This window comes from Rosa rugosa, chromosome 4, assembly GCF_958449725.1.
Source record: "Rosa rugosa chromosome 4, drRosRugo1.1, whole genome shotgun sequence".
Classification (NCBI taxonomy): domain Eukaryota; kingdom Viridiplantae; phylum Streptophyta; class Magnoliopsida; order Rosales; family Rosaceae; genus Rosa; species Rosa rugosa.
This window is the reverse complement of record NC_084823.1, coordinates 15,463,049-15,532,199: the sequence shown is the minus strand read 5'-3', so window position 1 is coordinate 15,532,199 and position 69,151 is coordinate 15,463,049. Positions and strand designations below refer to the sequence as shown.

The following is a 69,151-nucleotide window of genomic DNA, read 5'->3' as shown; positions in this document are numbered from 1 at the left end:
AGTTTTTTTTTTTTCCTTTTTTTTTTGCTAGTTTAATATTCTCATAAAATTACTGCGCCTTTCTGTTGACTGAAGCTCTTCCATGGAGTATACATTGTCTCCTTCTATTGAAATCTTTCTAGGCGAACCTTGGTTGTTCAATGAGTTGAGACTTGAGAGTAATCCAGCAACTTTTGAACTACTCATTGAATGGTGTTTTCTGTATTTTGTAGCACAAGTTTGATGATGTACTTTCTATTGTACTCTCTCTCTCTCTCTCTCTTTTTGAAAGAAGAGGTGTGTGTTTAGTCTGTATTGTTTCAAATTTTCAATTGAATCAATTTAAGATGTAAGTTTTGCAGGAATCAATGCTTATGAAGAATGTAATATTGATAGCGTGAAGCATTGGATCCCACACAAAGAACTCCAAAATGCGAGAGGGTTCTGACTTGAATGGACTAGTACCAGGTGGGAGACCTCCTGTGAAGCTCCATCAAGTGAACCTCAGTCACGCGGTATTTTATTTGAGGTTTGAATTTATATATATATATATATATATATTTGAAATGTTGTTATTGTACATCAATTAATTGAGCTTATTATATGCAGAGACCATATGTTTGTTCAGTGGATGATTGTCATTCCAGCTACAGAAGAAAAGACCACTTGACTCGCCATCTATTTCATCACCAAGGAAAACTCTTTAAGTGTCCAATTGAGAACTGCAATAGTGAGTTTGCCTTCCAAGGTAACATGACTAGGCATGTCAGTGAACTTCATGGTGAGGATTGCCCTTCGGCCAATGATGGATGTCAGAAGCAGCATGTGTGCCAAGAAAAAGGTTGCGGAAAGGTGTTCAGATTTGCTTCCCAGCTGCGGAAGCATGAGGATTCCCATGGTAGTTTTCATTTCTAAAGTTACTTTGGTTCTTGTATGGTGTCTGTATATGATACATGTTTTCCTTAAAATAAAGAAATGTGTGGCTAAAGCCTCTGGCAATGTGTTTATTGCAAACTGTGATTATATCCTTCTATTCTGCAGTAAAGTTAGATAGAGTGGAGGCATTTTGTTCTGAACCAGGTTGTATGAAACAATTTCCTAATGAGCAATGCCTTAAAGCTCATATTCAGTCCTGCCACCAACATATTACCTGCGAGATATGTGGGACCAAACAGCTGAAAAAGAATATCAAAAGTCATCTGCGCACACATGAAGAGGGAGGTTCAATGGAGAGAATTAAATGTGATTATGAGGGCTGTCTTCAGACGTTTACTAAAGTAAGCAGCTTACCAACTTTGAGTGGTTTTATAAGTTTAAATAGAGGTTCATAGTTTGGCATTCTCTGTGGTGACATTTGGTTTTACATTTTCAGAAATCGAATCTCCGTCAACATGTGAAGGCTGTTCACCTTGAAAACAAACCATTTGTCTGTTGCTTTCCTGGTTGTGGCAAAAGATTTGCCTACAAGCATGTGAAAGACAACCATGAAAAGAGTGGATGCCATGTCCATGCACACGTGAGTTTTATACCTGGATGATTCACGACTGTTATACGTTGGTTTCATAATCATCTTTTCAGGCAAACTCACAATATGAATTTATGTGTGGGATACAATTGCTTTCAATTTCAGGGGGACTTTGAAGAGGCTGATGAAAAATTCCGGTCCAGGCCAAGGGGAGGGCGTAAGAGGCAGTGCCCCACTGTAGAAATGTTGGTTCGGAAAAGGGTGAGTCCTTCAAAACAATCGGGGCAGGACACAGAGAGCTTCTGAGGTTGATCTTTCAAGAGGAGGATGAGACAAGGAGCATTATAGCATGCTGAGTCTGACCGGGAAGTGGTCTTTAATTAAATTGTAGTGTCTGTATTGCCCAGTAGTAGGAGAAAACATGGTTTGCTACAATGTACAGTTTTCTTTTTGAAAGGACAATGTACAGTTTTCTTGTGGAGTTAGTAATTCGACATTCTGAAGAAGTGAGGCCAACTATCTTGTGGCATTTATCAACCATCGTTTCAGTGTTTTTTTCTCATATTTGAATAAGATCCTTCTGCTTTATTTGCAAGGAATGCAATTTTATCTTTGTATTGCATCTGTTAAATTATCTCCTACTGCTAGGCACCGGTACGACGAGCATCCTCTCAAGCTCGCTTATGCTAGCATTGAACACGAGTTAGGTGAACATTATCGTGAAATATGTGTAGGAACACGAGATCCGACACATTGGTTCTACCAGTCCGAAGATTGTGAGTTTGATCGTCATCCTCATTGCATTTTAGGGAGATATCCACGAGTTAATTTAGGGAGTGCCTACAAGCACGACGCTCATGTCCCACCCCTTGTCACCTGTACATACATGTACATTTGCAAGCATAATTAGCTCTAATGGGCTACGCTCATTGTACCGCCAAAGGTACTAATTCCAACCAAATGAATGACATGCAGACATACCGCCAGGCGGGCTACAGTCTCAGCGTCGGACCACCTCCAGATCGCCGCCGACGCGCCGCCACGCGCCGCGCCAAGATGGCATCAGAAGCTTCTGAAACTGGGAACTGAAGCATATCAGTCCCACATCGGAAACAAAGAGAAGATCAACCTCTTCCTCACCTATAAAAGGTTCTCTCCTCTCTCCTCATTAATTACGCTTTCAATACTTACCTATTGTTACTTTGTCAACATAAATACACTGACTAACTTAGGCATCGGAGAGTTGAAGACCGCCCAGCGCGGTCTCCCTCTGACGCCCTTTGTATTTCACTTGACAGGTAGCGGAGGTTTTGAGAGTACCGCAGGTACCGATCCGCTCACCGGATCAGCGTTAACAAATGTTCAGCTACCGCCGGACTTTTAAACATTAACATCACCCTTGTTAGTAAGTCAAGGAGCTCCATTCTGTTTGATAAGAGAGACAACGTCCTTCCTTGTGAGGAGTGCGGTAAAGATTACATAGGATTGTTCTTTGAATGTAAAGAGTACAATACCCACCGTGAATAGGGATGACAAAAATCCCCAGCGGGGCGGAGCTCCATTGGATACCCGCCCCTAATGGGGGGAGAATTCGGGGACAAATGGGGAATGGGGATGAAGATCCTCAATCCCCGCTATTTAAGATTGGGGATGGGACGGGGATGGTATTGTAATCCCCATCTTCAAACCCGCCCCAATAATATATACATATATTTAACTTATATATATTTTAATTTATTTTTTTATAATATAAATCATAAATATATACATTTACTACTTTACTTTAATAGTGTTTTGACTTTTGCACTCACTAAATTATGATTTATGAATTTAATCATGTTTTAAATTTATTTGCTGTAGATTTTGATTTTAAAAAAGGCAATATGAGAAAAAATTATTTTATTTATTAAATTCTTATTGGGGATTTGGGGCGGGTTTGGAGGCTTTATTGGGGATTTGGGGCGGGGATGGGGGTAGAGAATGACCCCGGGGATGGGGATGGTATTGTGATCCCCATCCCCAACCCGCCCCATTGCCATCCCTAACCGTGAAGGATGTTGCCGGATTATAGATTTGGAAATTCCTCTTAAGTCTCCTCAAAAGTCATGGTTAATAGATTGACTTTATTGTTGGAGAAGGTCATCACATTTACCACGTACCTCTTGTTTTCTTTTCCCTATTTAGATATTTATTACAATTTGGGAGTAATGTTTGGATTGAAAGTACCTTACTAACATTATAATGTTAGAATTTAGAAACGTGATTAGTGCTCACATCAATTTTCATTAGTCGTCAACACATATATTAGGAAAGTCTAGCTCGAAGGTTCCCTCTGCCTAGACAGTGGCTTCTTAGATGGAATTGTATTGTGTAAACCCATTGGATTCCATGTCTATGCAGTCGTGAGTTTTATTCTTGGATGATCCAGGACAGGTATCTGTTGGAAAGTTCCATACTCGATCTTTGCTGAATCGTATATATTTTGAGGCAATCTCACAATATGAATTCATGTGCCGGATATCGATCAATTGCTCTTAATTTCAAGGGGAGGCTAATGAAGAATTTTGATCAAGGCCAAGGGGTGGGCGTAAGAGGCAGTATCCTACTGTAGAAATGCTGGTCCTGAAACGGGTGATTCCTCAAAAAAAAAATCAAGGCAAGAAGTTAAGAGTCCTGTCCCCTTCACTGAATGTAACTTGAAATATTCTAGTAGTAAATATGAAAGTGAATTTGCTCCTTGAGGAGTTGAGGGTTGATATGCATGTATAGTATGTTTAATTTGTAGTTTCATGTTTTGTTTTCATCAAGTTAGAGGGCTTGTGATTTATATATGAGTCTTCCATTAAGTTGTTTAGTTATTGTTCTGTGTAGCAAGGATTATATGGCGCCTAAGGGCGGTTCTATCGCAACGGTCACCACCCTGTGTTGTGGAGATGACGTTAATTATTTGTTTTTATTACTTTTTTACTTTTACTGAAGAAGAGATAGTCACCTTTGCAGCCCGATGACCTCCGAAAGTTGAGAAATTATACATCTTCGTTATTTAACTTTTGTCATTTCTTTTGTACTTGTTTGTTAAATTTTTCTATACAAATGGAAAGATGATCTGATTGCTCTTATGCCTTATCCCCCAACAAGGTAAGCCTTACTTGATGGCATTGCAGGTAGTTGGTGATGAATATATGAAAATGAAACTATTGATGCAAGAACAATTAGTTGGAGAACAATAATCTGGATTTTGAGTACGATATGTAATTTTTCTTGTTTATACCTTGAAAATGTTTAAGATCGAGACTGAACAGAAGACCAGAAAGATCAAGCATAAGGAAAAAGTTGATTTCATTATATATGAAGTTGAATTACAGTGTAGTGTAGTTGGTGTATTTGACCAACGAATCAAAAAATCTACAATACATCTGGGAATAAAAAAAAAGACTCTTAGTGTTTTATTGAAGGATGGAGTTGTGGTCAGCAGGGAAGCAGGTCCTTTGATGCCTAGTTTGGACACATACGACCAGGGAAACAGGTCCTTCGATGACTGTGTGTTCACTAGCGGTGATCAATGTTGTCACCAGAGGAGGGTAGTAAGCAAAATGATGAGGATGGTGACTATCTGTTTACTAGTGGTGATGAATGTTGTCACCAGAGTCAAATGGACTCTACGACTCTTTTGTTGCAGGAATCTGCTACTGATGATGCTATGATGCAAACCAGTCTGTCCTCTCAAAATGGAGAGGACATGATTGTTTTTCATTAAGTGGATTTTTTTACTCTCCTCCCCTGTTTGTGCTAATGGATTGCATCCTTTTATGGGTGCTCGTCGCGCTGGGAGTGAGATCTTAGATCCTCTATTCAGGATCTGATAAATATGAATGGAGTGTATGTTTTGATTATCTGTGAACCTGTTTCATTATTGGTCCAAAAAGTGTTTGCTCAAGCTTGGATCTGGACTCTAATGGATCTTCTGCAGGTATATGGATGTTGTGGAATACAAGCTATTACTGTAATGGTAACTTGTAATGGAAGTCAACCTTGGATGTTATCTGGCATCCATGTGATGCCATGCCATTCCTTGCAACACTGTCAGAACCAGCTTATGGACTTATCTGGATACTTTTATTAATGCAGCTAATATCTCATGGCTTTTAATTAGTAGCTTATTTTCATTAATTGTCGTTTTACTCTGATAAAATTGGAGGCTCTCATGTTTATCGTTTCGGTCGGATGAAGAAATGCATTTGCAAATGGTGGATATGAGTTATCAAGTGGCAGACTGTACTTGGAAGAACAACAGGGGTGAAAGATTAGATCGTAGTTTTTGCAATCGGTGATTGGCAGCTGCTTTTTCCTGTTACATGTGTTGCTCACCTTGCTAGAATGATGTCTGATCACTACCCTAACCCTGATTCTGGGAATACTAGAACTAATACCCCATTCATATTCCAAGCTAGCCATGAGGATGATTAATGTAATGCTTCCAAAAAGTGGAGCTACAAGGAACCTGTCATCAATAGTAAAACAAACTGGTTCTTCCTATTGTATGTTGCACGTGGTTGATTTCGATAACTACTGGTAGCAAAAATGTGAAAAGAATGTGTCAATTATCCTCGATATTTCTGCATCAAGCATTCAGACCACAGAAGAGTCTGAGGGCTCATCCAAGTCAGGTACCTTAGCCCTGTTACCAGCCAATCCCTCTGTTCATGCAGAAACTCTGCAAGTAGGTGTTCTGGATCACTTCTTTACTATAAGTTTTAGTGGTTTTCACGAAGCAATATTATCACCACATGCTATTAATAAATTTTATATGTAGGAAGATAACTGGACCTTTTCTAGATTAGTTTAAATTTTGTTTGAGGTATTATGTATTGCACAGTTCATAGATGAAACTCTTATTGGGTACCCTAGATAAATCAAAAATGAAAAGAGTATGTGCAGGGTGTTAACAGTAGCAGCCCTATCATATCTTTTCTTTATAAATAGGATGAATATAAAGAATCTTTGTGTTTTTCAATCTATTTTCTTTGACATGATCATAAAGAAATACTTCAGTTAACATGATATCTTTCTTTACATTCAAAAATGCAAAAACCAAAAAGCACCGTATTAGTGGTTCTACCCCTGAGTTAAGAAGAACATCTTGCTATGGCAGATCATGGGAAGAGACTGGCAGAATCAGTTGCTACTGAGCAGGTTTGACAAAGAATTATTGGGCACGAACTTGGTTCTATTGAACAAGATGGATCCTCAGAAGAATAATAATATCCGAAAGCTAACAATCTGGGAGATCATACCATTAAGAAAGTGGTAGCAAAGTCAGATAGAAAGGAAATCGGACAGGCCTCGAAATATGATGGAATATCATAAGCTGGGTTGGTTCAGTTTTATTATCTGTGATTTCACATATCTCTAATTTACTTTTTTCAGTCAAACGCTTAATATCTTGCTTTTCCAGGGTGAGCTATTTGTTACACATGAAGGATCAAGATTGTTGTAAATCATCTGAGACTGCAAAGGATACATGAAATGATTGAGTTCACTGGTACTTGGTGGAGACTTTTTTTACATGCTAAGAAGCATATCATATGAGGAGTCCTGAAGTCTAACAGGAATGCAGGTCTGCATTTATATACCTTTTCATAGTTACCCCTACTAATTATTCATATACAGTGCAATCATTGAGACTGTCCATCTTTAACCTGACAGTCATGAGGAGTGGAGTGGCTCCAGTGTTCTCATTGTGTGAACCTAGTTTCAGCCACAAGGAAGGTCAGCCAGGACAATTTTATCAGGATCTGATAACCTTTCTCAAGCGTCCATTGGATAGGTTATGGATTTGTCCCAACCTATCTGACCATGTAGTCAACCTATATATGCTCGAATTAATAAACTCCAGATTCCCAATTTTCTGGAGCCAGTGCTGGTCATCAGTCATTTAAACAGAAACCACCTTTTTACCATCTTAACAGAGCTACATTTGAAGTTAGGCATGTATTGCAGTCTTTCTTCAATGAATTTAACCTCATTGTCAATAAAAACTCTAGTTTCGAAATCATGTTATCCAAATGGAGACTTGTCCCGGCCCAATAGTTGTAGCGTAATTACTTTAGAAGTTATGATGAATCCTTTTTTTTTTTTTTGGGGGCTTTGCTTCTTACCTGAAACTCTGAATCTTGACCTTTAATTTACTATTGCTCTTTATTTCAAGAAAATACTTCGTGCTTTTAAATTCTGTTCGGTGGTTAAAATAGTGCTATTTTAGTTCCTTTTTCTTGACATTTAAGTACTGTTTCAATAAGCTTTTCCTTGGGTCACTATTCTAATTCTAAAATCATGCACTAATAAGGTTTCATTTTCACTCAATTTAGATGGTCAATGATAGTCTTATAATTCCTTTAAGTAGATCCCTACATACAAATGGATCTTTAACCTAAGAAAGAAGCAACAGATTCAGCAGCAGCAGAAGAATAAAAATATTAGAATTGTGAGCACTAGATTTAGGCATTTAGCATTGAATGAGTGTCATTCTTCTTATCTTCTCTGTTGTTTTTTTTTGTTTTTTTTTCTAACTTCTCTAATCGAATGACCTGTGTAGGCAGTCATAAAACAGTCTGCATTTGAAGTTTCTACTCGTTCCTAGATTCATCAAAAGTTTACTTTTTAGTTTGTTTGTTATCTTTCATAAAGTAGGCAGGTAATTGATTCATGTATGACTTTATGTTAATGACAGAGCTTAAAAGAATAGGCTTTACTGCATATGCAGTTCGATTTTCATTGATGCTAGCTTTTACTTATCTTTAGTCATATGGAATAACTAAATGCATTACAAATGATTGCCAAAGTATCAGCAGGGATACTAGTTCTCATATATATTGTGAATTAGCAGCCTTTCTTGCTATTTTGATTAGATATATATGTTGTGTTCCCAATGTGGAAAAATGAATCCGTAGGTGTTCTGTTAAACAAAAAGAAAGTGCGATTCCTAATGGATGGAATATGTGACAAAGTGAATTCGATCTTTTGTTCCGGAAAGTTGATAGTTATTTAATACTACAAGCTTTCTTTTGTCACATCATATAATTTTCTATTGTAATCTTGTTTGTTGAGTTTTCCTATACAAATGGAAAGATGAGCTGATTGCTCTTATGCCTTATCCAACAACAAGGTAAGCCTTACTTGATGGCATTGCAGGTAGTTGGTGTTGAACATGAAAATGAGACTTTTGATGCAAGAACAATTAGTTGGAGAACAATAATCTGGATTTTGAGTACGATATGTAATTTTTCATGTTTATACCTTGAAAATGTTTAAGATCGAGTCTGAACAGAAGACCAGAAAGATCAAGCACAAGGAAAAAGTTGATTTCATTATATATGAAGTTGAATTACAGTGTAGTGTAGTTGGTGTATTTGACCAACGAATCAAAAAATCTACAATACATCTAGGAACGAAAAAAGAAACTCTTAGAACCCCAGACCTAGATTGTACAAATTATCGAACAGAATGTTTACATGACAGTATCTATTTTAACAACTAACAGCACATAGAATCAACTAGACTTGATAATCAATTTATGAAAATCACGAATGGCTTTGACATTGTCTTGGAAAAGCGGTCTTGTGAAGGCTCTTCTTTCGACCTCCAAAACCATGAGCTTGAATTGTTGTCGGTCAACAATCCACTCAACCTGGCTCCTCTACGTTTGCGGTGGTTGTTTGAGCCGATTCCTCTGTTCTTGTACCTCCCGCAGCTTCTTCATTGCGTTAGATATAATCTCTTTCATTGTTGGTGCAGCCGCAGGAGGAGGAGGAGGAGGAAGAGGAAGACCCTCTTTATTCTCTGTGGATTGGGATTTGGATTCGCTTCCTTGCTGCTTGAACAACCCTTTTTGGTCATTGATGGTTTGTTTGGAAACGGAGTGAGTGGTGTTGGCTGATGTTGACTTCGGTTGACATCTTGAGGAGGACTTGAACCACTTACTCTTGGGTTTTGGGTCATCAGTTGGCGCAGTGGGTCTTGTCCTCTTTTTGTTAACTTGAATTGGGCCGCAAGATGATGATGATGATGATGATGGGTCTTCCGGTTTGAAGCCATCCTTGCCCTTAAAAGAAGAACTAGAAGAAGAAACGGTAGTAGTACGTAGTAGTACTAGTACTTGTTTGAGGACGAGGATTGAAAGCCGAAGTGGGCAACTTTTTGCAGGAACTCACCGGGTAAATTTTGACGATGAAACCCCTTTTGCCTCTCACCGTTCCAGGAACAACCCACTCACTTCCACTCCCTGTTTTAAACTTCATTGTGTTTCTCTTGTGCCCCAAGACCAAGAGAATTTACCACGAATTAGGGTTTGCCAAGTGGGTATTAGGGTTTTGGTTTCCCAACTGGGTATAAGGGTTTCTCAAGTGGGTATTAGGGTTTCCCAAGTGGGTAGTGGCCGGAATTGAACGATTCCGGCAGAAAATTGCAGTTTACAGAGCAAATCAGAAATTAGGGTTTTGGGGGAATTGAAGAGCAATTCGGAAATTAGGGCAAAATGAGGAACTTGGAGGAAGGAAAGAGAGAGGATGATGATTGAGATGGAGAAAGTAGAGAAAGTAGCTTCTGGATCAACTGGGCGCTCTGAAATTGATGAGTTTGCACCACAGAAATTCAATTAGGGTTTTGCACACAAATCAAATAGAGAAATTGAAGAGAGAAACAGAGAGAATTGAAGTGCAGAGAAATGGAAATGTAGATCACTTGTTGAATTGAGTTACTCTACTAGCTCCAGGCTGCCACCAAATAAGGATCTAAGAAGCACCGAAACGGATACGAGTTTCCGGATACGATACGATCGAAAACGTGGAAACGGCAAATCTTAAATGTAATAGGAAACGGAAAGGTGAAGGAAACGCCAATTAAATATAAATATATATATATATATATATATATATATATATATATATATAATTAGAAAAAAAGAGGAGAAGCCTATGTGTTGACAGAAGAATAGAATAAGCTAGGTGTCCTTTGCATGTGCCATTGAATAAATGTGTTGGGCACGTGTAACTATATCATGGATGAAAAAGATGTAGTTGTGCATGGACGATCAGAAGAGAAACGATCAGAAGAGAAACAATCTCCCTTCCTCCTTCGTCCGACCGAACTGGTCTCGTCCGAGCAAAAGAGAAACGATCAGAAGAGGAATTGGGTCTCGTCCTTCCTCCTTCGTCCGAGCAGAAGAGAAACGATCTCCCTTCCTCCTTCGTCCAACCGAACTGGGTCTCGTCCGAGCAGAGAAACGATCTCGATCTGAAGAGAAATGAGGGTCTGAGGTCGCGTCTATCTCGATCTGAAGAGAAACGAGGGTCTGAGGTCGCGTCGTTTGCAATTGTCTGAGGTCGTCTAAGTCTTTTGTTTGTTTTTTTTTTTTTTCAATTTTTGCAGAGTAAAAAGTCAGTATTACCTCCACGTTTCCTATTTATTTACTTGCTGGCGTTTCTGCATTGGATACGGACGTTTTCAAACCGTTTCCAAATCCGGATACGCATTTCCGAGGCATTTCAGACCCGTTTCCCTTTTCGATACGGGAAACGCGGGCATTTTCGCGTTTCCGTGCATCATAGATAAGGATTATATACCGCGTGAGGGCGGTTCTTCATCCCAACGGCTACAAGATTTTTTTTCTTTTTTTTTATTATTTTTTATTTTTAGAAAAATAAAAATTAAATGGGAAAGATTTTTTTTTCGAATTTTGAAATTCGCGGGTCAAAAAGTCAACGCTGCAGCGAGTGGGAATGAAGAGTCATTTGGGGGGTGTGGGTTGGGGAGATGACGTCATGCTTCTCTTCTCTCTAATTTATTATTATTATTTTTTTTCTTTCTATTTTCGCTGAGAGAGAGAGAGAGATAAAGAGGACTAACTAAGGGCAGAGTAGATGACCAAGGACCCTAGGGCCTTAATCCGAAAGCAGAGAAGAAGAAACTATCAAGTACTATTCCCAAGTTCTCCACTCTGATTAATTGGTATACTGTGATCTTCTTTTATCTCTGGGTTTTGATTGCTTTGAGTTTAGGGTTCTCTTGTATGTATTATGAGGATTTAGTGGTAAAGATTTCAACTTTTTATCCATTCTGGTATTATATATATGCAGAGATATGAATCTATTAGTTTCTTGGATTTACTTTTGTGGATTTAATGGAATTCTGCAGGCTTGAGCTTTAGGAGACCTTTTCCATATATAGCTACTATATATCATCTGTAGATACAACAGAGAATCTGATTTGTATTCACATGAATAAAGCTTTACTGCTCCATAAGGTTTGGTTTGGAGAATTGGGTATGGGACAAAAGGCATGATTGCTGTGCTCAATGTGGTGTGTTCTGAATAAATTTTCTATTAATCATGTTGCCATAAATCACAATGCCTCTGTGCCGGACTTCTTTCGAGGAAGGAATTGGAATATGAATAAACTCAACTGATTGTTATTAGTATTCTGTGTACATCTATTGCTTTAGGTTGGGGAAGCTCCTCTTCTGGTATTTTTTTCTTTTTCCTGTCAAAACTTGAAGCTGCTTATTCTATGCTTTGTGATGAGCAAGGATATCCTGATTATGCTTCAAAAGAAATTTGGTCCTTACCTATCCCTTTCAATGATCAAAGTTTTCTTGTGCCACCTTGTTCAAGTTAAGTTAGATACAAATGAACAGAGATTTCGTATGTATCTCACTAATAACTCTTCTTGTCATTATTGTGCTGGGAATCAAGAAAGCATGTGCTTCTTCTTTTAGGGATTGCATTCAGGAAAAACAGTTCTTTAATCTTCGTACTACTATCTCTACCACCTTTACTTTGGGATGGAATGATTTGCTCGATGCTAATTTGAGGCATAGAGGATGATGCTAAAGGAAAATTTGCATTAGAATGTTATCTTCAGTTTTCATTACTGGTTCATATGGGAATGGAGATGCAAAGGGATATTTGATTCAAATTTGTGTCTTCATTATAATATCTCTGCAGGAAACTATATATAATTATGCTGATGAGTGGTACAATGCTAAGTGCCGGCCTATTGCTCATTGAAATTTCCGGGTTGAAATGATTTCTTGGTGGAAACCTGGCCTTGTTAAGTTTAAGCTCAATGTTGATGGGTCAAGACCTAATGATGGTTTAATTGGAGCAGGAGGAGTGATTAGAGATGATACTTGTAGGTGGGATAATGGGTTCATTGTTAATACTGGTGTTGAGGAAGTGTTGCAAGCTAAACCTTGGATGTCTTCTATGGCTTACAGTTGGCAACTGCCCTGCATATTGAAAATCTCATTGTGGGAATCAGACTCTGCTGTCTTGGTTAACCTATTACAATGTGATGATTTTGAGTTTCACCACTTTTGGTACTTTGCTCAAGAACCGCAAATACTTCTTGATCACTTTGATTTTATTCAAGTCAAGCACATTCAGAGGGAGGCAAATATGGTTGCTGATATTCTTGAGAAAGAAAGTACCGTGGATGTTGTGGAATACAAGCTATTACTATGATGGTAACTTGTAATGGAAGTCAACCTTGGATGTTAGCTGGCATTGATGCCATTCCTTGCAACACTGTCAGAACCAGCTTATGGAATTATCTGGATACTTTTACTAATGCAGCTAATATCTCATGGCTTTTAGTGGCTGATTTTAATGAATTGTTGTCTTACTCTGATAAAATTGGAGGCTCTGGTGTTTATCGTTTCGATGGGATGAAGAAATGCGTGGTGGATATGGGTTATCTAGGGGCAGAACAACAGAGTGAAAGAGAGATTAGATCGTAGTTTATGCAATCGGTGATTGGCAGCTGCTATTTCCTGATGCATGTCTTGCTCACCTTGCGAGAATGAGGCCTGATCACTGCCTTAACCTGATTCTAGGAATACGAGAACTAATACCCCATTCATATTTCAAGGCATGTGGATGGAGCATGGGAAGTTTTAAGGATTTTATACTCTCAAGATCCATTTAACAGATGATTAGTACAATGCTTCCAAAAAGTGGAGCTACAAGGAACTTGTCATCAATACTAAAACAAACTGGTTCTTCCTATTGTACAATGCGCGCACGTGGAAGATTTTGATTACTACTGGTAGCAAAATGTGAAAAGAATGTGTCAATTTCTCGATATTTCTGCATCAAGCATCCAGACCATAGAAGAGTCTGAGGGCTCATCCAATTCATGTGCCTTAGCCCTGTTACCAGCCAATCCCTCTGTTCATGCAGGTACTCTGCCAGTAGGTGTTCTGGATCACTTCTTTACATGAAGTTTTAGTGGTTTTTACGAAGCAATATTATCACTAGATGCTATTAATAAGTTTGTATGTGCAGGAAGATAACTGGACCTTTTCTAGATTAGTTTAAATTTTGTTTGAGGTATTATGTATTTCGCAGTTGCATAGATGAAACTCTTATTGGGTACCCCAGATGAAATCAAACATGAAAAAAGAGTATGTGCTGGGGGTTAACAGTAGCAGCCCTATCATCTTTTTTCTCTATAAATAGAATGAATATAAAGAATCTTTGTGTTTTCAATCTATTTTCTTTGACATAATCATAAAGAAATACTTAAGTTAACATGATATCTTTCTTTAGATTCAAAAATGCAAAACCAAAAAGCCCAGTTTTAGTAGTTCTACCCGAGTTAAGAAGAATATCTTGCTCTGACAGATCATGGGAATCAGTTGCTACTGAACAGGTTTGACAAAGAATTACTGGGCACGTACTTGGTTCTATTGAACAAGATGGATCCTCAGAAGAATAGTAATATCCGAAAGCTAACAATCTGGGAGATCATACCATTAAGAAAGAGGTAGCAAAGTCAGAGAGAAAAGAAATCGGACAGGCCTTGAAATATGATAGGAATAGGTTGGTTCAGTTTTATTATCTGTGATTTCACATATAATTAATTTACTTTTTTCAGTCAAATGCTTTATATCTTGCTTTTCCAGGTTGAGCTATCTGTTACATATCGATCACGATTGTTGTAAATGATCTGAGATTGCGAAGGATACATGAAACGATTTAGTTCACTGGTACTTGGTGGTGACTCTTTTCACATGCTAAGAAGCATATATATTATTTGAGGTGTCCTGAAGTCTAACAGGAATGCAGGTCTGCATTTATATTTTATATACCTTTTCATAGTTATCCCTACTGATTATTTATATTTTATATTCATTGAGACTGTCCTTCATGTTTAACCTGACAGTTTAGTTATCTTCTTGTAACTCAACGTTTATGAAACCTGATTATCATTCAAATACAATCAATGATAAACAAAAATCATCATCTGCAGTTATGTCTAATTCGTTCAGATTTTCATCATTACACATATTTTTACATCTTCACATATCTTTTGCAGTTCAAAGACAAGACTAATAGTCAAAGGGAATGGAGGGGCTCTGGTTTTCTGATTGTGTGAACCTAGTTTCAGCAACTAATAAGCTCAGCCAGGACAATTTTATCGGGATCTGATAACCTTTCTCAAGAATCGATCGGATAGGAGTTGTCCCAACCTATCTCACCATGTAGTCAACCTATATATGCTCGAATTGGTGAACTCCATATTCCAAATTTTCTGGAGCCACTGCAGGTTACTATCTGGACATCAATCATTTAAACAGAAATCACCTTTTTACCGTCTTAACAGAACTATATTTGAAGTTAGGCATGTTTTGCGGTCTTTCTTCTACGAATTTAACCTTATTGTCAATAAAAATCCTTGTTTCAAAATCACTCTATCCAAATGGAGACTTGTCCCATTAGTTGTAGCCTAATTACTTTAGAAGTAATGATGAATCTTAATTCTCTCTCTTTTTTTTTTTTTTTTTTTTGCTGGCTTTGCTTCTTACCTGAAACTTTGAATCTTGACCTTTATTTTACTATCGCTCTTTCTTTCAAGAGAATACTTCTTGTTTTTTTAATTCTGTTCAGTGGTTAAAATAATGTTATTTTAGTTTTTCTTTTTTGACATTTAAGTACTGTTTCAATAAGCTTTTCCTAGGCTCACTATAATTCTAATAAGGTTTCATTTTCACTTGATTTAGATGGTCAATGATACTCTTCTAAATCCCTGTAAGTCGATCCCACAGACAAATGGATCTTTAGTCTAAGAAAGAAGCAACAGATTCAGCAGCAGCGGAAGAACAAAAATATTAGAACTGTGAGCACTATAGATTTAGCATTGTATGAGTATCATTCTTTTTTTTTTTTTTTGGAAAGCGGGTAAAGCACCCGTTAGGTTGGAGTGGTGGTGCTCCTTCCAAAACTTGCATTATTCATAGAAGGAAAGTACAACGACCATCCTCGAGTATCATTTTGCTTATCTTCTGTGTTTTTTTTTTTTTTTTTGGTAAGTTCTCTAATTGAATGACTTTGCAGGTAGTGCATAAAACAGTGTGCATTCGAAGGTTCTACTCACTCCTAGATTCATCAAAAGTTTACTTTTTATTTATTTGATATTCTTTTATAAAAGTAGGCAGGTAATTGATTCATGTATGACTTTACGTTAATGACAAAGCTTAAAAGAATAGGCTTTACGCATATGTAGTTCGATTTTTGTTGATGCTATTTTTTACTTGCATGTCTTTAATCATATGGAATAACTAAATGCATTGCAAATGAACCAATAGGTATTAGCATCAGTATTGGCTCATTTCCAGGCAATGAGGCTATGATTGCCAAACTATCAGTAGGGATACTAATCTCAGATTGTGAATTAGCAGCCTTTCTTGCCAGTTGATTAGATATATATGTTGTGTTTAATTAACAATGTGAAAAACTGAATCTGTAGGCGTTCTGTTAAACAAAAAGAAAGTGCAATTTCTAATGGAATAGGTGACGAAGTGACTTTGCAGCCCAATGACCTCCGAAAGTTTTTTTTTTTTTTTTTTTTATGTTTTTTGGATGACCAATGACCTCCGAAAGTTGAGAAACATATATATGTTCCGGAAAGTTGAGTTATTTAATACTACTCTTTTGTCACATCATATAATGTTCTATTTGTTTAAGGATGTTGTATTCTAATGTGCCTCTTCAAACTAGGGTTTAGTCCTAAAGTTGTAATAGGAGAAGATTCTAGGTTTCTTAGTATTGTTCGGATTCTATTACCTTTTATGTACTCTGTAATTCCCTATATAAAGAGCTCCTATTATCAATAATAGAACACACAATTTCTCTCACAATTCTCTCGAATCATATTTTCCTACAACACGTTATCAACACGAGCCCTAACCCTGAAACAAATAACCAAAACCCTAACGGTGCGTTTGGATGAGAAAATTATAAAATCCGTAGGAATTTATAAATGATGGAATCTTTAACTCCATCAATCTAAAATTCCATTAATTGCAATTTCAATTGTTTGGTTGCATCTATTTAGGATTTGAAATGTGTAATAAATTAAGAAAGTTTAAAACAAATAAAAAGATAAAATAGAAAAAAGTCTTGTTTTGGAAAAAAAAAATTGAATACTGCAAAGAAATTCGTAAATGACACATATTTTGGTGGAAATTGAAGTAACAAATTCGTTATGGGTGCGGCTATTTCCACCCTACCATTTTCTTTGTTCACCCTTCTTGCTCATTACACCCTACATTTTATTTTCAATTACTAAATTTACTTATGTAACCCATTTCTATTTCCAAGAACATCCTTATATGACATATCCAATTAAAAGAGATTTTTTTTTTTTTAATGAAAATCTCTCATTTAATTTATACCAATAAAAAACTATAATATATTAAAGTTTCCTAACAAAATCATAATCTAATTTATTTCCATTTTTTTTTATTTTGTCTTTCTGCTTCAATGTTCATCTATTTCAATCTATGTCAAAAGATTAGTTAGTTAACAACTATGAACAATGAAGGGACCTAGCTTCTCTCTGCTAGGGTTACTTTCTAGGGTTCTAGAAAGCAAGATCATTCTACCATGGATATGGAAATTCTGAGTTGGAATTGCAGGGGTATCTGCAACGACACTACAACTAGGGCATTGAAGGATCTGATTGCTCAAAATCGACCTCAAGTGGTTTTCCTTTGTGAAACAAAAATCAGCCGGGATTTGGATTTCAAGTCTTTGAGTGCGGCGCTAGGGTTTGTGAACTCGGAAGCTGTTCTGAGCGATGGCCAATCTGGCAGGCTCGGGATGTTTTGGAACGATGATATCCGAGTCCAAATCGGTTCTAAGTCTGCGCACCATATCGATTTGGTTGTTTTGGGAAATCTGGGTGATCCAAACTAGCGATTAACAGGTTTTTATGGCTTCTCAAGAACGGCGGAAAGGGATAAGTCGTGGCAGTTGTTATGAGATCTTTCTGACCTTGATTCGTTGCCCTGGGTGGTGATTGGGGATTTCAATGAAATCTTGAATAATGGGGAGAAAATCGATGGTCCACTACGTCATGAGCGTCAGATGCAGGGGTTTCGTGAGGCACTAGGGTATGCAGACCTTTTGGACTTAGGGTTTAGTGGTACCAAGTCTACCTGGTGGAACGCTGATACAAAGCTTAGATTAGATAGGGCCGTGTGTACACCCTCATGGTTTGATATATTTGGGTATGCAAAGCTGGTGCATCTACCTCCTAGCGACTCTGATCATAGTCCTATTTTATTGCATGCCAGTACCATTCCCTTACCTCAACGTACTCGGATACATAGGTTCAAATTCGAAGCCTTTTGGCTTCAGCACCATGAGTGCGACCCGCTAGTGAAGCAGGCTTGGCATACTGACGTTACAGGTGTTCCTTTATTTCGAGTTGCGACAAAGATCAAGCACACTAGGAATGCTCTTGATAAGTGGCAGAAGGCTGCTTTTTGCGAACGCCAACAGAGTATGTTGGGTATACGGGCGAGGTTGGAAGAGTTACTGGACGCCAGGGTTGGCAATGACATTCAAGAAGAGAAGAAGGGGCTTATGAAGCGTCGCCAAAATCTTCTTTCACAAGAAGAAGTTTTCTGGAAGCAAAGATCAAAGATTACGTGGCTTCGGGAAGGAGACAGGAATACCGGCTTCTTCCATAGGAAGGTATCGAATAGGAGAAGGAAGAATCTTATCAAGGGCCTGTTTGATGACGATGGTGAGTGGAAGGAAGATGATGCAGGTTTGGAAAAGGTTGTTTCAGATTATTTCCAAAAGATGTTTACTGCTTCTGAACTAGATTTGGAGGCTCTGGCTACTACTCTTTCGGCAATCAATCCTTGTGTGACTCCGGCAATGAATGCACAACTGTGTAGGCTGTATTCTGGCGAGGAGATAAAGTATGCTCTTTTTTAGATGTACCCTACGAAATCGCCTGGTCCTGATGGTATGCCCCCGTTATTTTTTCAACACTATTGGGAGACAGTTGGTGGGGATGTTATTGAGGCAGTGCAAAGTTTTCTTCACACGGGTCAGATTCTTAAGCAAATAAACTTCACTCATATTTGTTTGATTCCAAAAGTTCCAAATCCTGAGCATATGTCGGATCTTAGACCTATAGCTTTATGCAACGTTATCTATAAGTTGTGTTCCAAAGCTATTGCAAATAGGTTGAGACTCCTACTACCGGAGTTGATATCACCTTTTCAGAGTGCCTTTGTATCAGGGCGTTTGATTACTGACAACATATTGGTGGCCAATGAGATGGCACATTTTGTGCACAATAAAAGAGAAGGTGCAGAAGGCTTTATGGCTTTAAAATTAGACCTCAGCAAAGCCTACGATAGGATGGAATGGGAGTTTTTGAGAAGAGTAATGCGTAGATTTGGCTTTGCTCAAAGATGGATTGGGTTGGTAATGCAATGTGTTACAACAGTCCGATATTCTTTTTTGGTGCTGGGAAAACCAAGGGGTTGTGTGATTCCATCTCGGGGGCTCAGACAAGGGGATCCTTTATCCCCTTATCTGTTTTTGCTTGGGGCTGAAGGTTTTTCCGCCCTTCTCCAACAGAAACAAAGGGCTGGTCTTCTCTCGGGTATTGAGGTTTGTCAGGGTGCTCCTTCAGTCAATCACCTTCTTTTTGCTGATGATAGCATGTTATATGCTAATGCAGAACTAGAAGATTGTTATCAAATTCAGGATGTGATTGAAACTTATGGAAGAGCTTCGGGGCAACTGGTGAACTTCAATAAGAGTTCTGTGGTTTTCAGCAAGAATGTTACTGAATATATGCAGGAGGAGGTAGCTGATCTGTTGGATGTTGAGGTGGTAGATTCTCATGAAAAATATTTAGGTCTTCCAACTTTTGTAGGTCAGAGGAAGTCGGCTACTTTCCAGTATATTAAGGAAAATTTGGCGAAGAAATTGAAGAATTGGTAGCGTAAATTATTGAGTGGAGCTGTTAAAGACATTCTCATCCGAGTGGTGGCTCAATCTTTGCCAACTTATGCTATGAGTGTTTTTCAGCTTACAAAAGGTTTTTGTGAAGACATGGAACAAATGTGTGCACGCTTCTGGTGGGGAAGCACAAATGATAAGAGGAAAATCCATTGGAAATCTTGGGATTTTTTGTGTAATTCTAAGGAAGAAGGTGGATTGGGATTTCGTAGCTTGGCAGAATTCAATACTGCTATGCTGGCGAAACAAGCTTGGAGACTTATTAATCATCCTACTTCTTTAATTGCACGGATTTATGCTGCTAGGTATTTCCCTTCGGGATCTTTTTGGACAGCAGGTGTGCATGCTTCTCCTTCTTACTCTTGGAGAAGCATCTTGTCTACCAGGGAGTTAATTTCTGAGGGATTCTATTGGCAGATTGGAAACGGATATAATGTGAAGGCTTGGTGTGATCCTTGGATTCCGGGACTCCCATCTTTTAAACCGGAAGTGCAACTTCCTAATGTGGACATTTCACTTAAGGTTAGTGACCTTCTTCTTACTGAACTTAGTTGGGATGCAGGAAAAATTCGCCACCTATTTTCAGCTAATACAGTGGAGGCCATTTTATGTATCCCTCTGAGTTCTAGAAGAGTGGAGGATTGATGTGTTTGGAGGCTGGAAGGAGATGGTAAGTTTTCTGTCAAGTCTGCCTCCAGATTGGCTTTTCTGCATTCGTCTTCACATAGACCTAGTACTGTGGTGGTAGCGGCCAAGTTTTGGAAACAGCTTTGGAAAAGTGTCATACCAACTTCGGCAAAAATGCATATTTGGAGGATTTGCAATGATACTCTCCCATCTATAGAGCGTTTAGCTTCCAAACAGGTTGTGTTGGAATCTCAAGTTTGTGTGCTCTGTGTTGATGAAGTCGAAACAACACTACATCTGTGCCGGAATTGCTCTTTCTCCAGGCAAGTACTCAACTCACATAGAGATTTGCGTCAGCTCTGTTTTGATGTACAATCTGATGGTGTTACGGTGGTGGAGTGGCTTAATCACTGTGCTGGTAGGTTTTCGAAACAATCTTTTGAGGAGCTTTTAGTTGTTCTCTGGAATATTTGGAAGGAAAGAAATAAGCGGGTCTGGGAGCAAAAGAGTACGCAGGCTGATGATGTTGTGCTTCGGTCTAGTACAGGTCTTGCTGAGTTCCGTCAGTACAATGTCAAAACAAGGCATCTGGGGCTTGGAGGTAGTGCAGCTCGCTGGATGTTACCACCTCTAGGGGTGCTGAAAGTCAATATTGACGGATCATTTCATGCTGACAAGAAGCGTGGAGGATTGGGTTTCATTATCAGAGATTGTCAGGCAGAGGTGATTGCAGGTAGGGCTCGGCCTCTCTGTTATTTGGTTTCATCTGAACATGCAGAAGCATTAGCATGTTTGGATGCTGTGACATTTGTCTTGGGGCATAGTTTGAACCCCATAATTATTGAGACTGATTCCCTGATTGTTCAGCAGCAGGTTTCATTATCAAATGCAGCTCATTCCTCAGTTTTGGGCAGGCTGTACGATGATATTGCAGCCCTCTTCTCTAGTTCCCCAAATATGAGGATACTTCATACCAAACGTGAGGCCAATGGAGTGGCCCATTGTTTGGCAACTTATGCCAAAACTCTCCAGCAAGCAAGCATCTTTTCTTCCCCACCTAGTTTTCTTATGGCTGCATTAGCAACTGATAGCATTATCGTGTAATTCTTCTATATTTTAATAAAGGGATGACATCATTATACTAAAAAAAAACTATGAACAATGAAGAAGATATTGAGATTTTTCTTTCGTGTTTTAAATTTTTACTTTCGGTGTTCACAAAAAGTATTACAAAGATTTTAATGTAGTTAACACTAATGATTTTGTGAATTAAATAATGAATTCATGATGAAGAGGTAACAAAAAAACAAAAAAATAGTAATAAATGCAAATTTGGGTGGAGAAGATGAAGATTAATGTCATCCAATGAGAAATTAAGTAATCTTTCTATTTAATTCATTGGTTATTTATTTATTTTTCCTTACAAATTTGGATTTTAGAAAATTAATGTACTTAGTTCTAATATATATTTTAAAAATTTGAATATGTTATATATATATATATATATATATATATATATATATATATATATATATATATAGAAGCCTTCCAATGAGGGATCCCTTTTTTTGGTATTTTATAGGGATAGGCATTTTACCAACTTTTGGATCATATTTTCACATCTCAACCGTTCAGTTTTTAGTTCCTAATGTGTAGATCACTTCTACAAATTTTCAGCCAAATCGGTGATCGTTAAGGCATCCAAAACTGCAATTTACACGAACGGACCGAATCTGTCGAACCGGAACCGTTCGTGTTTATAATGGTAAATTGCAGTTTTGGATGCCTTAACGATCATCAAATTGGCTGAAATTTTGCAGAAGTGATCTACACATTAGGACCTAAAAACTGAACGGTTGAGATGTGAAAATATGATCCCAAAGTTGGTAAAATGCCTATCCCTATAAAATACCAAAAAAAGGGATCCCTTAGAGGAAGGGCCCTGTATATATATATATATATATATTCTTATGTTTTTCAGATTCTTACTTATAGTAATTGAAATTAAAGACTATCCCATATTTGGCGTTTCATGAGAATCTGGCTCTCTCCAAAACCTAGCCGCCAGGGCTATGGTGCTTTATTCCGGCGACCGCCTCTGGTCCCCGCCCTAAGTGGCGATTGGTTCTCCACGCTTTGCAGTCTCGTACCTGCACTCCAACGCCGCTGTTTTCCAGCAACCGCTCCACCATGCCCAACTCCTCGTCCATGGGAACTCCATGTGAATAAGGAGAATGGCCGGACAGGTCTGCTCGAGATCGGAAATTGGAGGACTTGGGATCCGGGTGTGCAAATCAGACCGAGGAGAGGGCGACTCAAATCTCCGGTCTTTCGCAGAGAAGTCTGGACGTCTCCCAGGTACGGGCGTGGAGATCTGGCTGGATTTGTTTGGGCCGGCTTGATGACTGAGGCGTTGCGGTGTCATGAGTCGACTGAGGGAAAAGAGTCGACTGAGGGAAAAGAGGCGACTGGCGATGTCCAACGTCTTGCAGGGGCAGTGATACGATTGAAACCATCGTCAATGGAATGGCAAGTTGGTCTTGATATGAATTTGCTGCCTGCGATTGTGAGGCAGATCACGGGATGGAGCGTCGAGGCGGCCCACGTTTATGCGGCGGAGGGGATAACGACGGAGAGCCGGGTGGACGGGATTGGCATCGCCGGTATTTTTGCAGATGGAGTATCCTTTTGTGGTTGGACCCTGGCAGCAGGCACTGCTCTCCGATCAGACCATACGGTGGAGAGATCGATGACGGCAAAGGGTATCATGGTCGCCGGTGAGAGGAACCCTACTTCTGGTGGGGTGTCCAAATCATTTGGGTGGCCTCTTTCTTGTGGGTTGCCTAACTCAAACAGGCATGTTCATGTTGTTGGGTTCTGGACCCAAGTGTGGCCCAAATTGAAAAGTTTGGGTCCTTTAGGGTTTCGTATTTGGCACCCCGGAGAAGTCTTCCACTTCACTAATGGGCTCAGTTCTTTCGGGTTTCGTCTTTGGAATCTAGGAGGATCGGCTCAAAGAATCACATTTACAGTCTTTCCAAACCTCCCAACCCTAACTGTTATGGGAAAGGAGAAATTTATTTTTGTTTTTTTCTTTCGAACTATGCCTAATTACTATGTTTTACTTTCATAGTTCTTAGGCTCGCTTTTGAATAAGTGAGCACTGGTTGTCTAATGGGTGGTGCTAGCATACCACGTCCTAAACTTGTCCTTGGTATGGCAAGGGAAGGTATGTATCCGTGTCATTCTGGCTTGAGTTGAATGAAATTGATGATTTGGATAAAAAAAAAAATAGTAATTGAAATTATGTATTTATAGTGTAGTAAAAAAAAAAAGGCTAGATGACATCAGCACAACTAGCCGTTGCTGATGTCATCTGGCAATTTATAGCCATCAAATTATGAAATGCCATTAATATGGACCATTGATTTCATACTTTGAATATACAATCACACATATGCATGCAAAATTTATCATATGACGTGGGCCTCCCCACTTTCTGATCCAATTTTTTTAAGGGCTATAGGGCTAAATGAAAGGGTATATTTAGCCCTTAACTTTTTACTTTAGCCCTCAAAAATGGTTCTTTAACCCTTAACTATTTGAGTTGGACATGAATTGAGTCAAATTTTAGCAATTTGGCCCTTTAACCCTTTGGGTTGGAGAAGGCCCAAGTCTCCTCAAATCGACGTGCTAAGTGATGACTATGGTTACGCTGATGAGTGGTACAAAGCTAAGTGCCAGCCTATTGCTCATTGAAATTTCCAGGTTGAAATGATTTCTTAGTGTAAGCCTGGCCACAGAGTTGAACAAGAAGGATTCAGATTTGAGACCAGCTTAGGGATACACCACAAGGAGAAGGCAGAGTAAGAGGCGTGTAAAATTGCTAGCGAAGTAGAGAAAGCCGCTGGTGACAGATCCGATCGGATTGAGATCTAGGAAGAGTGGACAAAACCACTAGAAAGCCGGACGAGTCTAGTGAAATTGTGAAGAAAAAAAAAAAGAAAAAAAGCCTTGTTTTTGGACTCATCTATTCCTTGGTCAATTATAACCATCTGGGCCTCCATGCAGTTTTTGACACATTCACCAAACAATCTTTAATAAAACTTTTTTTTTATTGGGAAGTTAGGTTAGTAACTCACACACCCATGCAGTGGTATCCCAGCACCTGCACCATCATTGCAGTGAAAGCCAGACTAATCCACTGCATCGTAGACGCACGAACTCAAAGGGTCCCTCAAATCTACTGGCCACAATATGAAACTGAGATTCGAACGTTAGACCTGGAAGTTCCAGACTAGGCAGTTCGACCAGCACACATCTTTAATAAAATTTGGAGGAGTGATTAAAAAATATATTTGAAAAAAAAAAAAGCAAGAGGGGGTTTAGAATTTGTAGATGCCATTTCATCTCAAAGGGACTCATTTTCTATACGTGTCAAAATCAGGGCTAGAAGACTAAATTGGTGTAGCAATGAAGTGTTGCAGGAGACAATCTCTCCTCTCTTTAAAAATCTCTCTCTCTTCCTAGAACTCCCCCCTAAACCTAAAAGTCTCTCTCTCTCTCTCACTCCCTTCCCTCCTTTAAAGAAAGAAAGAGAGAAGGTTTACGTTTTGTCTGCTAAAACCCTAGTCCCCAAATCCGTGACACACGGCCAGACACCAAAAGACAAACCCACTCCCCACCAGTAATCAATGCCTGCAAACAAAAAAAACAAAAACAAAAACAAAAACAAAAAACCCCTAAATTAAAAAAACCCTAAACCAAATTCCCTCATCACTTTCCAAAACCCTCCAAACCCTCAAAAACCCCTTCTTCTTCTTCTTCTTCTTCTTCACCCAGAACCCAAAATAACCATCTGGGTCTTCTCTGAAATGCTTAGAAGTGATGCAGAAGCTGCTTCGCATAAGCCCATCAGGCCCCATTCTATGCACTCACGTTAACAAGCCTCCTCCTCGTCCTTCTTCTTCTACTCTCTCCTCTCTTGCTCGAGCTTTCAAGAACCCAACTTCCCAAATGCACACAGCTTCCGCCTTCCGCGGCCTCGCCGCCACCGTTTACAACAAGCCCACTTCCGGCAACGTCCCCTCCTCCTCCTCCTCCTCCCGCTTCAGCTGCACCCTCTGCCGCTGCTCCTCCAACAAGGCCCCGCTCCGGGCTTGGCCTCTGCTTAAAGACGCCGCCTTTTCTGGGTACCGGCCGGCGTGGCTTCACTCCGGCTCAGATGGGTCCTTTTCCGTTTCGGCCGCCGCGGAGGCTTCCAAGGGTTTGGAACCAGAGGACAGTGTAGATAAGGGTTTGGAGGAAGGAGAGGCCGGAAAGAGTTCCGAGGAGAAGGTGAGTAAGTTTAGTAGCAGTAGTAGTAGTAGTACTAGGAGGCAGAGGACTTCCGGTGGCGGCGGCTCAGTGGTGGCCGGAAATCCGGACTTGTTGGCTATTCCGGGTGTGGGGCCAAGGAACTTGAGGAAGCTGGTGGAGAAGGGTATTGGTGGAGTTGCTGAGCTCAAGCAGTTGTATAGAGATAAGGTAATGTGTCTTGTACCCATTTTTAAGCTACAATGTGTTGTTTAAGCATTGGTATATGTGTGGATTTGTGGCGAAGATTGTTTTGTTTGAGTGTAGAGGGAATGGTTTTTGTTGGTTGAGAATGACTATATCTGCGGCGTAATTTGTGATTGCTATAATGATTTGACTCTAATCCAACTTTGGGGTGGAATTTGGCCAAAGACAAGGCTCTAATCGAAGATTATAGGCGTGGACTACTAATTGTATTTTCTGTAGTTTGATGGATTTCATTCTTTCTGTTCCCAACTCAGTGAGCCCGAGTGAATTCTAGTAGATAAGTCAAACTTTGCTGATTAGTTGTGATTAATGAGTAGATGTAGAACAAGTTAATGCAGTACTGCTTCAGAAAGTGAAAATTAAACGATGTTTTGTTACTCAATATGAAAAAGTTCTGTCTTTCAGTATATAACTGTTAAAATTATAATGACATTGATTCTTGGGCTTCTGCTTGCAGTTCTTTGGAAAATCTAATGAGAGGATGGTTGAGTACTTACAAAGTTCTGTAGGAATCATCCACAAAAACCATGCTGAGAGTATAACGAGTTATATTAAAGATAGTGTTGATGAGGAGTTGAAGGATGATAGTTCGAGCTCAGGAGGGAAGTCAGCCCAGAAGAAACGACTTACTTTCTGTGTTGAGGGAAATATCAGCGTGGGAAAGTCAACCTTTCTCAAGGAAATAGCAAACACTACGCTTGAGCTACAAGATCTTGTTGAGGTGGTTCAAGAACCTATTGACAAGTGGCAGGATATTGGACCTGACCATTTTAACATATTGAATGCTTTCTATGCTGAGCCACATCGGTATGCCTATACCTTCCAGAATTATGTTTTCGTTACAAGAGTGATGCAAGAGAGAGAGTCCTCTGGTAGTATCAAGCCCCTGAGGTTGATGGAAAGGAGTGTTTTCAGTGACAGGATGGTAAGTATCTTGTTATTTGTCAGTTCCCTTCACTTTGTCTGCTAAAATGAGATAATACTGCATGCCTAGAATAGAATGTGTTCTGTGGTTGTATAATATATGGATAGTTATATATATATATACTGTTGGCTCTAGATCTGGGGGGTTAACTGAAATACTTGTTGACTCAAAATTACAACTATTTGTTTCCACCCTTGGATCTAAGCCAACGGTAATTTACCAAAGTTTCTCTGGTCAGTAACTGATCAAGAGAAAAGTACTTACATATGCGCATATACTATGTGATGATATACTATCCTCTTCCAAGACCGGACAAAAAACACAACTTTTCTCCCAAGAGAACTCTAGAATGTCATAACACAACAGCCAATTTGATGGAATTGAAACTATGCAGTTCTTTTGTTTTCCTTTTTTGTTGAACTGAATGATACCGCAACTTAAAAGTTACAAGGCTGATGTATTTGTTACATTATGAAGGTTTTCGTACGAGCTGTCCATGAAGCTAAGTGGATGAATGAGATGGAGATCAGCATATATGACTCCTGGTTTGACCCTGTTGTATCAAGCTTGCCTGGGCTTATTCCTGATGCTTTCATATATCTTAGAGCAAGTCCTGATACTTGTCACAAAAGAATGATGCAACGCCACAGAGCAGAAGAAGGTGGAGTGAGCCTAGAGTATCTCCGGGACTTGCATGAAAAGCATGAAAGTTGGCTTTTCCCCTCCGAAAGCGGCAATCATGGGGTATTGTCTGTCAGTCAGGTTCCTTTACATATGGATACCTCCTTACCTCCTGATATTAGAGACCGTGTGTTCTATTTGGAGGGTGATCATATGCATTCAAGTATTCAAAAGGTATCATTTTTACATTGATCTTTATGACCTTTTTTAATCTCATCTTCATGAGAAAAGAGCTGATTTTACTTTGGAATGAGCAGGTTCCTGCTTTGGTTCTTGACTGTGAGCCGAACATTGATTTCAAGAAAGATATTGAAGCAAAGATGCAGTAAGATAACTATCCTTATTAATTTTTCGTGTGACTGGTTATGATTTCGATGACTTTGTATGGAAATGTTCTTTGTCGTTTTGTGTCTCATATATTTGCATTTGTTTTGAGGCCTCTTTGGGATGCTGCTATAGATATGCCTCAATATTGCATTACTTCTGTAGTGCTGTATACTATTGACAGTTAAATTTGATAATCTCTCTTATTCATTTTATGTCCATGAATAATCTAAGTTGCAAGCCTCTATTTATTAGTTTTACTCTAGTCCTGTAATGCGACTGTATGCTTGGTTCAGCTGTTATATAATGAGTTAGTTACTGTACATATGCTGATTGTAAATCTTGTAATCATGGTACATGTTTAATCTTGGAAATGATAATTACCTGAAACCTTGAAATGAAATCTGATAAAACTGTTTTGTCTTTTGCGATCTTCAACCTGTGAGTTCTGGTTTTTGGCTCTGATAAGTGGACTTCAGTGAGCAAATGAGAGTTCTAACTAGAGTTTCACATTCTTGCCGAAGAAATTAGGAGATTGCTAATTTTTAAGAACTGTCTGCTGAAGTCTGCTAGAACAATAGTTCTCTGCAGCCTTGATGGGTTGTTTTGGTACTTACATCATTACAAGATATTAATATTGATTTGCATGATTGTTTATTTACTAGATTAATAGTTACTGTGATGATTAATCTAGTCATGTTCATTAATTGTGACTTTATATATTCGTGGTTTTGCAAATTTGATGAAGGTATGCACGTCAAGTATCAGAGTTTTTTGAATTTGTGAAGAAAAAGCAAGACATTCCATCTGCAAAAGGTAGTGAAGAAGCTAAGAAGACTAGCCAGCCACAAATATTGCTGCCTCAAAATGAATTATGGTCTCCTGATAAGCCTTTCCCTCAGTCAGCCCTCAAATCTTTGGACTTCCGACGAGCTATATCCATGATGTCTGGCTAGTGCATCTGATTCCTCTGGTTTCTCTGTCCTCTAAGCCTTACGCAGATACATGTCATGATTCTCGAGTCATCTCATTTTGTTTCATTTGTATCTGGGTGATGATGTGTTCAGATCTTTTATGTATGTAAAAAAAAAGTTAAAAGTTTCTAACCCCTAGAGATGGTAGAGCAAGTTGTATGATTGTTGAAGATTCTGAACTCGGTGTTTAGTTTCTGTGAAGCTTTGTTTCAATTGAATGTATTCACTGTCATCAGCAGTGAGATGCTTCGTCTATCATTCTACCACTTCTTCGCATCTTTATTTAATATTTTGCGTTCGGAAAAGGAGTATATGATCTTTCAGTCATTGACAGAACCTAGAAGAAAGGTTTATCATCTGATTATATGTAAATGCATAATGTTCTGAAACAGAAACCAATTGTTGAGCAAAGAACTGTTACGAGTAAAAGAGGATCTTACTTATGGTGCTGTTACAGTAACTATTCGTAGTGTAACACTTCTAACAACCGATTGAGAAGGGGCAGGTAAAAACTATATGAAATGCAAAGCTTCATAACTTAAACTCGGGAAATCAAAAATGCAGAAGACTGGAATACATTGAGGTTCGTGTAAAACAATGTAGAATCAATAAAATTGAAACAAAGGTGATAGGCCTAAAACAATATAATTTTTTTTTTTTAAATAAAAAATAAAAATTTCAAAAAAAAAGGAGGAACGGAACGACGCCGCTTTGGTAATGTAAGAAATCTTTTGCTGCTGTAGACCACAAAACCCTGAACCCCTATGCCTCTATTCTCAGTTCATCCTTGTTAACCCAGCAAAAACCCTTGAACCATTTTGACCCAACAACCCTTCGACCACGCAACCCATCTCCGGCGACCCCATGAAAGAGCCGCCGGCTGCCTCCGAAGTCAGGTATATAATTTCCATATACTCAATCTGGGGTTTTTCTTGGATTTTGATTTAGTACAATTTGGGAGCTAAAGACCCATCAATTCATTTTCTTTTGATTTCTGGACCAGAAGAGCATGAGCACATTGAAGTTATTGGACAAAGCTTTTGATCTGTCTCCACTGTGACAGAAGAAACAAACCTGTAAGTTGTAAAGCTGTTAACTTTTTCATCTGCTTTGAAAAGAAATGGTTTTTGGAACTTATGAATTGAACTATTGAACTGCCAAGTACTATAGTTTTGTATGATTGATCATGGTACACTCATGTTTCAAGTTTTCAACTTTGCATAGTCTATTTTTCTAATCTCTGGTGAAATTAGTGGGGGCAGTGTTTATGGTTTATTTTCACTCTTGAAAAGCGTAAGAGTGGTATGTGTGATGTTATACAGTTGTATTAGTGTTGAAGTAACCCGGACGAGGAGTTTGTGTTACTTAATCAACAAAAACGCAATCTGATTTGTCTTTCATTTACTTTTACTGATAATTTGCGCAGATACAGATGCCTTGCTTTCATGTTAGTGCATCATAAGTACTGAATTTGTACAGTTACGGTTATTAGTGTGCTAGATAAGCAAAAGAAGGTGTAATAAGAATATGCGCTTTTGATACCCTTACCCCTAATTTTGCAGGTGAAGTACCGGCTTCTTTCTCAAATTGATGAGATAGTAATCTTTCTGGAGTATAAAATTGAGTCTCTGACTAGCCGCTTATTCCGAGACTCATGTTGCAGATTTGGGCAAAACCATGCGATCAGGTCTTGCTTACCATGTTACATTCAGAAGACACATTCATAGTGTATGCCATCATCTTATCCTCATTTCATCCCAAAGGAACTTTTTGCATCCCAAATCCAGAGATTCATACCTAAGACATGGAAAGAAGGTATCAAACAGCTCGAGAAACCATTATCTATTTTAGAGCCGAGTTTACCAGTTGGTGATTCTATGATAGATTCTCTTCTTGCATCCATCAAGACTTATGCACGTGAAGGACGTCTATCAGAAGCATTCAAAGGCCTGTCTCTTATTAAGCTACATGCCTCTTCTAGTACGTCTTGTGATGCAGTCTTACATTCCATCTCTTCTCTTCTTTTCTCGTGCACCAACCATAAATCATTCTCACAGGGTAAACAGCTTCACGCACACATTATCAGATTGGGTCTTGAACAACACCCCATTTTGGTCCCCAAGCTTGTCACATTTTATTCGAGCTTTAATTCTCATGTTGATGCTCATATTGTCGTTGAGAATTCCAATATATTGCATCCTCTACCTTGGAATTTGCTCATCTCTTCATATGTTAAAAATGAACTTCTGGACGAGGCTCTCGCTACCTATGAACAAATGGTCAATAAGGGTATTAGACCGGATTTTTTTACTTATCCATCTGTTCTCAAGGCTTGTGGTGAGAAGTTGGATATAGGTTTTGGGAAGGAGGTGCATAAGTCCATTGATGCTAGTTGTCAGGAGTGGAATTTGTTTGTGCATAATTCATTGGTCTCCATGTACGGAAAGTTTGGGCTTGTGGATGTTGCTCGTCAGTTGTTTGACATAATGCCCCAAAGGGATATAATTTCTTGGAATTCAATGATCTCGTGTTATGCCTCCAAAGGTATGTGGAATGAAGCATTTGAACTGTTTGGAAAATTGCAGATGGAGGGTACTGAAGTAAGTATTATAACTTGGAATACCATAGCTGGAGGTTGCTTGAGAACAGGAAATATAAAGGGTGCTCTGGAGTTGCTTTCTCAAATGAGAGTTGGTGGTATTAAACTGGACTCGGTGGCATTTACTGTTGGGCTCAGTGCTTCTTCCCACATTGGAGCTATTAAGTTAGGGAAGGAGATGCATGGTTCTGCAATTCGTACTTGTTGTGATGGGTATGACAATGTCAGAAATGCATTAATTACAATGTATTCCAGGTGCAAAGATCTAAGTCATGCCTATACTTTGTTTGAATCGATAGGAGATAGGAGTATAGTCACTTGGAACTCCATGATTTCTGGTTATTCCCACATGGATCGAGCGGAGGAAGCTTCATTCATATTTAGGGAGATGTTGTGTTCTGGAATTGAACCCAATTACGTTACAATTGCCAGCGTCCTGCCGCTTTGTGCTCGGGTAGCAAATCTTCAACATGGGAAGGAATTTCACTGCTACATTACAAAACGTGTTGTGTTCGATGATTATTTATTGCTGTGGAATGCTCTTGTGGACATGTATGCCAGATCAGGCAGGGTTATAGAAGCTAAAAGAGTATTTGATTCAATGAATAAGAAGGATGAGGTAACTTATACTTCCATGATTGCAGGATATGGAGTACAGGGTGAGGGAAAAGCTGCATTGAAGTTATTTGAAGAGATGAATAGTTTAAACATCCAACCAGATCATGTAACCATGGTTTCCATTTTATCAGCATGTAGCCATTCAGGACTTGTAATCCAAGGCCAAATTCTATTCGAAAGGATGGTGAGTATGTATGGTATAACTCCCGATTTGGAGCACTATGCTTGCATGGTTGATCTCTATGGGAGGGCTGGTCTATTACATAATGCAAAAGATATTATCAAAAGGATGCCTTACAAGCCAACTTCTGCCATGTGGGCCACTCTGATTGGAGCTTGCAGGATCCATGGAAATACAGAGATAGGGGAATGGGCAGCTGAGATGCTATTACAAATGAGACCTGAGAATTCTGGGTACTATGTGTTAATTGCTAACATGTATGCTGCTGCTGGTAGTTGGAACAACCTAGCTAGAGTGAGGACTTTCATGAGGGACTTGGGTGTAAGGAAGGCTCCTGGCTGCGCTTGGGTTGACGTGGGTGATGGATTCTCCCTCTTTTTGGTGGGGGACACCACAAATCAGCTGAGAAATGAAATTTACCTTTTGTTGGATGGATTAAATGAGCTAATGAAAGATGCTGATTATATTAGAGAGGATTTTAGTTCAGATTATGAAGTTTTTGAGTAGAATGGAAATAGGAGCTTATAAAGGTACACTCAACGAAGGATTGTTAACATATTTTTTGTCAATTGATTGCAAATTTGTTTACACAGTAGTATTAATGTGTAAATACCCTTGGAGACGCATGTTTGTTTCCAAAAATATTCTGCAATGGATCACCGAAAGCTGGTTTCACTGAGAATGTTTATCAGATTCATACTCGAGCTTAACCAATTGTTTTGATGGCTATTGCCAAAACTGCTTTGAGAGGGAAAAAAAAGCTGTTCCTCAACTATCAAAGCATTACTCTTGTGTTCCATATTCCTAGTATATGTAGATGCGCCTGTCTAGCAGAGCTTCTTAAGTTTATCAGGATTCTGTAGAGTCCCCATACATAATTTGATGGAATATTATCTATTTGTAAGTTCCTCTGCAGCCCGACTTATATTGTTTGGCGGAATCTTGTTCTTGCTTTCAATAAAACATCCTCTGCCTTCTTCTTGGGAGGCACCTCACCCTATTATGCTTCAGTTAATTCCACCAGTTTCTCAAATTCTGCAAACCCCAATGCAGAGGCTTCCATCTTTCAGGTCCTAACAGTCAAAGCAGGTATACAATTTTTTGGGTGGAGACTCAGTCCTCACCTCTAGAATTGTAGTACGTACTTTTGTAGTATCGTAATAAGGAAATCACCAATATCTCGATTGACATTTTGAAAAGTTTGAAATCGAGGGAAAGATGACCGAGCATTGAAACATACAGTGGGTTGATAATTAACTTGGGGACTATTTTACCAGTAAACTAAAAGAACACTATCCAAAGATGGTCTGAACTGAAATGATTATGGTAAAAATAAAATTATGAATACAATGTCTGTAATATTTACACACATTTACATTTATGTATACATTTCCCTTTTAGCATGGACTTTGCATAACTCATTTTGCTATAAATTAAATTTATTTTCACCCAACACGATGCTGATCTCCCGATGCATCTAACTAATCTATTAAAAACGAAAGAAAAGGAAAACCTTGAGAATTTGCCACCAGAGTTTACAATCCTTTTCCATGCTCCTGCTCCTGCAGGCCACCATTTATATCTAAATTTATATCATATCCCTAGATCAAATGATGGAGCACTGTCAAGGATAGGATTTTCTGGGTTTAACTGACTCATCTGTGGCTTCTGCACCAGCAATTCTGATTTCTGCTTAAGAAGAATTGTAGCTTGTGCTTCCAATGCGTCAAGATCAAGGCCCTCATAAAACTGATCATCATAAAGCATGTCCCCATGTGCATCACTGTGCTGCATATTTCTGCCTGCAGCCTCTGATTGCAACGAGAATTCTAGCTCCAAGTTGACAGCAGGAATAGATCTTGAATGATGAAAACTCGATTTTCTTTTTCGACTTTCAATATCTCTTTCATATCCTGGAGAAACACCAGTTGTAAAAGGTCTGGCTTCAGAGTTCCAATTCTTATGGTAAGACTTTGAATCTATTCCAATTGGCAGATTTGTAGAGTCGCTTTGAGGAGTCTGAAGAGAGAGAGATGTTTTTCCACCAGAACTTCCAGTTTCCGGTGTCCTAGTTATCGTTGCCACAGAATTGGGAGAAAATGTAGCTGAACTGCTTGGCTGCCTCTCCATGGGTGATTGGGTGAGCAATGAACGCCTGTTGCAAGGGCACTAGTTATATTTCTTGACATTTTAGAAATAAAACCAGAGCTCAGAGGACATGCATCCATGTAACATAATCATGCAGGTTATATGAGAAGTAAAATGGCAAAAAATTATGAACCAACTAAATCTAAGAAACCAAATTGACGGCATACTTCAGGCAAAATGTATGAAGGAGAAGGGCAACGTAATACATGTGTCAGGCCACCTTTCCTCTTATTTCATCTTGGAACCTAGATAACTTTTTGATACAAACGCCAGCTTAACTAACCGAAGAAAAGAATATCTTTTAATTGAACCTCAATATAGCTGGATAGCTATAATGTATCTCAACTAAAGTGACGACTATGATAATCTATTCGCATGAGAGAGAGAGAGAGAGAGAGAGAGAGAGAGACCTGTACACTGCCATCATGTCAATTCCACTGGTTGCAGCCTGAGTACTTGCAGCCGTAGAATTTATCCTGTCATCTATGAAACTATCATTTGAATAGTTGTCTGGTTCATCTTCTTCATCATCAGATATATCCTCTGAAGATACCCTAAGCAATTCAGTGAAGTAACATAATTTCAGATATTACTTTCATGAAAAGCTTCATCTTATTTATCCACAAATGAAATTATTTATAAATGGGAAATTATGCAAATTTACAAAAAAAAAAAAAAAAGGTTTAGCTACATGTTATATAATATAGCATAAAAGTATGCCCATACTCAGCTTCCTCGTCGATGAATTCCCTCACATCATTAACCGACTTCTTTGCACTTATTTTGGTACCTATAAACAACAGGTACCGTGTATGAGTAATTGGGTCAGATAAGCATCAATCCTATAAACCAGAATAAGTATCAATCCTATCCAATAGTTTTACAAAACTTCCATTCAGAGAGAGGGATCACTAAATCTAGCCACTCTAAGCATCAGGACTTCAAAAGTAGAAACGATAAAGAAATAAACAATCCATTGAATAGACAAAGAACAAGTCTAGATGCATCTCAATTAATATTCAAGATACCTCTAAGATGCTTGGTAGGAAGAGTAGTACTTATAAAAGATCTGATCAGGTTTGCTCTTGGGACATCATTGGTTGTCATGCTTTCCTGATTCCTACTTTTCCAATGATCCCCAACTTTGCGCAACCTTTTAAACTTGCGTGTCTGTTTCACACTCTGCGACTTGTCTCCAGAACCTATACACCAATCTTTGCTACAGCTACTGTTTGTAAGGTCTGCTAAAACAGTTTGGCCTCTGTCAATAACCGGTGACGTGGAGGTAGATTCATTTATACTGGCAGTACTCCTATTGTGCAAGGGAGATTGAATTTCAATATCAGTAGGAAAAAGAGACACATTTCTTTCACATGCACTGGTATCCATATCAGTGGCTTTTCCATTTTTCCCAGGACTTGAAGACTTCGATATCAGTTCCGTAGGTAATGGGGCAGGCGAAACAGCATCAGGAACTACATACTTATTTATGGTATCTAATATTCCTGCATCATTTACATGTATGTCAACATAAATCTAATACCAGGGCAAGTCATCAAAATTTGAATTGAGATAAAATCTTACTAATTGCAGGTAAGAATACCAACCACTATTATTGATAGGTGACTCTGGAACAACTCCACTTTTGATCAAATTAGTAAGCCTTGGACTAAGCTCACCATCTCTGAAAAGGTTGTCGTCTTCATCAGCCAGCAATGTCGGTGCCTTGCTTTTCAGAACATCAGGCGTCTCACAAGCACTATCTCCATTTGGAAAGTTTCCTTTGAGAATTGGCTTTTGAGGATTCTCTTCATCCCCATTGATTGTTGTCTCCATCCAGGTTTCAGAGTCGCACAATCTAGACCAAGGTGGTGTATCATTCCTTATATATGCTATCTGAGCCATTTCTGGATCCCCATTAGCTCCAGCTCGAGTAGTTACTTCCGTTTGTTCTTCATCTGATGTTCTTACATGGCAAGAACTTTGCTTCAAACGATCCAACTTACCACTGCTTGCACTTGTAAACTTGGAATTTGGTATACTTTTGCCATGAAGAATAGGGACAGATATGATAAGGACCTTTCCAGAAGCATCAACATCAACAACATCTGAACCAAAGAGAAAAGAGTGACCAGAAGGATTTTCATCAGATAAATCATGGTCGCTATGCTTCTCCTTGGTTTCCAATGTCCCAGTAGTTTGTAGTTCGAAATCCAGTACTATTTCCTGTGATTGTTTCTTTGAACCATCAAGATTCAGCAAATCTGCAATAAAATATTTGAAGATTTAAATGGACGCGAAGCAAATTGATCAAAGAAAAAGAAAGTAATTAGTTGCTTTGTTCTGATGTTAAACATGAATATGCGTGTATATGTCGTATCAGTTCTATGTCAGGATAATAGACCAGGAAATAGCTAGAAGAAATGCTCTTCTAGTACAAGTAAAGGTCTGAACGTGTTCATTGAATTCTATGAACTTTACCCTACTATAAAAAAGTATCTTTCCTTGGTACTGAACTACTGATCTGCAATGATCTGAATAATTTCTTAAAATATTCTTCTCAGACAATTCTTTTGACCTACCTTCTCTGTTGTCACGCTGTTCGACAGTGTCAACTGCTAAGCAATCCTCTGAACAGACCTCATCCTGATAGCATTAAGCAATACATAAGTAAAGACAATAAAATACAACAAGAGAAAATCTCAACCAAATTCATGGAATCAACCTCGATGAGGGAAATTTTTCTGTCACTGGAAAAGGATAATCCTTGCAAAGATTGCATTGTATCAATTAGCATTGTTGTTCGAGGCGAGTGCATTACTTTATACACTCTTGAGGGATAGGTTTGGAAGTGAGGAAAGGCAATAAGAGATGGTTTCCATGTTACGTCATGTGACTGGAAATACTTGGCAACTAAACTAGTCTCAGCAACAGTTAATTTGTCTATAGTAACAGGTGTCTGAATATCATTATCATCTTTGACTTTCTTTCCAGGACGAACGAATTGTTCAATTGAAAACTCAACATACTGGACTTCAGGTTTGAAAATGTGAGGGATCTACAAGAAAAACAACACAATCAATAGGTTTAAAAGGTAACAGTACAGTATCATAGCAATATAATGATGCAGTCTTTCTTAGAAATCCCACCATCCTCGGGCTAGAATGAAAATTGAAGCTATTTATTCCCCCATTTCGCATGTGTTTGCTCACATTCTTGCTGTTTGTTAGCTTCCGCTTGTAACCTTTCAACTCTGATCCTTCACAGGCTAAAACTAGTAGGATTCGTCAAGGATTTATTACAATATTAATATGCATTGAACACAGATAAAAAGGGAATGAATTGGAATAAAGAAAAACATATATAGGAACTTGGTGAGAGTGGGAGAACAAAGAAGCCATTGCATTGAATAAGATGCAGATTACTTAAGATGCGTTTCTCAAGAAAAGGATATCAACTCGTCCATCATGCTTCCTTCCAGTTCTCCCCATGCGTTGAATCATCCTCAATGGTGATACATTTGCATCAAAGCATATAACAAGATCAACTTCCATTATATCCAAACCTTCTTCGCCAATTGATGTCGCAACAATGACATTGTATCCACCAGCACGAAATTTCTGTGGGAGAATTTAGTTAGCCAAAGCCAGGTGCTTGGGAAAGACAATGAAGAGAAGCATAGTTACCTCCAACACAGCTTGTTGAACTTTTTGTGACTGGCCTTTTAATATTTTCCCTGTTAGAAACTATAGTCAATAGAATTCACAAACAGGAAACCATATCAAATATAATTTTTAGGCAACTATTGAAGCCCAAAAGCTTAAGCTATTAGGGAATGGGTCAGCAATGTATATCAAGCTAAGCAATGTATATGAAGCTAACTCCCTCCCTTACTTGCAAAATGCAGCCGTATCTGACAGGTGCACAGGCAGACAAATGCAGATAGAGTAAAAAAAAAAAAACAAATATAGGTGCAGCCTTACCCAGCACCTTGCACACCAATAAATATGCATGAAAGGGTATTGGAGGTTTTTAAACTCAGATATTCATACAATCAGACTGCTGATAAATGCAACTACTGGAGCCCAAAAACTAAAGCTAGGGAACACATCAACAATGTATGTCAAGCTAACAGTAATTATCAGCTACCAAAACATCAATGATTTTGGTATGGACTTACTGATAAAAACACGGATTACCACACTCTAACCCACCCATCCACTTGAAATATTGCTGTCTATACATTGACCAGTTTTCCTTACTATTTTTCATTTTTTGCTCGAATGGGGGATTGGAAGTTCTGAACTCAGAAACCCTTACGACCAGAGCTCTTATAACATGTTAGGTAACTACTGGAGCCCAAATGCCCAAGTTATTCAGGAAAGAGCCAGCAGTTGATATCGAGATAATAATGAATATTGGCTACCCAGTGGATTATAGTTTAGACTAACATGGATAACTCCAAGCTATCCCACCCATCTACACCCATCTACCCGCACATGTTTGTGTGATTATGTCTATATGTTGATTTTCCATAGATAAATAAAGTTCTGTTTCACAATCATTTCACATGTTCCCATAGAAACTATTGAATTTACCATCAAGTATTCTGTAGCCCTGCATGACTATGTAATATTGGGGTAGCTGATCCCAAATAGTACATGAAATTTCAATGACTTCAACAAATTAAAATGCAAAACTTTCATTTTCTTCAATATCTAGTTTAAAATAGCACCAATAATCACTTCATGTAACAACAATTGCATTTTTATTATATGTATCTATCTCTGCTTAAAGTTTTACTTAAAGAACAAAGTAAAGAATGAGCTTCAAACCTGAACTCTGACCAATAAACTCGGTAGCTCTAACTAAATTCCCAATGTTTGCCAATGCATCCATTATCTCCCTGCATGTTTCCATCATTATATCCAGGAATTCTTTTCTTCTTTTTTTTAATTATATATATAACATGTAAAAATAAGAAAATAAAAATAAAAGCATCATAACTCTATTGAACACAAAGTATTTTGTTGCACCTGACACTTCCCCTGAAGTTTGAGAAAATCATAACCCTCGAGTTTTGTGGATCTTTTGTTTCTGCAATCAGATATATAACTATCAGTCACATTGAGCTAACAACACTTTCATGTATACAAGTTCAAAATTAACAGGCTGATCTTCCCCAAGAGGCTCACATTCATGGGAAGGTTTGGAACCCAGTTATTATAGACTATTCGTATAAATCAACTTCTCAGAAATTTTGGTCAATCATTATCAATAAATATAACTCACATTCTGAAAAAAAAAAAAAAAAAATCACTGTAACTTCAGTGCATTCAACTGATGAATTCTTCATCTATCAGGAAAGTTAAAATACAACCTACTTAATTTTAGATTTTGGGATTCCAGTTCTGAATGCACAATGCAAGAACTAAACTACTTCCTTATGCAATAGTAAGACGCCTTTGATGAAAATTTACAATAAAATCAAGATAACAGGCTACATACTGAAATGATCAAGCAATACTTCTAACATTTTGGATAACTTGGGACTCGGACCACCATGAGACAGACTTTGCTGCATCCTTAGCTTTGCTTTATGAACATCTTCACTTCTACTCATATACTTGGCAAAAAACCTGGAAAAGAAAATTTAAGCATGAGCAACTTGACGATCTTGAACTGCTAGTTGAACACTTGAACAGCTTCCATACCATGTTATCAGCATATAAAATATAATAGACATAGTAGTAATGTCTTCACAAGAGAAGTTATGCCACTCAACTCAAATTTCCAATAGTGCAGTTCTATTCATGGAGTCAAAATACCATCATCATAAGAGAGTGGAGGATTTGCCTTTCACCTAAATGTATTTAAACAGAAGAATTCATATTACAAAATGATTTGCCTTGAGATTTGTTGAAGTCAGATTCATTTGGAACTGTCTGATTCCCAGAAAATTAAACAGTGGTCCCTCTTATAAAGAATAGCTTGTGACAACATTTGTGAACTGCATTCCTAACAATTCAATTCTGCTATAAAGTGGTTCTCTTTTCTGCTTGAAAAGCTGATTTCTATCGAATTTTGTTGCTGATTGCTTTAAATATTGCTCTTAGCTTTGATATAGACTGCAGAGATCGGTGGAGACTGGATACTTCTTTTTTTATGCACTTTTTTTTTATATAGAATGAAAGTTTGTGTTTTATATAAGAAAAGCAAGTAAATAAGACGGGTGCTAAATGTATTGACAAAACTTTAACAAGAAAGTCAAAATTATGACAGTCCCACATCAAATAATCAGCTCAACAGATTGACAAGTTCCTAACCAGAAGAGTCGTATGATGGTTCCACATTGAATATGCAGGCATGGTTATTGGACTTTATGGATGACGTGATAAAGACGGTGAAGGATAGTGCACAAGGACATACCCCTTTTTTAACTTTTCTTCAAGCATGTCATATGCTGGTCTTATTCCATGGCTTGATAATAGCTTAAGAATGTGGTAACCTGTAAGAAGAACTCCATACCAACCTTCAATTTCCCCATACTTAAATTGGGGGAAGTCTGGAGGAGGTGCTAGACGAAATTTCTCCCTAAACCTAAGTAACTCGCCTGGGCTCCACTGTAAGAATCTCCGAAATGGAAGATATTATTAAATAAACCCACAGATGTGATTGGATCACTGAAGTATTAGTAAATAAATAAACACATACATAAGGCGGTAAAGCCTAAATATAAACAAAAATTGGTAATTTATAGAAAGGCTTATATGTTAGTTAAATCTAGAGGAACATCTGAGGCACAGCTTGTTCAATATTTTCTCAAAGCCAAAATAACTTGTATTAAGACTTTCACCAAAACCAGCAAAGTGCAACCAACAATGAATAAATCCTGATCTGCATGCCAAACTCTGACCAAATTACTCATAATTCACAGAAAACAAAAACTTTAGATTGGCTAATAATAGTATATTATAGCATAATCAAGGTGTGGATGCATTTAAGCAAAATCAAGGGGTAGATGCATTATATGTATTCAGCAGTCGGTCCATAACGTAACCAAACTATAAAGAAAAGATTCCACCCAGCAAGACTAAGGAAACATTAGACTCTTAAATTATACTTAACCATACCGTTTGAGCGTCTCTATTTGGGAGAACTCCAGCCGCACTAAGCCTGGTTAAATATGGTCGTATTGCATCATATATCTTATTACTTATCTCCACAGCATCTTGACCCATTGCCACCTAGAAGTATTGCAATCAAATTTTTTTTTTTTTATTTCTGTACACAAACATTATTCTGTAAACACAGATTACCGTACATACCTTAATCAACTCTACCTCCCTGTTGTGAACATAAGGGCTGACATCAGCATCATTTTCTTCACGGTATTCAAGTGATGATATACACAAGTTATCAATAATTTGCTGAACAGTCTGCTGCTTAGCTGTAGGATTGCATGTGAGTTGTAAATAAAATTTAATGTTATTATAAAAATGCATAGAAACTCAGTAGAAAATAGTTACTTACATCCTGGTGTTGCGGTCAAAGCTAAAATTCTCAGTGGCACTTGTGCCGCCATTAACTAAAAGTTTAAATACCATTAGTATCTTCTGCTTTAATAGCAATTAACACTGAACCAACAGTTGTGTAGGTAGCCATAATAAGATAATAACAGACAAGAATACCATTCACAAAGAATAAAATATTTGGAAAGAAGAATCAAACATAATTGATAGATCATAAAGTAATAGAACATACCTCACGAACTGCAACACTAGAAGCATAGTTCCCTAATGCTCGGTGAGCTTCATCAATCACCAAGCATACCAAATATTCGACTGAGCATGTTCCTGCAACGAAGTACCTCTAAGCAAAATCCAGTGACGATAGAACTTTCTCAAAAGACAAACAAACACACCCTAAACTCTCTCTCTCTTAACTCTCTCTCTCTCTCTCTCTCTCTCTCTCTCTCTCTCTCCTCTCTCTCTCTCTCTGCCAGATTCCACATCTCCAGCTGACAGACAGCTCAAGTGGCCTGTGTATTAAAGGTTGTTCTTCCCGGAATAAAGTATTAAATGGATTGGGAATCCACTTCACAAATCTTTAGCAACCTGCTTGAGCAGCTGCCCAGCCACTCGAGTAGAAAAGTGTCCAAAGTTGAACATTCTGACAAAGAAATGTTCTATATATATATATATTGGGGTCTGGACATAAACACCACTGGCATAGTTTTCTCATGGGGAAATAATAAAAATAAATGTTGACCATTCTATAAGTATAAACTGGGCTCTGGATATAAACTAAGACTTCTCATTTAGATTAGAAACAAAGACTTCACTAAAATTTAAACTACAATCAATTTCCAGCAGTGGACAAAAAGTCACCTAAACAAGGGAAGAGAAAATATCTATCCTAAAAACGTTATGACGCAGCAAAATATGCAGCAAATTCAATCTGAAAACCTGCAGCTCCCTCTTCCTACACCAATTGAACAGTACTAGCTTCCATTTATATGCCTTTTCACTCTTCTCTAGTACAACATTAGACCTAGAACACAACTTCTCATGGAGGTTTTGTATTGCAACAAGTGAAAAATCTCACATTCGACCAACTTATCTTAAAAAAACTGCTAGTGTATGGATTCGGAATTACTCACCAGACTGAATGTCCTTCTCCAGCACTTGTGGAGTAACAAAGAAAACTCGTTTAGTTTTCCAAAAGCATGCTCTTTTTGTAGGACTTATCTGACCTGTCATATCAATTGTCCATTCCTGCAATCAGTTTGATCAAAATCATCTCATAAACATTCTCAAATATATGTATTAAGCGGAGATTTGTTATAAATAAAGGTTCTTACTTGTGGTATTCCTACAATATTATGGCATGCTTCTATTTGTTGTGTAACAAGTGGTCGAGAAGGAGCAGCAAAGACTATCTTTCCTGTAGTGGAAAGAACAATGTTAATATTCCATAATTCACAAAATAAACTCAAGACGTCAAAATACAGAAAACTGAAATTTATGAAGCTTCATGTAACTCAATCAAGAACCAATAAAACCCAAAGTACTTCTTGACTAAAAGAACAAAAAAATAAAATAAAAAATTGTTTCAAGAAGAATTCAAGATCAAGACCATCACATGAGTTACTATGATATTATGTGAACAAAAACAAATGTGAGTTCATTTGGACGAGACCAAGACCAAATGTGATAGCGAGACCTTCACATAACTTGCTATAATTTGACTAAGACCAACACTACCCAAGTCCCTAACCTATTTTGTGAAGTGTCTATTTCACTAATTCCAAGATATCCAAACTCAAGCTCTAGGATATTGATAACTAGGTGATGCAGGAGCTTGAACATTGATTAGTTGGGCACAGAAGATTGCACATTAATTAGTTAGGCTTCCTGATGGCTCATTTGGATGAGATTTGGTGCAACATATATAAGGAAAGGCCATGTATAAAAGAAAACAGAGCTGAATGGCTTTTACACCAGTCATGGTAGCATAAATGTTTGGAAGAAGCAAGAATTATACATTAAGAGGACAACGAACACTAAGCATTAAGGTATACATCTTCCTAAGCAATCACATGTAGAAAGAGAAAGACCTTTTTATGTAATCAGACCCTCAAAAAGCTTACGAAAACTGTATGTTGATCTCTGAAGTCTAAAGTCTGAACAAGATAAAGTATCACTGCTACCAAGTCCTTTCAAACAAGGTTTAGCATTTTTAAATACAAGGAAAAATAAATCTAAGGAAATAGAGAATTAGGAAACCAAGATCGAAGAATCAAGACTGAATCAACTCAAAGGCCGGTACAGAAAATCTAGAACTTACCAAAACACCACATACCTAATACCTTATCAAAACTCAAGGAAACTGGGTTAAAACACAAAACTCTTAGATATGGCTAATTTTTCAAGATTGTGTTGTTCTGGTCACATCTTGTCATCCATATGCCAATGTTCTTTACTTACATTTGCGTAATGATACTGTTTATAGCCTTCATGGCTTTTCACAAACTGCTACTTTCAGTAACTAAATTAAGGCATAAGCCATGCAAAGCTTGACAATCAAAGATCCTCAGAGGTTCTTTAGTCATCAGAAACATAGGCTGCACTACTAGGTTTCACAGGCCTCTTGTTGATGGTTCTGAACTCCTCATCAACATCTATATATAGTCATCCTCGAGCTACAAGTAGCTTAATAAAACATACAACTCCAGCTGATAAGCACTTCACAAAATACTAGCTTCAATTCGTGCTCCTTATTCATTTCTAGTAGCTCTCAGCAATGTCTTTGCCCTTTTGCGAGACACCTATCCATCAAACGTATTCCACTACCTTAAAACCTAACCGCCAAATAATCAATCATCCAATGCTGTTGAGGTTCACACAAATGCTACATCTAACCGCATCACATTACATACGATAAACAAACAAGAGCACAAGAATAGTAGCCACATAAGCAGTTGATTAAGAAGCAGTGTGCGAGTAAACTCACCATCAGGGAACCATCTGAAGTAGTTATACATAACAACTGCAGCAATAAGCGTCTTCCCGAGTCCGGTTGGCAATGCCACCAGCGTATTCGAAAAAAGTGCTGTCTTGGTGATAGCAAATTGATAGTCACGCCCCGGAAAATTAACTGCATTGATCAGAACAACCAAAATTCAGGAAATAAATACTAATAGCTCAATCTGTATAGTTCATAACACCACCAAATTCTAGAGAAATTCAACCAAAATCTCAATCTATTCGAAACATCCACACACTCAAATTTGGTTCAACCAGAACTAAACCTAATAAGAACAAGCCTACCCAGTTCCTTAAAACCCCAAAATTTACAAACTTTCACATATTGATGAATTTGAACCTGGGTACATCCAAGTGTTGGCTTTTTCGGCGTCAATTTGAACACGGGACACTCTCTCATCGCCGCAGTCTCGAATTTCGGGGTGAGGCTTTGGGGCGGGCTTCCCAATGAACCTATCGAGAGTGGTCTGCCGTGAAGTACTGGGCTTGTTGTTGAAGGTTGGAGGAAACGGTGGTTTCTGAATTGGGGGAGGAGGGGTAAAATGGGAATTGGAGGGATTTGCGGTGGTCTGGGTGACGACGTCGACGGCTCTGGCAGCTGCTTCCCAATCGAAATCGTCGTCTTCTTCGTCGTCGAATATGTGGTGAGGATCGGTGGAGGTCATTGAGGTAGCTGTGACTGAAATGCGGGTGGCTGTGGGCTTGTGAATAAACCCTTTTGAGAAATGGCGGCAAATATGAAGAAGAATGCCTCGTCTTTTCAGTTTCAATATTTCCAAAAAAAAAAAATTATTAAAAAAAAATTGTGCTAATAGATGATTTTTCAGTTGAAAATGTAATTGAATATGCATTTCAGCAAGCAGTACAATAATAACTTGCTCGTAAGGGCTGTCATAAAAAGTCATCATATAAAACGCACAAAATAAGTATACCCAAATTGAGTAATCCACAATTGAGGTAGTCACTTCCTCAACCGGATTAGAAACCAACTCAAGTGAACCAAGAAGCTCACAAGCAATGTTATATCACAAATTATATTTTTCAATTTCTAACTGTCTTTTTGAGAAACCCTAAAGTCGGCTCTCCCGTTCTCTTAAAAATCGATCACGTCCATTGGGCTCCAGCCTCGCTGATGTTTTGCGGTTGGCTGTCGGACGGGGTGTGTTGATGCTATTGCTCGGATGGTTTATCCAGAAGGTTCTGTGCTCCTAGTCTTGGCATGGTGGTCTTGGCAGGGGTCTCTGGTGCTATGTTCCTGAGCGTAGTGGTTATGTGTGTGGGATGCCGATTTGTGGCGAAGCAAGATCATGGTGGGATGAGATTGGTGACTGCGGGTCGTGGCAGATCAGATTCGTGGTGGGGCGAGATCGAGATGCCGCGGCTCGTGGTGGCGGCGTGGGTTGACGTAAATCGGTGCAGCTTGGGTCGAGATGGCGTGGTCTAGGCGGCGCAGGGGAGACGTTGATCGGAGTGGCGTCGGTCGTGTACGATGTGGTCAGGTGGCACAAATCTGGTTTTTCCGGTATTGTGCTACGGCTGAGTGAGGGCGACAAGGGCTGGGCCATGTCAGGCCAGTTTTGTTGGGCTTTGAGCTGGGCTTTTGGGGCTATTTTGGGCTATTATGGTTTTTAAATAGTTTTGCTGTTTAATTCCAATAATTCCCTATTTTTTTAGGGAGCTATACCTGTTTAGTTCCTTATTAGGTGCTCATAGTTGTAGTTTTAGGTGGTTTTGGCTTGCAGATTATAATGTTTCTTTTTACATCTTGATAATCGAAGTTTTTGACGCACCGCGATTGACTGCATTGGCAAAGGAAGTTTTCATACAAAATTATCTCTTTATAGGGTAATGTTGTAGTTTGTTAGGCTCCTTACTTTTGGGAGCTTCAAGTCTTAAGTGAATAGTGCATGATTCCCGTTTTTGGGAAATTTGTATGTGTCATTCTGGCCTGCGATTTTAATGAAATCTTCATTTACTCCAAAAAAAAAAAAAAAAAAGGAAGCTCACAATCATCCACCACTTCCTCCATTGAATCTTTCACATCAACATTCTCTTCCATCTCTTCCTTTGAAGAATTAGGTTTCTCGACCACCTCAAGATCCCCAGCAACAGGCTCCAACGATTCAGATTTCACCTCCACAACAAGAGGTTTCACCACTGTTTCCTTTTCCTCAAGCATTTTCACAAACCTCTTGCTACCCTTAATATTAGTCTGAGGCATCACCACAACTGCATCAACATTTCCCATTTTAATTTTATTCTTGAAACCTTTAGGGCGTCCCAATTTCTTCTTCTTGAGATAAATAACGTACCAATCTACCACGCTCCTGAGGAATAGAAAGGGCTATCTCCTCCGCTCCACAGGTAGCTCCAGTGTAGGGAGTGCCAAAAATTTCTTCCCCATACGGATCGAAGCTACATCTGCCATGCGCTTATGCCCGCTAAGCTCCACCACCGTCTTTCCATACGCTGGTGCTAATAGATAATAGAAATTATTATTATTATTATTTTTATATGATAGGACAACAAACTGAAACTAAAACCAATAATAGAAAATCCTTGATTGATGTATGGAGGATGGTACTCTTTTTTACTTGCTATGATCAGACAGGATTTTTTTATATCAATGATAATTCATATTTTTTTTATCAGAAATATAAATTCATTAATAATGGAAAAAAAAATTAAAATTAAAAATAAAAACTGCACATGCGACTAGTCGACTAGAGTACCAAAACCCCTTTCAAAAAAAAAAAAAAAAAACTAGCCACCAATTGATTCACCCTCTTACGGTGGCGGCTAACCGTTACGCCGCCCAGCTGCAGCTATGCTGCCCCCAACGCCCCACCTCCTACTCTCTAGCCCGAACCATCCACGCCCACATGATCGCTTCCGGCTTCCACCCACGTGGCCATATCCTCAACCGTTTGATCGACGTCTACTGCAAATCTTCAAATCTTCGTTACGCACTCCACCTGTTCGACCAAATTCCCAACCCGGACATCGTCGCCAGAACTACTCTGGTCTCGGCATATTCCGGCGTCGGGGACGTCACGTTGGCCCGGAGAGTCTTCAGTGAAACTCCGCTCAGCATGAGAGACACTGTCAGCTACAATGCCATGATCGCAGGCTACTCTCATAACAGGGACGGCAATGCCGCCGTTGAGCTGTTTCGGGAAATGAGGCGAGGTGGTTTTCGGCCCGATGAGTTTACCTTCACCAGTGTGCTGAGTGGTCTGGCGCTTATAGTGGAGGAGGAGAAGCAATGCCAGCAGCTGCATTGCGCAATTGTTAAGTCTGGAGCGTCGTTGGCCACTTCGGTGTCGAATGCGTTGGTGTCTGTGTATGTTAAGTGTGCTTCTTCGCCGTTGGTGTTGTCATCTTCGTCGTCGGTGGTGGCTGCAGCGAGGAAGGTGTTTGATGAAATGCCTAAGAGAGATGAGCTGTCGTGGACGACTATGATCACTGGCTATGTGAGAAATGAGGACCTTGATGGAGCTAGGCAGTTGCTTGATGGGATGGATGAAAAATTGGAAGTGGCGTGGAATGCGATGATTTCGGGTTATGTGCATCATGGTTTTTGTGATGAAGCATTGAAATTGTTTAGGGAAATGCATTTAATGGGGATTCGCCAGGATGAGTTTACGTACACGAGTGTTATCAGTGCTTGTGCTAACAATGGCTTATTTAAGCATGGGAAGCAACTGCATGCTTACATACTAAGATCTGAAGCGAAACCGACTGTGGACTTTTCTTTATCTGTGAATAATGCATTAGTGACACTATACTTTAGGTGCGGTAAAATTGATGAAGCACGATATATTTTTAATAATATGTCCATCAGAGATCTTGTTTCTTGGAATGCAATATTGTCAGGGTACGTGAGTGCAGGGCGCATCCAGGAAGCAAAATCCTTTTTTGAGGAAATGCCGGAAAGGAGTGGTCTAACTTGGACTGTAATAATATCAGGTTTAGCTCAAAATGGATTTGGGGAAGAAGCTATGAAGCTATTTAACCAAATGAGATCAGATGGTTTTAAACCCTGTGATTATGCATTTGCTGGAGTTATTACGTCTTGTGCTGCTCTGGGGGCACTGGAGCATGGACGCCAGCTCCATGCTCAACTAATATGCTTGGGGCATGATTCAAGTCTTTCAGTTGGAAATTCACTTATCACAATGTATGCGAGATGTGGGGTTGTAGATGATGCTGACTGTGTGTTCCTTACAATGCCTTATATTGATTCCGTGTCGTGGAATGCTATGATCGCAGCTCTGGCACAACATGGATATGGTGTCCAAGCAATAAGACTTTTCGAACAGATGTTGGGGGAAGATATACTCCCAGATAGAATAACTTTCCTCACTATTCTCTCAGCTTGTAGTCATGCTGGTTTAGTTAAAGAAGGACGCCATTATTTTCGTTTGATGCATGACTCTTATGGTATTGCCCCTGGTGAAGATCATTATGCTCGTATGATTGATTTGTTGTGCCGATCTGGGGAGTTGACAGAGGCCAAGGACTTAATCAAATCAATGCCTTTTGAACCAGGTGCACCAATATGGGAGGCTATCCTAGCTGGTTGCCGGACTCATGGGAATATGGATTTAGGTATTCAAGCTGCAGAACGACTCTTTGAGCTGGTGCCCCAGCATGATGGAACCTATGTACTTTTGTCGAACTTGTATGCTGCTTTAGGCCATTGGGATGATGTGGCTAAGGTGCGAACACTAATGAGGGAGCGAGGGGTGAAGAAAGAACCTGGTTGTAGTTGGATTGACGTTGAAAATATGGTCCATGTCTTCATGGTTGGTGATACTCTGCACCCTGAGGTACATGAGGTGTACAAGTATCTAGAGCAACTTGTTCTTAAAATGAGGAAGTTAGGATATGTTCCTGACACAAAGTTTGCGTTGCATGATATGGAATCTGAGCATAAAGAGAATTCCTTGTCTACTCACAGTGAGAAGCTTGCAGTTGCGTTTGGGATCATGAAGCTTCCACTTGGAGCCACAATCAGAGTTTTTAAGAATCTTAGGATTTGTGGGGATTGCCATAATGCATTTAAGTTTATGTCAAGAGTGGTCGGGAGAGAAATAGTTGTGAGAGACGCCAAGAGGTTTCATCATTTTAGGAACGGCGAATGCTCTTGTGGAAATTACTGGTAGCTGTAGTGTAATGGAATTATTCTTATTATTTTCCATTTTTTCCTTGGCATGTTGTTATGAATGGACCAAGCTTTAAAGCCAAATGAAGAAGCTTATACAGTGGTGTTTTGTTCTGCTTCGCACAGAGGTTTAAATTTGAAATGGTGAAGTGTATGCATAAGAAGTGAGGGCCATGCATAAGAAGTATATGATAGAAGGATATGAGTCCCTGTAAAATTAGCAGATTTGTTTGTAGTTGTTGAAGGAATTAAATACATTGGTCAGAGATTTAACCAACTTAGACTGGTGCTGATCTCGTCCTCAGTGAGACGGTAGCCGAGTGTAAAGAATAAAAGGCTTAATGGTTCAGGCTCAAGCAAGAGCAAGGTCAGTGCCTATCAACTTAATTTATCATTTATTGATCAATAAACTCAATCCATGTATGGTTATATCATGTTAACCAATTTTAATTGCATTTATATTCTTCATAGGTCGCATAAAAATGAGATGGATCTTCTTCCGTATTTCCAATGATGGGGAAGATATGGAAACCAGGTCTGGAAGTTGGAGGAAGGTAAAGGGCTATACTATGACCAATTTACTTGCAGTTCTCTCCAGGCTTTTCATATTCATTGCCGGTGCTAGGGGTTGCCAACTTTCCTTGATTCATGGATTGGGGGACCTGAACTACATGTAACATTACCAAATTGAACTTAAACGTATTTCCTTTTTGGCTTTTCTTGGTTTTGAACTAGATTATTTAGCTTTGCAACTCAGAATTTCCTTTCTTTTTGGTAAGACTTATTCAAATATTTTCACTAGGCCTTCGAACTCACAGAACCCATCAAGTACATAGCCTTGACCAATATTTCTCCGAGAACCTCGACATACTTATGCAGAAGCACCTAATGCTACTGTACCTTGATATACTCCAGCAATTCTTAATTATCTTTGCCAACCATCTCATATTCTAACTACTAAACAAAGTCAATTCTCGAAGCATATTCATCAATACAAGCAATTGTTTATTGACTAACAAGCCACAGTAGGTGTTTGGAAAACTTCAGAAAAATTGTCATTTGAAAATGGTTAATCTTGCTAACTGGAAATTAATTTAACCAATTCATGTCATGGTGTATGGAGAGAAGAGGTGTTATGCAGAGAAAAGTCTATTTATTGGTGCACCAATTTCTCACAGTAGGAAACTTGATTATACCCTTTTTTTTGTCAAGAAGGGGAAATGTATAAAAAGGAACCAAACTTACAGGGAAAGAAAAACTAACAGACCCAAGAACAAAGTCAAGTGGGGGCTTCAGCAGCATCAAAAAGAAGAATACGAAGTAAAGAGGAAGGAGGGTTCTGGACCCAGTCCAGATACCTTGATCTATGCCACCACTATCAGCATTACATTATAGGATTGAGCTTCATCAAGTTGGGACTACCTACATTACTTTAATGAAAACAGATCACCACCTACACTACTTAAATATATATGGTTCATTACTTTAATTCTTCTTCCCAATTATCTCACTGTAAACAGCTATACAAAGTCGTCCCTGGACAGTGAAACTTCGTAAGGGTGTGTAGCAAATCATCCAAGTCGTCTTGAAAGTATAATATAATTCCCGGCCATTTGAAAATTAGGTGGAGCATCAAACAAGACATGGTATCCCTTTATATATAAAAGCCGTAGATCCAGTATCGAAATTAGGATTCATATATAATATATCAACTTGGAGTCTTTATTGTTTTGCTCGAATAGTTTGACTTGGATTTGGCCTTAACAATTTATGCTCTATATAAACTTGGTAGAAGAACCATAATAGGCTCACAGCCATTCTGCATTCTTAGTTCACATATATTTCTCTAGCTCTTGCGTTTGTGTTTCATTTTCCAAAAATGGCCGAGGCGCTCATCAACCTGCTTCTGGAACAGTTGGTTACAGTTGCTTTTGACCACACAAAAGAAGCTGTGACACTGGTCTTCAACGCTAGGACAGAGGTCGAAAAATTCAGCAGCAATCTCGAAGCAATTCAAGCCGTGCTGAAGGATGCTGAGAAGCAGCAAGTGGAGAAGGCCAGCGTGAGGATCTGGTTGGATCGGCTGAATGATGTCTCTTACGAGATGGTTGACGTGGTAGATGAGTGGAACACTGAAATTCTGAAACAAAAGGCAAAGGGAGTTGCTTCTGAGAAAAAGAAAACCTTCAAGAAGGTATGTTTCTCCATTCCCTCGAATTGCTTTTGTTTTGGCCAAGTCAATAAGGCAAGTCATCTTTATAAAATAGCAACTGAGATAAAAGAGTTGAATGAAAAGTTGACTTCGATTGCTGCTCAGAAAAAAGATTTTCAGTTTCATGAATCCTCAATTAGAATTGTTGAACAAGTTAATCAACGGCTGGAAACTTCATCATTTGTTGATATTTCTAAAATATTGGGCAGAGATGAAGCAAGAGTTGATTTATTAAACAAGTTATTGAGTGATAGTAGTGAAGAAGGTGAAAGGGTCCTTGTCATACCTATTGTGGGTATGGGAGGGATGGGGAAAACAACTCTTGCCCAATTAGCCTACAACAATGAAAATGTAAAAACCTATTTTGAAAAGAGAATATGGGTTTGTGTCTCAGATCCTTTTGATGAGGTGAAGATTGCCAAAGCCATTATTAGTGGTACTGGTAATGAAGCCCCAAATTCAACCGTGTTGCAAGAGGTCTTGCAGCATATGTCTGAATCTCTTGAGGAGAAGAAGTTCCTCATTGTCTTAGATGATGTGTGGACTGAAGAAGAAACAAAGTGGGACAATTTACAGTTATCAGTGATGATGCAAAGTAATTGTGCAAAAGGTAGCAGAATATTGGTGACCACGCGAAAGAAGGGGGTTGCTGAAATGATGAAAGCAGAAGCTCACATGATCCAAATAGAGAAGTTGAGTGGTAAAACCAGTTTTGAGTTGTTCAGTAGCATTGCATTTTCGAATAGGAAAGAAGACAAGGCTAATGGATTTGGAGTTATAGGTGAGAAAATTGTAGAAAAGTGTGACGGCTTGCCACTTGCTATCAAATGTTTAGGTACACTCATGCACAGAAAAAAAACAATAGGAGAGTGGCAAAATGTTTTGGATAGTAAGATATGGGATCAAAGAGCGGTTAAGCAAGAAGTTTTTCGACCACTTCTACTAAGTTATTATGAGTTGGACCCTATAGTTAAGCGATGTCTTTTATACTGTGCTACATTTCCAAAAGATTATCGGTTTAACAAACACAATTTGATTGATTTGTGGATGTCACAAGATTATCTTAGTGTGAAGGAATATAAAGAAAAGGAAGAAACGGGTGAATATGTTTTTGATACCTTAGTAATGCAATCATTTTTCCAGGATGTTGAGGAAGAAGTTGTTTTTTGGGATAAGAGCATTACTATATTCTGCAAAATGCATGATATTGTGCATGACTTTATGCAGTTCCTCAATAAGAATGAATGCTTTACAATGGAGGCTAAAGAAGCAAACACAAGAATGATGGTAATAAGTGAGGAGGTCCGTCATTTGAGCTTAATGTATGCACCCTATAGTTCTCCACTTCTGGATTTTATTCCCCCAGTGAATTGCAAAAAGTTGCGTACTCTAGCAACTTTTGATTCAAGAATGAGCAGCATAGATATAAAAGCAATTTCACAACTGAAATGTCTGAGGACATTAAATCTGAGCGACAACGGCATTGAAGAACTTCCAGAAGAGATTGGTGAATTGATACACTTGAGGTATCTCGACTTGTCTGACAATAGTTGGTTGCAGAAACTACCAGACAGTTTGGGCAATTTATACAATTTGCAAACCTTGTGTCTTACTGACTGCGACAGGCTTGAAAAACTGCCTGAAAATACGGGGAACTTGATTAATCTAAGACATCTTCATACCAAGCGTTGTGATGAGCTGGAGTATTTGCCGAGAGGTATCGGGAGATTAACAAGTCTGCAAACGCTAGACACGTGTCCTGTTAATCATGATAGTGGCCCCAGTGAAGGCTTGAAATTAGGAGATCTGGGAAGCTTGGACCAGCTTCAGGGTACTCTCGTCATTAAGATCAAGGGGAATCTAAAGGATACTGCGAGTGAGGCGCAGGAGGCTCGCTTGTGGAATAAAAAAAAGCTTTGTTTTTTGGGGCTATTATTGTTTCCAACTTTGGACAAGCAGAGCCATGTACAAGTCCTGGAGGCGTTACGGCCGCATCAAGATCTGGAAAAATTAGTGATTCTTGGGTATGGTGGCACCACGGAGCCCAGTTGGATGATATCCTTACAGAATTTGAGAACCCTTTCTCTTCGTACTTGGGATGGATGTGAATTTTTGCCTCCTCTTGGGAAATTGCCCTTCCTTGAAAAACTATATGTCGAAGGAATGGAGAAAGTGAAGACGGTTGGAGATGAATTCTTGGGAAAAACGGGCACTCAAACATCCTCTGTTTTATTCCCAAAATTGAAAAAACTCCGTTTCGAGGAAATGGGTGAGTGGGAACAGTGGGAAGGAGTTGGAGGGCGGACAGAAAGCAGTGGTGCGGAAATTTCAATTATGCCATGCCTTGTCAAGTTCACAATTGAGAACTGCCCTAAATTGATGAACCTGCCACTCTTCCTAAAAAACACACCGGTCAGAAAAATTCGCATCAATACATGTCGTCGGAGTATTGTAACACCTGATTGGCCCGACAACTGTGACGTCTTCATTTATAGAGCGCTCGAGGATCCAGAAATACCAAATATTACTGAGAGGTAATTTGCTCTGGTTTAGTAATTCTTTCATCAGATTTCTTTGTTTATTTTCTCTTTTGGCATATATCTTCAAATAATCGCTAGGCTGCATAAGCATGCATGATATATATATCCCTTACTACTTTCAAAATTGAAGCCACCATTATTCTTGTATGACAAAGGAAATAGTTGTCATGTAAATTATCTATACAAATTCTGCTGCCTCTGTTGCATGACAATCTGCTCTATTGTAGAAATATTCACCATGTTCTAATACAAGTTGACGGAGTCTCCTGGTTTCGTTTCTCAGCAGGGTTGAAACAGAAATACAGATAGACTCACAGAGTGATGAGGAGATCACCATGTCACCTATTGAAACAGAGATACAGATACTCACGGAGTGATGAGGAGATCACCATGTCACCTGAAACTGCAAAGCTTAAAGACTGCTGGAATTATGTTCTGAGAGGGGGTTGGATTGCTCTTCCACAGAAAGCAGGTAACTATTTGCTGTTTCTTACAAATCATTATGATTTTACTTCCACCTATTCCGCAATAATTAGTGATTCGCTTTTGGGGTATTAGCTGCATGTCCTTGAAGATTTGCCAAGAGTTACAGATTAAGATGATGCCTCAACTATCTCAAGTCTAACATGAAACGTGGACAGAGTTTTCTTATATGGAGATGGAGTTACAGATTCAAATGCAACCTCTTCACTAGCATTAGAATGCATGTGGACACAGCAGGTACCCTGAAATTTTCTTCCACATTTTCTTTCTACTTGTAAAATTCACCAAAAAAAAAAAAAAAAACCCACAAGAATCATCGTTTTTTCCTTTCTGGGAAAATAGTGTGATTGAAGAACTAATTACTTGTACAAGATATATTACCCTAGGAAGATATACCCAACATGTTAGGTTCATTTCATTCATGCCAAGTTTATATTTCCGAGCTTCTTATGTCATTCTTATTTCTTCTTATGGATCATGTAATGACATGACCAGAGTGCAGGCAGTCATTTATAGCTCCTGAATTCCTCAAAAGGACTGATAATGATGTCAATAACTATAGAACAATAAGCTGAAGAAGAAGCACAGTTTGGGCAGACTTCCTCAACATTCAGTCATCATGTCATCTCTTCTTCGTCAACCCTCAATCCGGCTCAAGCGATGGCTTTACATTTCTGGTTCTATTTGTTCAAGTTACAGGCAAGTTGAAAGCAGTTTGATTATAACATGTACAAAACTAGTGATCGATAGTTATTTGTTAATTCACACATTTTGGAACTCAGAAAGGAACTTTCTTTAGCAAAGGTCACGCATGCACCTGCACCAAGTCTTTTGCAATGCTGTAGATTCTATAAGTTTCTGTATTTGACTCAATGAGCAGCTTATGTTAAATGAGAATCAAACTATATTGATCTGTAAAGATGTTTTGTTGCAGAAAATGTTGCAAGAGAACCCTTTTGGCAGGTCAGACCTCAGAGTAGCAGTAGATCAGCAGAATATGAAACTCGGGTTATCTTGATGGTGTGCAAATATCTGTAAAAACCTTAAACTAAGTACTGTGAAATTCATATTCTTGTAAGTCATTACAGACAAACTCTTTAGTTATGAGTCTGATATAGATCAAAATCTACTGTGTAGGCAATGTAGAAGCATGGAGACTCCCGAATTGCATCAGAGTTGTCAAACTGGTGACTGATCACTAAAGAGATAAGGTACTAATAACCGTAAGCTAGATATACCTACCATGCAAAGGTTAATAAGTGTTTGTCATGTGGTTGGCATTGAGCATGCAGGGCAATTTTATATGGTGTCAACATTACTTATTCTAGATGTCCTGTGTGTTCCTTATCAATTTAATCAAATCTTAAAACTTTGTTTGGATGAAGAGTGACTGCAGGTTGTGAGTTAAGTTGAAATTGCTAAAGAAGGCATTTATGTCTATATTTTCCATTAAGTTTCATCGGTCATTGTTAATTGAAGAGCAATTTGTCATATGATGTAGGTTATGTCTTCCTACATTCTCCAGTATTCATGTAGTTTACTTTAGATTATTCTGCACAATGTAACTCCTTGAAAACATTGAATTTCAAGGCATACATTCTGAATTTCATGTTGGAGATTTTACATTTCAACTGGTTCCGACAAAGCTACGTACGTCTCTAATTATTTGTATGTGCGATAAGACTGTTATTGTTTTGACGTTTTTGAAGATTACAGCGTCTCTCCCATCTTGCTAGATTGGAAGGCTACTGTAATCTAGGGTCATTGCTCTTCTAGGGTTGTTTGGGTCTTTTTTTTTTGTAGTTCTTCCCCCTTTTAGACTTCTTGTCCACTTTGTTTTTGTAACTCGTGTTCCAAGTAGTGATAAACTATATCAACAAAACTTTTCAGATTCATTTGACTGATTGGTGAGGCACTTAAAGCAGAGTTGTAATTTTTCATCTGTATCTGAGATGATGCAATAGTTTTAGGGCTTGAGGTCATTACTTGCTAGTTGTTATATATATAGACTATAGTCACTAGTTTTGTTATGTGCTTTGCATTAGATGGGATTTTGTGGCGTGGAAGAGAGGGACAAGTCAGTATGACCAAAAGTTTCAATCAATTCACTTTCAAGTTCTGCCAAGTCCAAAGGCCTCATGAGGTTGGTTGCCCTGTACGTTTTCATCTCTATGTATACACTACAGTTTTTCAAGTGTTCTTTCTAATATTAATTCTAGAGATATTCGTGTAAGAACAGAGAGAGAGAGAAAAAAAAAAAAAGGTCACCTAATAAGATAAAGACCACTGCTGAATCTTTCCATTGTTAATCTCTTGGTCTTTCAGTAGGTTCTGGAGAGGGAAGAAGAAATAGTTACTAAACCTCCAAATTCAAGATGCATGGTTATAACAAGATGGATGGTCATGGAAGTATCGTTATATGTTTGATCTTACAATGGTCAGCCATCACAGGATTTGGTTAATAACAATATCTGGTTGTATTTCTTCAAGTTGCAAGTAAGTGCACCCAATGAGTGTAACTATTACTCTTTTGAGATCATATCTCTCGTGTTATTGTGAAGTCTAATTCACACATGTTTTACTTATTTGGAAACCAGATAAGAACTTTTACATCTGTTATAAGGTTGTCCATTAACAGCTCTTCGCAGAGCTCTAAATTCCTGTAAATCCTTACATTTTATGACTTATTCTGAAATTTATTTCTTGGCAGGAAAATTTGCAAAGTCATAATCACCCCTCAAAGTTGCAGTGGCTGGTTTCTTCAAGACATGACGACTGTCGGGTACTTCTTATGCTATGCAATATGTCCCATTTTCATATACAATATATATATATATATATATATATATATATATATTATATATCTCATACACAAATACCTTATGTATCTTCTGTATAGAAAAATCAAACCAAGTTTATAAGCAGGCCAGGGTGCAGAAAGGAATTTGAATTGGTGCTGGCAAGCTAATTTGTGCTATGGTAAATTGTTAAGTCCTATGCAGATTTCTAATTGTTTGAATTACAAAACATAGATTTAATTGCATCTTGGATCTTGATTGGCAGATTATATGCTTGCATTCTGGAATCCATTTGACTGATTGATGTTGGCGCTGTTAGGGTTTTACCTTAACTAGGTAATTTCTCAGCAATACCTGAAGTAATTCTGTTCAATTAAGAGTTTGAAGGCTGCAATACTCGTTTTCAAATTCTGATATTGTCTTGTCAGTTGGATTTTTTCTTTTTCCCTTTAGTTGGTGGCTGAAGCTTTTCTTGCCATGGAACACCGGAAAGAATAAGTACATGTGCAGGCCTCGAAGTGTAAGTTGAAATCACTTTCGAGATTCCATCAAGTGACAGAATGCTACTAAGGTTTGGTGTATTCTGATGCATACTTTAATTCTGTCGAACTTATTTTTAGAAAACTCAATGGAGAAATTCTTGTAAGAAATTTTAGCAACCGTTGTTTGCATGTAAAACCAACTAGACAATACTTATGCTCTTTTGAAATGATAAACATCGGAGCGTGGGATATACCTCTATCTGAGTGAGGGATTGGTGTCGTCATTCAAATTGATTCTGGTGCCTTTTGCAGGGAATGGCATGCATAGGCTTTTCAACAGTGCAGTGGAAGCTGGAGCAGCTGTTGAGAATTTCAAACTTGTTGCTTTGTCAAACCACCAGCATAGCACTTCTGGCTGAACTGTTCTCCTTTCCATACCACACTTGAAAGTGATCTATTGTCAACTTGCCGAGATGCATAGCTCTGCACTTCCTTTGTTATGGAGTTGGACTAGTACTCACGAATGAAGCTAATAGCACTGCTGATTATGCTGCAAATTAAGCTTGCTAAACAGAGGATGTGCACCAAATGTGGAGTCCATTAACGTTAAACTTCTCTCGTACTGATTTGTGCTCCGTACTATTTTTGGCCTTGAGCAATTGGTAATTGGGGCTTGCATTGCAATTTTTTATTTTTATTTTCCATTCCCACTTTAAGTTCTGGCTAGGCACTTCCGGATAATGGTTGGGTCAGGGTGTCATTCCCATGTTTCTCTCTGTTTCTATTGTATTCAATTTTTCTTCAGTGAAGTACAATTTGGACCAAACCAAAATGGGTGTAATAGTTTGTAGTACTAAGACGTTAATGTAAGGCAAGACCAAGACCCCATTACAAGTGGTTCCAGAGTTGTGCTAGTTGTCTATATCGCTGGAACTAAAACTGTGAGTCTGTGATAGGAAGAGTTCATATTGGGTCACAGAGTTTGGTCTTAATCTTCTGAGATTAATTTAAGCAGAAACCCTCTTTTTTTTTCTTTGCTCTTTCTTTCTTTTTTGGTTTTTTCTCTCTAGGTAGTCTGATTTCTTGATAAATAAAGATCGAGCAGTTAATTTCCCTATATAGAGAGAGAGAGCGCTAGAACTCAGAGGTAACCTACCGGCCTATTCAAAACATCCTAGAAATTCCAAATCTAATCCAGATCTAATATAATTAGATTGTCATCATCATGTATCATACTATGACTTCCACATGCCTGTAACACAGAACCTTTAGGGGCTTCTAAGAACCACAAGAAAATGCCTGTGACAGTATTTGCCAAAATTGACTAGTGGGATTGATGACTTGAAACTTTAACTAGAGTCAGGGTGGCAGAGGTTTAAAGAGTAAGAGAGTATCAGTTAGGCGGCGAGGTATGCCCGCCATCTGTTTGGTTAATTGTATCTTTGGTTTTCAATTGCAGATTTTCCTTGCACTGCACCACAACTAAACCATAGTCCCGCCATCCCACTCCCCAAATAAGGCTTAATGGGCCTAGAAATCAATAGACCTTGTGGTTGATCAGGAAGTGCAAGATTAGCGAAGTATGTAAAGATGGGAAGAAGTCTGTGATTATCAAGTAGCTCGAACTTCAAATAAGACAGGGAAAAGAGAAAATTATAATGAAGATCGTTTCGGGTGATTGCAGTCTGTCTCCTCTACAGTTTTGACTGTTCCATGAAGGTTAGTATGCTTGATTATCTACTAGTCTACTTCAATCAACTCATGACAGGATCAAATTGCTAGCTCCCTTAACTCATACATTCAGATGAAAAACAGCTGGACATTCTAGCATTCTCTCTACAGTAACTAATAACAAAATTTTAATATAGCGTTGGCCGTCCTGTTGATAGAAAAACAAGAGAATACAATTATTGTGCTAGAAACACAGGGCAGAGTTCAAAGAACTTTCAGTTTTAAATCAGGGAAAAAAATACAAACAGTACCCAACCTATGGCCGACTCCGAATTTCTGTACCCAAATTTTCAAAACTATCACAATAGTACCTAGGTTATCTAGCCCGACCCAACATATGTACCTGCCGTCTATGACGGTGTTAATTGTTATGCTAGGTGGCATAATTTCAGGGACATTTTAGTCCTTCCGTACCTTAATCTTAGTTTTTAATTTTTATTAGTATTTTTCTTTAACTGAATTTTTTTTATTAGTTATGTATCTTGATTGAGAGAGAGAGTGAGAGAAAGAGAGGCAGAGATGCAGAGAGAGGAAGAGAGCAAAGGGACTTGCTACTGATCCCAGTAAATTATCATCTCCTGCTTTTGCAGTCTTAACTTCATTGTGCTTATTATCTGCATTTAGAGACTGCAATTTGCTCAGCCCTTTCAAAGAACTTTGCTGTCTACTTGATTCCCCATTCAACTAAACTAAAGATTTATCCGTAACAAAATCTATCGAACCAAACTGCAATACGTTTGTTTCCACTGGCTTTTCACCCTTCACAGGCGACGGCTTCCCCGGTGATTGCTTTAGAAGCAATGACTTGGTCTCATCTTCAGAGAATGACCCAAATATGAATAGCTGCAACCAAGGAATAAACACAAAAGTAAAATTCCACAACGATCCCAACGATCCGAACCACATAACCAATATCAACTGTACAAAACATCCCAACAAGATTCTGCAACAAGTCAGGAAGAGAGAGAGAGAGAACAAATCAGAGAGATAGAGAAAGAGATGCAGAGAGAGGAAGAGAGCAAAGGGACTCAAGAATTGGGCAGGGTAAGCCTAGTTTTCACTGTATGGCCTGCACAATCGACTTCCGCTGCCTAGACGAAGGCTTCGGCGGCAAAACCTACAAGTGCAAGCAGAACCCCGAAGCCGCTGACGACGACGAAGATGCCGCCATGGAAATCGACGCCACCTACCCACCTCCGGCGAAGCGATCTGTGGTGTCCTTCTCGGACAATCCGGACAAACCAGTCGTGATCGCCAGGAAGGTCTCCGGGCGAAAGTGGAAGCAAACGCGGAAGCAGAGGTCGTCGGCGGTTCAGGTGAGTCGGAAGGGGACGACATTCGAGGAGAGGGAGAAGAACAAGTCGGTGAAGAAGGCGTACAAGGAGAGAATGGCGGAGCTGAAGGGGCAGATTAAGAGGAACAAGGAGGAGAAGAAGAGGAAGAGGGAGGAAAGGGAGAAGAAGAAGGAGAATATTCTTCCGGAGGAGATGATCAAGAGGAACAATAAGTAAATGACACAAATACCCATCAAATACGCCACGTGGCACACTGGTTAACGCCGTCTTGGACGGCAGGTACATATGTTGGGTCGGGCTAGATAACTTGGGTACCATTGTGATAGTTTTGGAAATTTAGGTACAGAAATTCGGAGTCGGCCATAGGTTGGGTACTGTTTGTATTTTTTTCCCTTTAAATCAAGAGTAAAACCCACCACTAGGGTCAAAACTTTTCTCCACCGAACAAAATGATACCCAACTTTCAAAAGTGATCAAAATGATACCTAAATTTTTAAAAACAAATCAACTTGATACCCAACTTTCAAAAGTGATCAAAATGATACCTAAAGTTTTAAAAACAAATCAATTTGATACCTCGGTTTAATTTTTTGTAACTTTTTGTTAAAATTGATCACGTGTGGTGCAGTATTTTATGGGGTTATAATAATATTTTACACAAAAAACTATTTTTCAATTATTTTTTATTTTACTTTGTTAATTCTCTTCTTCTTCTTCTTCTATCTCTGCCTCTCTCTCTCTTCCCATTTTTCTTTGTTTCTTTAGAAGTTGGGAAACATCCGAACTTTATTTGTTTCTACGATCGATGGTAGAATTGAAATTGAATGGAAGATTTTTTTTTTTAATTCTATAGAAGAAGAAGCTTGGGTTATAGATGATTGATGGCCCTCTGACCACAAATCACTTCAATTTTTGTGCTTGATTTTGCATTTGATTTAACAAAGAAGTTAAAAAAAAAGGGCTAAATACTGACTACTACGTAGTTTGGGTCCAAAATCAATTCAGTCCCTAAACTTCTAATTTCATTAAGAACACCCTTGCACTTTCAATTTTGATCTAATAGGTCCAATTGTTAGTATTCTGACAATTGAGTCATTTAACTTGTTGACGTGGCTCATATATGACCTATGTTTTATGATGTGGTGTTGAGGTGGCCTGCATAGTCAATTTTGGAGTGAGTCCCACTATTAGAAATCTATCAAATAAATAGTTTTTCAATAAATAATCCAACTATAACTATTCTTTGGACCTATTAGATCAAAATTGAAAGTACAGGGGTGTTTTTGATGAAATTAGAAGTCCATGGACTGAATTGATTTTGGACCTAAACCACAGAGTATTAACCAGTATTTAGCCCTAAAAAAAATAAACTGAGGTATCAAATTGATTTGTTTTTAAAACTTTTGGTTTCATTTTGATCACTTTTGAAAGTTGGGTATCAAGTTGATTTGTTTTTAAAAATTTAGGTATCATTTTGATCACTTTTAAAAATTTAGGTATCATTTTGATCACTTTTGAAAGTTGAGTATCATTTTGTCCGGTGGAGAAAAGTTTTGACCCTAGTGGTGGGTTTTACTCTTAAATCAATACTGATTGTGTTATATTAATGATTGGCTACATTAGACTGTATAACTAGGTAGTCCTTTTAGTAATTAAGTCCTTGGTATGGTATCATTGTCCACCACCACATCATTTTTTACTTGATTATTTTTTCTGGGGGCCGTGACCACTTACCCAATTTCTGCATCAACATTGCCCACTTGCTCCACTAAGAATTTTTTAACCTCATTTGCCCAATCTAACATATATTGACAGTATTACCCCTATTTTAATTAATAAATTACACTGCTCACTCTCTCCCACATCCCCCTCACCCTCACCGATTTCTCTCCCTTTTTCTCAAATACTCGTCTTAGACTCCCTCTCTCTCTCTCTCTCTCTCTCTCTCTCTCTCTCTCTCTCTGCCATGGCTGCTCCGTCATGAGACCCATCCCAAGCCAGCCCCAAGATCCCAAGCATGCTCCGTCACTGCATCCGGATTCGAATTCACACCAACGATCCAACAATCGCCGATCCAACGAACGCCGCCGTCACCCAAACCATCGATCCAACGACCCAAGACCTATTGCCACGACCCAACGCCGATCCGACTCCGATTCGACTCTGCTCCGACTCCGATTCGACTCTGCTCCCCTTAGAACCGAGAAAGACGACCCCTTCCAACCGAGAAAGACGACCCCACCCTGACCACTCCTTCCAACCGAGAAAGACGACCCCAGCCTTCCGAGAAAGATGAACGCGTCACAACCCCAGCCTCCAAATCGCCGCCGGGGAAGCACCGGCGAAAACAGAGTCGGTCTCACACTTTGGTGGGTGCCCAGAGTAATTTCTGGGTGCCCAGAGCACTTTTTTTTTTTTTTGGGTATACTGTGAGCAGAAAGCTTAGAAGAAAGAAGAATGAAAAAAAAGAAGGTTTTATTAAGGAGTTATTATGTCTATTGCGGGTCAATAATACGATTATTAGGGGTTAATAATAAGATTATTACGGGGCAATAATAAGATTATTACGGGACAATAAGATTATTCATTTGGATAAACCTATAAAAACTTTCAAAATTATAAACATCTTCATTTTTAATTAATTATTGATCCCTAATAAACTTGTTACTGGGTGGCAATAATATGTTTATTGGGGGCAATAATATGATTATTGGAGGCATTAATATGATTTTTGGGAGGCAATAATATGAATATTGGGGGGCAATAATATGATTACTGGGGGCAATAATATGGTTATTGGGGGGCAATAATAGCCAGATTCCGGATTCCGATCATCGGTCGCCGGATTTCGGTTACTGGTTCCCGGAATCCGGTCATCGGTCGCCGGAATCCGGTCACAGGAGTCCGCGGCTGCCACTGGTCACCGGAGCTTAGCAAGGTGGAGGATGACTTCTCTCTCTAAGTGAGAAAGAAGGAAAGGGCAAAAAAGTCTCAAAAATTAATAAAAAGAATTTAAAAAGAATTAATTGGGTAAAAGGGAAATAATCCCTTTAGAGTGTTTTGGGTAAATGGGGTTTTTAAACTCTTCGTTGTGCAAGTGGGCAATTGTTAAGCTGAAATTGGGTAAACGATCATTTCCCCTTTTTTCTTATTGGTCAAGCAATGTCAGCATTGCTTAATTATATATTAATGGTCAATCATCTGGCCAGTACTCTAACTGGTAAGCAAAGTGGGCTTGAAATTTCGGTATAATTGTCATTTAAATGACAGCCAATCATTCTAGAAGCTTGCCTGGTCAATGTAGTTGAGGTTGGAGTTGGTCTTGACAATTCGTATAATCAAGGTAGCAGAAAGGTAACAGCATAACTATCCCTGCATTTCTATTCCTAATATATATATATCTCTTGTTTTTATGCTTCAACTTGAATCAATTTATAACCCCAAAAATGGCAGAGGCACTCATTTCTGTGCTTCTAACATGTTAGTTCAACTGGCTGGATAAAGACTTGAAACAAGAAAAGGAAATTAATAATACAATGAAGCCATGAAGATAGGACCATTCAAATCAGTTCATAAAAAATGCGAGTGACTTTTGTAATCAGATTCGATTGCTAGATAATTTAGTCCTATGTAAGCTGGGTAAAAGAAAATATTTTGATCAACCATAGATCCAGTTGAAAAGTAAATATAATGGGAGTGTTTAATTTGTTTCATTAGTTGACGTCCTATGAATAGATAATTTAGGCCCTATATATATAAGCTGGGTAAAAGAAAGGGGATAGCACAGCCATCCTCTATAGCTTTTTGTTTCCCTTGTCAATCAATTTCCAACTCAAAAACAATGGCCGAGCTAGGCACTTGTCAGTCTCCTTGTTGAACAATTGGGTTCAGTAGTTTACCACCAGACAAGTGAGGGGTCAAACTGGTTTTGAATGGCAAGAAGGACATTGAAAAGTTCACCAGCACCCTCAAACTCATTCAGAATGTGCTTCATGATGCTGAGAAGAAGCAAGTGTCGGATCCCGGTGTTAAAGACTGGTTGGATCAGCTCAAAGACGTGTCGTACAAGATGAATGACACGGTGGATGCTTGGAACACTGAAATTGGGAAACGAGAAGCTGAGAAACAAGAAAAAGACGTACGTTTCTCAATTTGTTGCAACTCATTGTCTTGCCTGATTGAATGAGGTAACTCGTCATTATAAGATTGGTAGTGGAATAAAAGATCTGAACGAAGAGTTAACTAAGATTTACATTGACAAAAACAAGTATAGCTTTCAATCCACCATGCCTGCTGCTGCAACCAATGTTGAACAACATAATCCCCGACCTACAACTTCATCTTTCGTCGATATATCGACCATATTTAGGCGACAAGCTGAAAAGGAAAGGTTGGTGAGTGAGTTGTTAAGGGAGGGGAGGTCTGGCCTTGTCATCCTCATTGTAGGGATGGGAGGATTGGGGAAGACAACTTTCACCCAATTAGTCTTTAAGGATGCACAAGTTCAAGCCCATTTTGATATCAAAGCTTGGGTTTGTGTCTCAGACCCTTTTGATGTCATCAAGATTGCAAAGAAAATCCTTGAACTTGTCAGTGGAATAAAATCTCAAGATAGTTCAAATGTGTTGCAAAAATTGTTAGAAAGCATCCAATAAGAAAGAATAAAGGGCAACAAGTTTCTCCTCGTGCTAGATGATGTGTGGACAGAAGACCAAACAGAGTGGGAGAGTTTAAGGTTACCGGTACTAATGCAAACCTGTTCTGAAGGCATTAGAATTCCTGTGACCACTCGAAAGAAGGAGGTTGCTCGAATGATGAGAGCAACCAGGGACATGATCACTTTGGAGAAGTTGAGTCATTTAGATTCTTTGGAACTATTCTATAATGTTGCATTTCTGGATGGGGAACAAGATAAGTCCAACAAGGGGTTTGGAGATATTGCTGAGAAAATTGTTAGAAAATGTGACGGTTTGCCTCTCGTTCTGAAGACTTTAGGTACTCTGTCGTTGCATAAGCAAACAATTAGAGAATAGGAAGAAGTTCTAAATAGTGAGACATGGAAGGTAAAAGTGGTTCAAGAAGAAGTTTTTTGACCATTATTACTCAGTTACTATGATTTGTCTCCAGAGATTAAGAGCTGTCGTTTGTACTGTGCTACTTATCCCAAAGATTTTGAGTTCAACAAAGAAATCCTTATCCAGCAATGGATGTCACAAGGCTATCTTAGTGTTGGAGAAAACAAAGAAGAGGCAACAAAAGGTAGAGAAGTTTTTACATTTTACTAAATTAGTAATGCGATGTTTCTTCCAAGTTTTCCGGCAAAATGCACTTACCAAGGAGATTACAGGTTGCAAAATGCATGATTCTGTGCATGATTTTGTACAGTACTTGACCCAAAATGAGTGTTTTACCATGGAGGCTATGGATACCAATGGAATAGAGCCATCGAGTGCTAGCTGAAATACTGAAACGACCAGGTAATGAGGTTCGCCATTTGACCTTAATGTCAGCACACGATGGTCCATTTCCATCTTGTATATCATCGTTTGGGAATTGCAGAATTTTACGTACCCTAACAACTTTTCGTTCAAGAATTACTGTCATAGACTCCAATTTGATTTCACAGTTGAAATGTCTAAGGACAATGAATTTGTGGCACAACCAAATCGAACGACTGCCAGAGGAGATCGGGGAATTGATACATTTGAGGTATCTTGATTTGTCTCATACTAGGCTGAGAGAATTACCCGATAGTGTGTGTAACTTGTACAATTTGCAAACTTTGAGGCTTGATACATGTGAGTACCTTAAAAAGTTGCCTGACAATATGGGGAAGTTGATTAACTTGAAGCATCTTCATGTTGAGTTTTGTGTTTCAATGCCAAAAGGGATTGGGAGTATAAGGAATTTGCGAACACTGGACGGGTACCCTTCTGTTTGTTGTAGTGAAGATGCCGAAGCACTGACATTAGGAGATCTGAGAATGATGAATAAGCTTCACCGTCTTGCCATCTATGTTGTAAGGGTTGGGGATGATGCAGCAAGTAAGGCCGAGAAAGCAGAACTGAGGAAAAAAGAACAGCTTTCTCATTTGGAGCTATATGTGTCGGGAAACAAGGACGTAGATGCTATACTAATTGATACAACCACATGAGAATTTGGAGTCCTTAAAGATTAGTTGGTATAAAGCGTCCACATGACCCAATTGGATGAGGACGTCGTATTTAACCAGATTGACAGTCTTTCATCTTTGTCGCAGCAGCTCCTCTGTTTTGCCTCCTCTCGGGAAACTGCCATCCCTTAAAGTAGTAAAGCTAAAGTCCATGTATGGTCTGTGAAAAGAAACAAGATTGTGAAGAAACACTGTCTTAACATTCTATTACAACTTGGTACAACTTATATGCATTGTATTACAAACCAGATCCACTATTCTTGGTCTAAGTATAGTAAAACATCTCTAACAACTAATTAAAGATATTACAGAATATCACACACAATAAACTCCTAATCATATATGATTCTTTCCTTCAATACTCCCCCTCAAGTTGGTGTGTATGTTAATTACACCCAACTTGCCTAACAATGCAGAAAACTGATTTGAGCTCAGTGGCTTGGTGAACAAGTCTGCTGGCTGCTCCTTGGTTCGAACATGCACTTTTTTGATTAGTCCTCTCTGCACCTTTTCACGCACAACATGGCAATCAATCTCTATATGCTTCTTGCGTTCATGGAACACATGGTTTGATGCTATGTGTATGGCAGCTTGATTGTCACAAAATAATCTAACTGGCTGTGCATGTCCAACGTTCAAGTCCCTCAATATGCTTCGCAACCATGTTATTTCACAACATGTGGTTGCCATGGAACGATACTCAACTTCCGCGCTTGATCGTGCCACTGTGCTTTGCTTCTTCGTCTTCCATGAGATGGGCGCATTGCCAAGAAAGATGCAATAACCAGTTATTGATCTTCTCGTGTCCTTACAATGAGCCTAGTCCGCATCACAGTATGCCCTCAGTTCCAACGGCCCCATGGAAGGTAAGAATATTCCTTTACCAGGCGTTTGCTTAATATACCTCAACAATTTATGCGCTGCTTCAAGGTGCGGCTTCCTAGGATTGTCCATGAATTGGCTTAGTATGTGAACATCATACACAAGATCTGGCCTTGTGATAGTGAGGTAAATAAGTCTTCGATATTGGGATGCATCTCTCAGCAAGCTTCCACCTCCTTGTGTGAGTGTTATGTTTTGTTCAACTGGAAACCACGAGGGTTTGGCTCCAAGGAATCTTGTATCTTTAAGAACTTCTAATGCATACTTCCTTTGACACAAAGTAATTCCCTGCTTAGACCTCGCCACTTCTATCCCAAGGAAGTACTTTAATTGTCCCATGTCCTTTAGCTTGAAATGGTTCGAAAGAAATAGTTTTGTTTCTGTAATATCTTTCAAGCTATTTCCCGCCAAAATAACATCATCCACGTAA

General features: G+C 38.7%; 8 protein-coding genes, 2 long non-coding RNA genes and 1 pseudogene across 22 annotated transcripts in view; 10 read left to right on the top strand and 1 right to left on the bottom strand.

Annotated features, from left to right (window-relative positions):
* Positions 1–1,950, top strand: part of LOC133706994 (transcription factor IIIA) — a 5,673-nt gene extending 3,723 nt beyond the window's left edge. For 2 of the 4 annotated variants that reach the window (XM_062132542.1, XM_062132541.1), the window contains exons 2-6: positions 342–494; positions 589–877; positions 1,021–1,256; positions 1,352–1,495; positions 1,610–1,950. In XM_062132542.1, coding sequence (XP_061988526.1) covers positions 411–494; positions 589–877; positions 1,021–1,256; positions 1,352–1,495; positions 1,610–1,750 — 894 coding nt within the window. In that variant the 5' untranslated portion in view covers positions 342–410 and the 3' untranslated portion in view covers positions 1,751–1,950. Of the gene's footprint in view, positions 1–333; positions 495–588; positions 878–1,020; positions 1,257–1,351; positions 1,496–1,609 lie in introns of all 4 variants that reach the window. The other 2 variants (XM_062132543.1, XM_062132540.1) reach the window with 2 other exon arrangements.
* Positions 1,951–11,317: 9,367 nt separating this feature from the next.
* Positions 11,318–16,499, top strand: LOC133741844 (uncharacterized). Of its 4 annotated transcripts, none has more exons than XR_009862174.1 (6): positions 11,318–11,449; positions 11,636–13,680; positions 14,139–14,322; positions 14,406–14,568; positions 14,819–15,049; positions 15,504–16,496. It is a non-coding gene; the product is annotated as an uncharacterized LOC133741844 (long non-coding RNA). The 4 variants fall into 4 exon arrangements; XR_009862176.1 differs by having other exon boundaries at positions 11,324–11,449; positions 12,445–13,680; positions 15,504–16,495; XR_009862175.1 differs by having other exon boundaries at positions 11,398–11,531.
* Positions 16,500–17,871: 1,372 nt separating this feature from the next.
* Positions 17,872–18,732, top strand: LOC133744408 (uncharacterized). Its single transcript, XM_062172522.1, has one exon. It carries the CDS (start codon positions 17,872–17,874, stop codon positions 18,730–18,732), a length of 861 nt encoding a protein of 286 aa, XP_062028506.1.
* A 6,282-nt stretch (positions 18,733–25,014) lies between these two features.
* On the top strand, positions 25,015–29,124 carry LOC133744080 (uncharacterized). The gene is made up of 5 exons (XM_062172214.1): positions 25,015–25,926; positions 26,420–26,887; positions 27,365–27,742; positions 27,826–27,893; positions 28,641–29,124. Exons 1-5 carry the CDS (start codon positions 25,288–25,290, stop codon positions 28,846–28,848), a joined length of 1,761 nt encoding a protein of 586 aa, XP_062028198.1. The 5' UTR covers positions 25,015–25,287; the 3' UTR covers positions 28,849–29,124.
* A 1,310-nt stretch (positions 29,125–30,434) lies between these two features.
* Positions 30,435–33,259, top strand: LOC133742787 (pentatricopeptide repeat-containing protein At1g71490). Its single transcript, XM_062170464.1, has one exon. The coding sequence runs from the start codon at positions 30,597–30,599 to the stop codon at positions 32,769–32,771; it is 2,175 nt and encodes a 724-aa protein (XP_062026448.1). The 5' UTR covers positions 30,435–30,596; the 3' UTR covers positions 32,772–33,259.
* Positions 33,260–33,585: 326 nt separating this feature from the next.
* Positions 33,586–45,673, bottom strand: LOC133742786 (DEAD-box ATP-dependent RNA helicase FANCM). Its single transcript, XM_062170463.1, has 22 exons — positions 45,300–45,673; positions 44,928–45,071; positions 43,276–43,358; positions 43,075–43,189; positions 42,177–42,268; positions 41,946–42,000; positions 41,741–41,862; positions 41,546–41,659; positions 40,842–41,035; positions 39,921–40,051; positions 39,449–39,509; positions 39,248–39,318; positions 38,099–38,148; positions 37,867–38,032; positions 37,562–37,689; positions 37,138–37,470; positions 36,995–37,058; positions 36,020–36,676; positions 35,441–35,917; positions 35,139–35,202; positions 34,823–34,966; positions 33,586–34,419 (listed from the first exon to the last, which is right to left on the bottom strand). The coding sequence occupies exons 1-22, from the start codon at positions 45,622–45,624 to the stop codon at positions 33,858–33,860; spliced, it is 4,152 nt and encodes a 1,383-aa protein (XP_062026447.1). The 5' UTR covers positions 45,625–45,673; the 3' UTR covers positions 33,586–33,857.
* Positions 45,674–47,695: 2,022 nt separating this feature from the next.
* LOC133742788 (pentatricopeptide repeat-containing protein At1g25360-like) lies at positions 47,696–50,222 on the top strand. Its single transcript, XM_062170465.1, has one exon. The coding sequence runs from the start codon at positions 47,842–47,844 to the stop codon at positions 50,125–50,127; it is 2,286 nt and encodes a 761-aa protein (XP_062026449.1). The 5' UTR covers positions 47,696–47,841; the 3' UTR covers positions 50,128–50,222.
* A 1,626-nt stretch (positions 50,223–51,848) lies between these two features.
* LOC133745567 (putative disease resistance protein RGA3) lies at positions 51,849–56,058 on the top strand. Of its 2 annotated transcripts, none has more exons than XM_062173657.1 (4): positions 51,849–54,872; positions 55,165–55,350; positions 55,437–55,598; positions 55,857–56,058. In XM_062173657.1, the coding sequence occupies exons 1-2, from the start codon at positions 52,006–52,008 to the stop codon at positions 55,253–55,255; spliced, it is 2,958 nt and encodes a 985-aa protein (XP_062029641.1). In that variant the 5' UTR covers positions 51,849–52,005; the 3' UTR covers positions 55,256–55,350; positions 55,437–55,598; positions 55,857–56,058. The 2 variants fall into 2 exon arrangements, with proteins under 2 accessions (XP_062029641.1, XP_062029640.1); XM_062173656.1 differs by having other exon boundaries at positions 55,162–55,350.
* Positions 56,059–56,289: 231 nt separating this feature from the next.
* LOC133745569 (uncharacterized) lies at positions 56,290–59,673 on the top strand. 6 transcript variants are annotated; one of them, XR_009863672.1, is made up of 9 exons: positions 56,290–56,381; positions 56,499–56,572; positions 57,407–57,504; positions 57,687–57,857; positions 58,072–58,143; positions 58,261–58,340; positions 58,425–58,495; positions 58,613–58,679; positions 58,954–59,673. It is a non-coding gene; the product is annotated as an uncharacterized LOC133745569 (long non-coding RNA). The 6 variants fall into 6 exon arrangements; XR_009863671.1 differs by having other exon boundaries at positions 56,290–56,395; XR_009863673.1 differs by having other exon boundaries at positions 56,290–56,413.
* Positions 59,674–61,337: 1,664 nt separating this feature from the next.
* On the top strand, positions 61,338–62,056 carry LOC133741854 (protein PXR1-like). The gene has a single exon (XM_062169573.1). It carries the CDS (start codon positions 61,437–61,439, stop codon positions 61,881–61,883), a length of 447 nt encoding a protein of 148 aa, XP_062025557.1. The 5' UTR covers positions 61,338–61,436; the 3' UTR covers positions 61,884–62,056.
* A 2,800-nt stretch (positions 62,057–64,856) lies between these two features.
* Positions 64,857–67,821, top strand: LOC133744407 (putative disease resistance RPP13-like protein 1; annotated as a pseudogene).
* The last annotated feature ends 1,330 nt before the right edge of the window (positions 67,822–69,151 follow it).

Excerpts from the sequence above, each read along its gene's own strand:
- LOC133744408 (XM_062172522.1), top strand. The coding sequence starts at position 17,872 with ATGCAGGGGTTTCGTGAGGCACTAGGGTATGCAGACCTTTTGGACTTA.
- LOC133744080 (XM_062172214.1), top strand. The coding sequence starts at position 25,288 with ATGCAGAAGCTGCTTCGCATAAGCCCATCAGGCCCCATTCTATGCACT. Across the intron at positions 26,888-27,364 it reads GTGTTTTCAGTGACAGGATG|GTTTTCGTACGAGCTGTCCA; the intron begins GTAAGTATCTTG and ends TACATTATGAAG. Across the intron at positions 27,743-27,825 it reads TGCATTCAAGTATTCAAAAG|GTTCCTGCTTTGGTTCTTGA; the intron begins GTATCATTTTTA and ends TGGAATGAGCAG.
- LOC133742787 (XM_062170464.1), top strand. The coding sequence starts at position 30,597 with ATGCCATCATCTTATCCTCATTTCATCCCAAAGGAACTTTTTGCATCC.
- LOC133742786 (XM_062170463.1), bottom strand. The coding sequence starts at position 45,624 with ATGACCTCCACCGATCCTCACCACATATTCGACGACGAAGAAGACGAC. Across the intron at positions 41,863-41,945 it reads TTTGACCGCAACACCAGGAT|CTAAGCAGCAGACTGTTCAG; the intron begins GTAAGTAACTAT and ends GCAATCCTACAG. Across the intron at positions 35,203-35,440 it reads TCCTACCAAGCATCTTAGAG|GTACCAAAATAAGTGCAAAG; the intron begins GTATCTTGAATA and ends TGTTGTTTATAG.
- LOC133742788 (XM_062170465.1), top strand. The coding sequence starts at position 47,842 with ATGATCGCTTCCGGCTTCCACCCACGTGGCCATATCCTCAACCGTTTG.
- LOC133745567 (XM_062173656.1), top strand. The coding sequence starts at position 52,006 with ATGGCCGAGGCGCTCATCAACCTGCTTCTGGAACAGTTGGTTACAGTT. Across the intron at positions 54,873-55,161 it reads ATACCAAATATTACTGAGAG|CAGGGTTGAAACAGAAATAC; the intron begins GTAATTTGCTCT and ends TTCGTTTCTCAG.
- LOC133741854 (XM_062169573.1), top strand. The coding sequence starts at position 61,437 with ATGGCCTGCACAATCGACTTCCGCTGCCTAGACGAAGGCTTCGGCGGC.